This window comes from Dipodomys merriami, unplaced genomic scaffold (genome assembly GCF_024711535.1).
Source record: "Dipodomys merriami isolate MVZ:Mamm:240054 unplaced genomic scaffold, mDipMer1.0.p SCAF_345, whole genome shotgun sequence".
Classification (NCBI taxonomy): Eukaryota; Metazoa; Chordata; class Mammalia; order Rodentia; family Heteromyidae; genus Dipodomys; species Dipodomys merriami.
The window spans coordinates 384915-452707 of record NW_027204993.1 but is presented as its reverse complement, the minus strand read 5'-3'; the positions used below and the strand labels follow the sequence as shown (position 1 = coordinate 452707).

Genomic DNA, 67793 nt, shown 5'->3' with positions numbered 1-67793 from the left:
GCAGAGTTGCTTTGGTACTCAAAGCGGCAGAGTGCTAGCCTTGAGCTGTAGAGCTGAGGGACAGTGCTCAGGCCCCGAGTTCAAGTCCAGTGACCAGTTAAAGAGAAATGCCAATGAGGCATTTATCCCAATGTGGAGAAGACACTCCTGGGACAAGAGCAATGGAGGAGCATCCAGAGGCAGTAAGCCAGTGCTTGGATGGCAGAAATGTCAGATCCTAGAGTCATTTGTGCGTGGCCCTTCAAAACTGGTCAGAGCCGGTAGGTCATGGGAAGAGTTTGAAAGCATGCCTAATGTCCATGACTATCTACCTTGTAACGGACAGGAACTTGCCAGTCCTCTGTGATAGTAAAAAGCTAATGTTATAAAATGTGGGGGATAGTTTAAATCTCAACCCCTTTATGTGCCAAAAGCTCTAATTGGCAGCTCTAATTGAGCTGACACTAGTTACATGAAGTTCATCTGCTCAGGAAAAATACAGAGAGTGTGTTTCTATTGATATCTGTGTTTGGGATCATTAGAGATCACATTCCTAAGCCATCTAGGAAGATGCTTTTGCAAACCAGAGTGCTAAACAAGCTACACCGCTGTAGCTGGAGAAAAGGTCTGTGCAGTTGTCAAAATATTGTTCTTAATGACATCTAACCCTGATGACCTCTTTGTAAAATAGGCTAAGGTTATAGGTTCCTGGTTAGGTAAGATCAATGCCCCTGAAGTCAGCTTGAAAAAGTTACAGAAGATGGACCTTCGCTCTTCTACCCCCATTTTAAGATCAAGGGTCCAGAGTCAGTTTTGGAAAAATGAGGCAAAATAGATAAAATAATTTTAAAAAAGACATAAAAATAGTGTTAACTGTTGTAGGTGTGCAAGATGTGGAGACTGCATCTGTCAGAAATGGTTACAAGACCTTGCCCTCTGTGTCTATTTACAAAAATATCTGGTTAGTAAAAAAGTAGTGATTTTCGTAAATTGTCCTGCGCTATTGTTTAAAGATCTTAAAGACCAGCAGGATCAAAGCCTGCCAAGCCTATGCAATGTATCTTTAACCAGTCTGTGTAGGAATTTACAGCCCAGCACGAGGTGTGACAGTCCCTTGGAGCCACTGAGAGACCTGGCGGCTGTGGCTGCTGCTGTTGCTGTTGCGAAACGACGGCCTGACAGCCACCTGAAGGAACTCCTGCCTGATTCCATCACCTGAGTCTGCTTCCTGGTTGACTGCTGCTAAATCTAAGAACTTGTAGGACATTCTTTTAGGTGATATCCAGAAACCCTCTCTTCCCACAGTGGATATTGAGGACAAGGATATCACTGGCTTGCTTGCCTTAGGCACTTCAGTGCATAGTGTCTGGAAATCCACTCTATGGTCACAGCCTAGTTTGGCTCTGGTATGGTAATAACCTGAGTGTGTTATCAATGGAAGTAATAAACTGAAAAGGAGAGGGGGGTAGTAAGAAAGCCTTGGGAAAGGAATTGGGGAAAAATTGGTATCCCCTTTGGATAAGAAAGGATTTGAAAAGTAAGGATTGTCTTTAAGACAAACCTCAGAAAGTTTAAGTATGTCGTAGATGGTATGAGTATGTCTTAAAATTGGAGCTTACAAGTACAGCTGGTATAAAATTAAGTTAACTGTGATACATGGAGTCAGGACTGGTGGAAAAAAAATGTAAGAGGCCCTGGTACTGTTACTTTTGTTACAATCGGACCTTGTATACTCAACAGACTTGTAAAAGAAAAGATCAGCTCAATCCGTCTATTAGTTCTGAGATCCAAATACCAAGCATTGAGAACAACTGACACCCCACAAGATAATATAGAGATACTCTAAATTTTAAGATTAAAATTAGTCCAAAGACAAGAGGAGGGAATGAAAGATTGAAATTGGGGCTATGTCCATTTTACAATATGGGCTATGTCCATTTTACAATATGCTAACTGCTAATTCTGCTTCTTTAAACCTGCTTGTGCTAACACTGACTCTTCCCCTCCTAGAAATAAGTTAAAAAGTTACAAAGTCCAGATGCAGGCCGGCCCAGGGACAAGTCTGCAAACATAGATAAAGAACAAAAGAGTAAGTTCTTCTAAATTCCTGTTTAGAAACTCAGCAAAGGGGCTCAAAATAAAGACCATCTGGCGAGCCCAGCAAACTAGGGTCAAATGTCCACCAATCATGAGCCTGTAACTATGTGGACTCCCCCCCAGGGAAGCTTCCCCCTAGAGAGCCAACCAGTTTTCAACAAGTGTTACAAAACTTCCCGAGCAGAGCTGAGCCAATCCTGGGGAGCCTGGGGTGTCATGCTAATCCTGTGGTTTTTGTCTTTAAAAGTGCCTGTAACTGCTGCTCGGGGCTTCCAGTCTGCCTTGGACAGGGAGCAAGTTTGCGCAAACGCCTAATAAAATCCTCTTGCTTGTTGCATCTGCTGGTTTGGAGTCTTGGTTCTTGGGGTGCCCTCCCGTTGAAGAAAGCATCCCAGTGAGTCTTGGGTCTTTCAAAACATGCGAGCAGAGTGAAAGAAGAGGAGAGAAAATCCTTTTCAGAGAAAGCAACTATAAAGAACATTGGGTAGTTTACTTTTAAATTCAAACCATTGAAATGACCCTGTTAAGAAGTCAGATGATCCAGAGTAAAAATGAAGAAGATAAGAAAGGAAAGTGCCAGTGGCTGCTGACTAATCCCAGCTCCTCAGGAGGCTTAGATGTAGAGAATCTTAGTTTGAATCCAGCCAGCATAGGAAAGTCTATGACACTGTTATTTCTAAGAGATTACAGAAAAACCCAGAAGTGGGGCTGTGACTCAAGGTTAATGCACTACCTTTGAGCAAAATCAGCTTAGGGACAATGCCTAGGCTCATAGTTCAACCCCAGGACCTGCCCCCCCCCCAAAAAAAATTAGCCGGTACCTCCATGTCCTTGTGTATGTGGATGTATCCCTGTAGGTGAAGCTCTTGAGTAGCTATGATGAATGGCACCAAACTAGGAAATTTGTTTTCAATACAATGATTTCATAGCACAGAGAGTGTTTTCAAGACTGTGCATATTCCGGGGCTCCCCTCACTTTTCCCAGTGTAGCCTGAGATTTTTGCTGCATCCCAGGCCTGGTGGAAGAATCCTCTTTCATTGTCTGAACAGGCAGACAAAAAGGCTCACTCCTTTACAGCTATGTAACAAACAACTCCATCCGGGCCAATTAGTGTGGAGGAGTGTGGGTGCACTCTGAAGGTCAAAAAGGCCTCTTTGTACCCCAAGCTATCTCTCTCTCTCCCAGTACTCTATTTTGACAGGAAGCCTTCATTTGTGCCACCTCCCAGGGCAGGCCAACATCTCTGCACTTATTCTGTCTGTGTTAGACTATGTTCCAATTTTGCAATAACCTGCTACAATTAAGTCAAGTGTCCTTCTGGCAGACAACTAGGGAGCTGAACCTGCCTAATTTTCCGGAAGCTTGTTAAATCTAAGCACATGTGTAATATCATAATGCTTAATGCTTCCTGTCATCTAGTGTTGGTGAAGCTCAGCATGTCTGGAAACCTTTGACCTGTCCTAGTTGGGGCTTGGGTAGCTAGGTTTTGGGGTTGAACACACGACCAAGGTGATGCCCATGGGCTCAGGGCAGAAGCTCTTTGCTTTACCATTTGGTGTCACAGCTTCACATCTGATATCTTTGTGTGTGTGTGTGTGTGTGTGTGTGTGTGTGTGTGTGTGTGTGTGTGTGTGTGTGTGTGCATACACTTGTCCTGAACTTGAACTCAGGACCTGAGCACTGTACCTGAATTTCTCCTGTACAAGAATAGCACTCTACCACCACTTGAGCCACAGAGCCACTTCAGGATTTTTTCTAGTGATGTGGTACTGAGGAATCAAACCCCACGATTCATACATGCAAAGCACTCTACCCCTCCACTTCAGGTTTCTTTCTCTTTTTTTGTAAATTGGAGGAATTGATGTCTAGGCTTGGGTGCTGGCCTTGAGCTCTTCAGCTAAAGCCAAGCTCTCTACCACCCGAGCTACATCACCCCTTTAGGTTTTTGGTGGTTCACTGGAGAGAAGCTTCTCAAGGAATTTCCTGCTCAGGCTGCCTTTGGACCATGATCTTCAGCTCTCAGCCTCCTGAGTAGCTAGGATGACAGTTGTGAGTCAGTGGTGCCCATCTTCCACTTCAAGTTTCTATGTGATTAATAGGAGATAATAGTCTCATGAGACCTTTTGTGTCTGGGATAGTTTGGAACCCAGATCATCAGATCTCAGGTTCCTGAGCGGTAGGGTGACAGACCTCATCTACCAACTCCTAGACCGTCACACTCTGTTGTAAGGGGGTCCTTGGCTCTACGTGGTAGGGCGCTAGCCATGAGATCAACAGGGAAGGGTCAGTGCCTAGGCCCTGAGTTCAAGAAGGTTCACAATGGAGAAAAAGAAGCCAAAACATTTGTCTGCAGGAGACCACTCACTACTGTTCAGAACACACATCATTTTGGCCCTGACATGGTGACATATCTGAGCCTCAACTTTCTCATTTGCACACTCATCTTACTTGTGGAGCTCTTACAAGGACCAGATGAGAGAATACACCCCGTGAATGACTCAGCACATCACACCTCACGAAGGACTCAGGCTTTGGGTCAAAATGGCCGTGGTTGGACCAGAGGGCTACAAGGAGGAAGATCCCAGTCTATATAACTGAATAATGGATGGACATCTCTGGCACCCTATGAATATATATATATATATATATATATATATATATATATATATATATATATTAACATGCTACCATCTGCGTGTCAATCTGTTCTTGTTTTCTCAACCCCTGGGGCTCGATCTCAGGTCCTGGGAACTGCCTGTCAGCTCAGTTTGCCCCAGGATGGCATGCTGACTCTCACCCATTCATGAATTTGGCCCTGTAGGCTGTGAGTTCAGATGCCAGCACTCCCAAACAATGAATCGTGGAGTAAGAAATGGATGGTGACACATGTCTTCCTTTTCTGTGAAAGTCGTGGGTGTCAGGTATGAAGTGGAATACATATGCAGATCTATATCCTATGTAATTAATGTAATCAATATTCTAAGTGCCATAATAGTAAATAAAATAAACGGTCAAGACATGAATAAAGCAAAAAATAAAATGAATAACTACCCTGAACGCAATATGGAGTCAACCTATGTATGTAAATATAAATATATCATATATTTAAAATGTCCATGAATAGGATGCTTTCTTGTGCTGAGGATCGATTTCAGTCCTAAGGAACAGACTTGAATTTCTTGACTTCAAGGAGGTGAGCTTCCCCTTCCCGCACAGTGCAACAGAGTTAGCCAGACCATGAGTTCCAATCCCAGTCCTGGCAGAAAAAATGTTTCTAGACTATGTGACTCCCAATTGTTAGGTATTTCATTCTGCCTCCATTTAACGAACGTGATTGACTCAATGCTTCATAAAGTATTCATTAAAATCGATCGGTGTCCTAGAATATAATTGTGTATATTTTTATCCTAGAATCATTCAAGAACTCCCCACTCTCCATACTTATTCCTGTGGATGTGAAATAGTCTTTCAGGATTTCTGGCCATCTGGAAGTGGCATGACTGGGATTGGAAATGTAGAGCTACAACATTGCCTTGCGGGACTATGGCTTCCCCAGTAGCACTCAATTTTAAAAAATTATTTAGCTACCTGGTTTGCAATTTATGCAGTTTTTTTCTACAAGGCCTGCGACTTGAACTCAAGGTCTGGGTAAATATGCAGCACTGTGGGGGAAGGAGAAGCTCACCATCCTTGAAAACTAGCATGTCAGGCCAGGTCCAGGGACTGATTTGAAATCCCAGCACTGGACAAAACAAAAAGCCCACCACTTTTAAACATAGGACCTCTATTTACATAGAGGAGTGGTATGCATCTTGCATTTAATGTAGTTATTTTTTTATTTTGAGTCTTCATCATGCATGTTTCGTGTATATTATTGAGCATGGTTACAGGTATAACTGTGATGACATGGATGGCAACCTGTTCCCATGGTAATAGATTTGATTATGTAGCATACTTCATCCTAGCTGAGACATGCACAACACGGGAAAACAGGTGCAAAGATTGGCTTCTCTCATCAGGATGATTCCAGGGCCTAGCAGGCTCAATTGGTGAATGGTTTAAGGTTAGCACCACAGTCTGAGAGCCAGTAAGGGGCTAGGCCATACCCAGGACTTGAGACCCAGCCTCAGGGAGGGCCAGAAGAGTCATCAATTCATAATTTCACCATAAGATCTATATTGACATCCATGTGTGGACAGCATCTTGCGTTCGTTGCACTCCTTCTCCAAGCTTTGTGTCTAATTCATGGAGGTATTGTGTATTTTACTGAGTATGCAGGGAGGTATAACTGTGCTGACATGGATGACCAGCAGTTCCCATGGTTCTAGGGTTACCTATGCATTCATTCTCCATCCTAGGTGAGACCCAGGGCTTCCACAGTAGAGCAGAAGAGGCACAACACCTGGCTTCTGACATCAGGATGAATCTTGGGTCAGTGCTGGGATTTGAACTCAGGTCTGGCTAACCCCATTGCACTGTGGGGGGGAGGGGAAGCTGACCATCCTTGAAGACTAGAATGTCAGGCCTGGTCTAGGCCTAATTTGAAGCCCCACCATTGGACAAATTAACAAGCTCCCCTCTTTTAAACATAGGATCTCTATTGACATACATGTGTGGTATGCATCTTGCATTCAATGTTGTTAATTTTTCTAGTTTGAGTCTTCTTCATGGATGTTTTGTGTATTTTATTGAGTATGGTGACAGGTATAACTGTGCTGACATGGATGGCAACCTGTTATTATGGTTATAGAGTTGCCTATATAGCATACTCCATCCTAGCTGAGACCCAGGAGTTGCACAGCATGGGAGAAAAATGGTCCAAAGATTGGCTTCTCACATCAGGGTGAATATTTGGCAGTGCTGGGATCTGAACATGGGGCTTAGCAGGCCCAATAGGTAAAGGGGAAGGGGGAGCACAATAGTCATCCATTCATGAGCTGAGGTAGTATGCAAATAAGTACATATTTCTATAGAGCAGGAGAGATAGACCTGTGATGCCATCCAACTACCTGTTGACTATCGATTCTTAGATCTTCCCCGATGCCTTCATTTCTCGACTGTGATGATTATGGTCACGCTTCATTAACTCTTCATTAAAACGAATCGATACCCCATGAGTCTTGCCTACCATTTTCTAGCGGCATCCTGCAGGAAGTGCTCATTCAAGGATGAGACAGATTGCATTCCAGGACCCTTCCTAGGTCACGAAACAAGTATCTCAGGATTTCCCGCCATTCCCTCATCAAAGGGGGCTGACCAGGATTAACCTTCGGGGCCTCAGTTGCCGGTCAGCCTGAGGCTCCCCGGAGAGCCACCAGGCCTTCAGCCTTGCCAGGTCACCTTCACTCTGCAGGCCGCCTGGTTTGGACCTGGCACCGTGCAAAAGAAAAGAAACGTAAAAGCAACAAGATGCAGACATAAAGGGGATCCAAATAGGGAAAGAAAACATAAAACTCTACCTCTTTGCAGACGACATGATCTTGTATTTAAGAATCCCATAGACTCCACTCCCAAATTACTCAAACTGATTCAAAACTTTGGCAAAGTAGCAGGGTATAAAATTAACCCCCCAAAATCAATGGCCTTTCTGTATGCCAACAATGAGAAAAGTGTGGCTGAAATTAGGAAAGCAACTCAATTTGTAATAGCCCCACAAAAAATAAAATACCTAGGAATTAACTTAACCAAAGAAGTGAAGGACCTCTATGATGAAAACTTTAAAATATTGAAAAAGGAAATCAACATAGAATTTAAAAAATGGCAAAACCTCCCATGCTCCTGGATTGGAAAGATAAACATTGTGCAAATGGCAATACTTCCCAAGGCTATCTACAAATCCAAGCTCATTCTTCAAGGAAATAGAAGAGGCAATCCAAAAATTCATATGGAACAATAAAAGACCCTGAATAGCAAAAACGCTCCTCAATGGAAAGAACACTGCTGGAGGAATATCAATACCAAATTTCAAACTCTACTATAAAGCCATAGTAATCAAAACAGCTTGGTATTGGCATAAGAACAGACTTCAGGACCAATGGAATAGAATTGAAAACCCAGAAATGAACCTACAGACCTATAGCCATCTAATTTTTCAATAAGGGAGCTAAAACAATAGAATGGAAGAAAGACAGCCTCTTCAGTAAATGGTGCTGGCAAAATTGGTTAACTACATGTAGAAAACTAAAGCTAGATCCTTATATATCACCCTGCACCAGAATCAACTGCAAATGGATCAAAGACCTCGAAGTCAAAGCAGACACTCTGAAAACATTACAGGATGGAATAGGAGAAACCCTAGGTCTCCTTGGCTCAGCCCAAAATTTTTTGAAAAGAGACCCGGAAACACAACAAATCAAAGAAAGGTTGGACAAATGGGATCACATAAAGTTGCAGAGCTTCTGCATGGCAAAGGACATAGCTAGCAAGATCAATAGAAAGCCCATGGATTGGGAGAAGATCTTTACTAGCCATACAATGGACAAGGGTTTCATATCTAAAATATACTTGGAACTCAAAAAATTAAACCACCCAACAACAAATCCTCAAAGAAACAACTGCCCAATAAATAAGTGGGCGAAAGACTTAAAGAGAAACTTCTCTGAAGAAGAAAGATGGCCAATAGACACATGAAGAAATGCTCAACCTCCCTAGCCATAAAAGAAATGCAAATCAAAACAACATTGAGATACCACCTCACTCCAGTTAGAATGGCAAAAATCAAGAACTCTAACAACAACAACAGATGCTGGAGGGGATGTGGACAGAAGGGAACCTTACTTCATTGTTGGTGGGAATGTAAACTTGTTCAACCACTTTGGAAAGTAGTATGGAGGTTCCTCAAAAGACTCCACATAGAACTCCCCTATGACCCAGCAATCCCACTTTTGGGCATTTACCCAAATGTTTACAAACAAGACCACACTAATGCTACCAGCACAACTATGTTTATTGCAGCATTATTCACCATAGCTAAGATATGGAACCAACCCAGATGCCCCTCAGTAGATGAATGGATCAAGAAAATGTGGTATATATACATGATGGAATTCTATGCCTCCATCAGAAAGAATGACATTGCCCCATTTGTTAGGAAATGGAAAGACTTCGAAAAATGTATATTAAGCAAAGTAAGCCAGGCCCAAAGAAACATAGGCCCCATGGTTTTCCTTATTTGCAATATCTAGTATATGTATGAGTGAAGTGGAAAAGGTCAGATAATGTGATGTTAGGAAAATGAACCCTTAGATATGTATTTTAATGTTTTTTTCTTTCATGCATGTGTTTCTAATGCATTTATAAGATTATTTCTCTGTTGCTTTGTATATCCCTCCCCACACTTTCACTATATTTGATGTCAGTATAACTTGTGGAGGAGATGGGGAAAACCAAGTCGTTTAAGGATACAGGTGGACCTGTTGCAATATTGAGAAGTACAAGTTGTCATGTCCAAAATGAGCTTTACAATGTCTGTGCGGGGTTGGGGGGAAGAAGGATTGGGATTAGGGGGGAGGGGGGAGGCTGGGAAGGGATGTGAAGTATAAACAAAGGAGGAGGCTGTTATGCTTGGTAAGAAATGTACGCATTATCCTGCCCATGTAATTGTAACCCCTCTGTACAGTATGTTCACAAATTTAAAAAAAAGAAACCTAAAAGCACCAGGTGGAACTTCTCGCTGCTTTTTTTCCCCATCCCGCTGCTTTTTTCCCCTTGCAGTTTTTTTTTTTTGTTTGTTTTCCTGCAAGCCCCAAGTTCCTAGGATCCGAGGATGGGCTGTGGGTCCAGAGGCTGCAGCCTAGGATGATCAGAGCTGAGGCAGAGATGTCAGGACTTGAGTTCAAGCACCGGGTCTGGTAAAAAAAAAAAAAAAAAAAAAAAAAAAAAAAAATATATATATATATATATATATATATATATATATATATATATATATATATATATATATATATATATATATATATGAAGGAAGCACCCTAGCTCAGAATTTGTGCCATTTTACTGCCAAAGCCTGGATTAGAACTCAGGTCTGGGTAACTCTGTTGCACTGTGGGGTAAGGGGAAGCTCAACATCCTTGAAACCACAAGGTCAGGCCTGGTCCTAGGACCTGACCTGAAGCCCCAGCACTGGCAAAAAGATCTCTATTTACATACAGGTGTGGAATGCATCCTGCATTCCGTGTAGTTCTTCTTTTTATTGTGTGTCTCAGTCATGGATGCATTTTGTCTTTTATTCATAAGGTGACAGCTATAACTGTGCTGACAGAAATGTTAACCTCTTTCCATTTCTATAGAGTTGCCTATGCCTTCTCCATCCATGCTGAGGACCAGGACTTTCACAGGATAGGTAAACTGGTGGATTCATGCATGGCCTCACATCAGGATGATTCTTTGGGCAGGGTTGGGATTTGAACTCAGAGCCTAGCACGTCCAATTGGCTAAAGGGTCAAGGTGAGGACACAGGCCTGTGAACACCTAAGGAGCTAGGCCTTCCCAGGACCTGACATCGAGCCCCAGGGAGGGCCAGGATAGTCATCAATTCATAATTTCAACAGAGTATCTGTATTAACATACAGGTGTGGACAGCTTCTTGCCTTTGGGGCACTCTTTCTCTTTCATTGTTTTCTAATTCATGGAGGTATTGTGCATTTTACTGAGTATGGTGACAGGTATAACTGTGCTGACATGGATGACGAATTGTTCCCATGGTTCTAGGGTTGCCTATGAATTCATTCTCCATCATAGCTGAGACCAATGACCCACAGGAGAGCAAAAAAGGCACAATGCTTGGCTTCTGACATCAGGATGAATCTTTAGTCAGTGCTGGGATTCGAACTCATGTCTGGGTAAACCCGTTGCACTGTGAGGGAAGGGGAAGGTTACCATCCTTGAAGACTACAAGGTCAGGTTTGGTCCCAGAGTCTGAATTGAAGCCCTGGCACTGGCAAAAATCATATGCCCAACTATTTTATGCATAGGATCTCTATTTACATACATGTGTGGAATACATCATGCATTCATTGTAGTTCTTTTTATTGTGTGTCTCGGTCATGGATGGGGGAGGGGGAGCACAATAGTCATCCCTTCATGAGCTGAAGGTAGTATGCAAATAAGTACCTATTTGTATAGAATAGGAGAGACATATCGACCTGTGATGGCCTCCAATCCACCTTGTGATTACTGATTCTTGGATCTTCCCCATGCTTGCATTCACTACTGTGATGATTATGGTCACCCTTCATTAACTCTTCATTAAAACTAATCAATACCCCGTGAATCAAGCCTTTCAATTCCTCCTGGCATCCTGCAGGAACTACTCATTGAAGGATGAGATCGATTGCATTCCATGACCCTTCCTAGGTTAGGAAAGGAGTATCTCAGGATATCTTGCCATTCCCTCATCGTAGGGGGCTGAACGGGATTCGACCTTGGGGACTCTGGTGTACGGTCTGCCTGAAGCTCCCCCAATAACCAGTAGGCCTTCAGCCATGCCAGGTCACTTTCAGACTTTAGGCCAGTTGTTTGAGGTTTTGTTGTTGGGGTAGTTAATATTCTGAGTTCCAGATATACTGTAGATATGAGATCCTCATCCATTGTATGGCTAGTGAAGATCTTCTCCCAATCAGTGGGGTTTGTATGGATCTTGGTAGTTACCCCATTTGTCCAGCCTTTCTTTGATTTGTTGTGTTTCTGAGGGTCTATTAAGAAAATTTTGGCCTGTGCCAAGGAGAAATTATTTTTCTCCTATTCCATCCACTAATGTTTTCAGAGTGTCTTCTTTGACTCCAAGGTATTTGATCCATTTGTAGTTGATTCAGGTGCAGGGTGATATATAAGGATCTAGCTTTAGTTTTCTACAAATGATTAACCAATTTTGCCAGCACCATTTACTGAAGAGGCTGTCTTTCTTCCATTCTATTTTTTTAGCTCCCTTATCAAAGATTACATGACTATAGGTCTTTAGGTTCATTTCTGGGTTTTCAATTCTATTTTATTGGTCCTGAGGTCTGTTCTTGTGCCACTACCAAGCTGTTTTGATTACTATGGCTTTGTTATAGAGTTTGAAATTGGGATTGATATTCCTCCAGCACTGTTCTTTCTGTTAAGGATTGTTTTTCTATTCATGGGCTTTTATTGTTTCATATGAATTTTTGGGTTGCCTCTTCAATTTCTTTGAAGAATGAGTTGGAATATTGATAGGTATCGCATTGAATTTGTAGATAGCCTTGGGAAGATTGCCATATTCATGATATTGATCCTTCCAATCGGGGAGAATGGGAGGTTTTGCCACTTTCTAAGTTCTGTTTTGATTTCCTTTTTCAGGGTTTTTAAAGTTTTCATCATAGAGGTCCTTCACTTCTTTGGTTAAGTTAATTCCTAAGTATTTTTATTTTTGTGGGGCTGTTACAAATGGAGTTGCCTTCCTCATTTCAGCCACACTTCTCTCATTGTTGTCATACAGAAAAAGCCATTGATTTTTGAGGGTTAATTTTATACCCTGATTCTTTGCCAAAGTTTTGAATCAGCTTGAATAATTTGGGAGTGGAGTCTGTGGGATTCTTTAAGTACAAGATCATGTCATCTCCAAAGAGGGAGAGTTTTACTTCATTTTTCCCTATTTGGATCCCCTTTATATTTGCATCTTGTCTTATTGCTGTAGTTAGGCATTCTAATACTAGAATGAAGAGAAGTGGAGAGAATAGACATCCTTGTCTCGTTCATGAGTTAAGAGGAAATGACTTTAGTTTTTCACCATTAAGTATAATGCTGGCTGTAGGTTTGTCATATACAGCCTTTTTTGTATTGAGGAATATTACCTGGATTCCTAGTTTTACCAGAACCTTCATCATAAAGGGGTGTTGGATCTTGTCGAATGCTTTTTCTGCATCTATTGAGATAACTATGTGTTTCTTATCCTTGCTTTTGTTGATGTGATAAATTATACTAATTGATTTGGGTATATTGAACCAGTTTGCATCCCTGAAATGAATCCTGTTTGATCATGTTGTATGATTTTTTGGATGAATTCTTGAAGTCGATTGGCCAAAATTTTGTTGAGAAGTTTTGCATCAATGTTCATCAAAGAAATGGGTCTATATTCCTCTTTCTTTGATGAGTCCCTGCCTGGTTTTGGGATGTGCATTATGGTTGCTTCATAGGATGAATTCGGTAGGGATCTTTCTCTTTCAATTTCATTGAAAAGTTGGTCGAGTATTGGTGTGAGCTCTGCTTTGAAGGCATTCTAGAATTCCGCTGTAAATCCATCTGGTCCTGGGCTTTTCTTAGATGGGAGGTCTCATTGCTTTTTCTATTTCAATGCTTGTTATGAGCCTGTTAAGATGGTTTAACTCATCTTGGTTTAGTTTTGGCATGTAAATATTTGCTAGGAAAATGTTCATTTCTGCCACGTTCTCAAACTTATTAGCAAAAGGTTTGAGAATTATTCCCTTATAATGTTCTGAATCTTGGTTGTTTCTGTGGTGATGTTTCCATTCTCATCTCTGAGTTGATTTATTTGGGTGTGTTCTCTTCTTTTTCTGATAAGATTTTCTAAGGGACTGTGAATTTTGTTAATTTTTCGAAGAACCAACTCTTTGTTTTGTTGATTCTTTGTTTTTTTTTTCTTGGATTCTAATTCATTTAATTTTAATTATTTCTTTCCATCTAATGGATTGTGGTTTGTCTTCCTGCTCTTTTCCAAGGAGGTTCAGATGTCTCATTAAATTGTTGGTTTCAGATCTCTCCAATTCTTTGATATAGGAATTCAAAGCTATAAACTTGCCTCTGAGTACTGCCTTTGCTGTGTCCCATAGGAGCTGGTAATATGTGTGTTCATTTTTGTTGAATATCATGAACAGTTGATTTACATTTCCAATCTCTTCCATGACCAACTGAGGGAAACAATACAACAGTGTGTTGTTCAGCCTCCATGTGATACAGGACTTCCTTTGGTGGCTTTTGGTGTTGAGTTCTAATTTTATTCCCTTGTGGTCTTAGAGAATGCAAGGTATAATTTCAATGTTTCTGAATTTGGACATGTGTTTTCTTTGTGACCTAAAATGTGGTCTATTTTTGAAAATGTTCCATGTGCTGCTGAGAAAAACGTGTATTCTGATGGTGCTGGATGAAATATTCAGTAGCTGTCTGTTAGATCTATTTGATCTATGCTGTTGATTTGGTCTGCATTTTCTCTGTTGAGTTTTTACTGAGTTGATCAATCTAGTGGGGTAGTGATGTGTTAAAGTCCCCAACAATTAATGTCTTTGGATCTAGGAGATTTGAGGGAAAGTAGTGTTACTTGCGTACATTTGGGTGCTCTGTTGTTTGGTGAATAGATATTTAGAATTGTAATATCCTCCTTAAGGAGATATCCTGTAATTAGTATGTCACAACCTTCTTTATCTCTTCTAATTAATTTTAATTTGAAGTCTATTTTATCTGACATTAGGATTGCAACTCCTGCTTGTTTATGGGGGCCATTTGCTTGGTTGATTTTGTTCCAGCCTTTCACTTTCAAAAAGTGTTTTTTTTAATAAGCAAAGTGTTACTCCTGAAGGCAGCAGACAGAAGGATCTTGCTTTTTAATCCAGCTAGACAGTCTATGTTGCTTAATTGGAGAGTTAACTCCATTAATGTTGAGAGATAGGACTGAGAGGTTTTGGAATTTTCTGCCACTTTTCCAAATTCGTGGTTTCTGGGGCAACAGGTTTCTTCTATGGTTCTTGGATTCTCAGTTTGGGTGAGGTGTCTTGGCCTTTATTGTGGTCTTGTTAGTTTTCTATGTGCAGGATATCTTTAAGTATGTTTTGTAGAGCTAGTTTGGTGGAGAAATATTGTTTCAGTTTTTCTTTGCTATGAACATTTTTATTTGACCTTCAGTTATGAAGGAGAGTTTAGCTGGGTACAGTATTCTTGGTTGATAGTTGTTTGTCTTTAAGGCAAGCATACATCATTCCAAGCTCTTCTTACTTTAATTGTCTCTGAGGTGATTCTAATTGGTTTCCCTTTATAGGTGATTGATCTTTTCTGCTTGACAGCTTTAAGGATCTTTTCCTTGGTCTGAGTTGATCCTGTGCGGATTATAATGTGATGATGGGATATCCTGTTCTTGTCTGGTCTATTTAGGGTTCTAAAAGCTTCTTGTATCTAAATAGGCCTATCTTTTTGCATGTTTGGGAAGTTCTCTGCTAGGATCCTGTTAATCAAATTTCCTAGACCATTAACTTCTGTGTCTAGGTGCTTCTCTACACCCATTATCCTCAGATTAGGCCTGCTGATGGTGTCTTCCAAATGCTGAATAGATCTATCATATTTCTTGGATTTGTCTTGGATAGTTGTATGTTCTTTCTCTATAATATCTAGGCTGTCTTCCATCCCCAAGATTCGATCTTCTACATGGTCTAACCTACTATCAAGACTTTCTACTTTGTTTTTATTTCTTTTCCTTCTAATTGGTTGGCGTTGATGGCTTCAAATACTTTGTTGGAGTTTTGTTTTAGATCTTGTATGACCTTCTTTATTTCCTTAATTTGGTGTTTAGTGTTTATTCTCAAGTCACTTGGTTGATTGGTTATGGTTTCCTTAGACTCCCATTCCTTCTGTTGGGTTCCATTCAGCATTCCCTTTGTGTTCTCCCTGAATTCTTTCAGCTATCTGTTTATGGATTCTATGAATGCCTCTATTGATCTTTGTTTGTTCTAATCCTGTGTTACTCTTTGATTAGCTTCCTCACATTCACACAATTCCTGTAGTTCTCTTTGACCGTTCTCAGCCTGCTCACACCATTCCTGACTTTCTCTTTGTCTGTTCTCAGCCTGCTCTCACAATTACTATCTTTCTCTTTGACTGTTTTCGGCCTGCTCACCCAATTCCTTTATTTCTCTTTGAGTGTTCTCAACCTGCTCATGCAATTCCTGTATCAATCTTTGAATAGCTTCCTCACACTCATGATATTCCTGTATTGCTCTTTGGTTTGCCTCCTCTCTTTCCATATTACAGTCACACTGAGTCCTTTGCAGGTTTTAATTTTTTCACTCACCATGTTTACTAGTAGTGTCTCTAGAGCTTTTTGGAAACTCTCCTCTGGATTATTCATTATCTGTTCTGTCCCCTGATTATCATGGGTGGTAGTTGAGACACCCGGACTTGCCATTTTTCTTGTGTTTTTCTGGCTTTTTCTACCATTTGGTATAAAAGTAACACCAGTTTTGTGCTAGAACACTATTTTAAGGCAAACATCCAACAAACTCCTGTCATTGCACAGTCAAAAGTCTGCAGATACAATCTAGTTCAACAGATACAGTCTATTCAACATCAAACAACTATGGACTAAGAACAGGAAAAAAGAATTTGGCAAACCAGAAATTATAGGCTTAGGGAGTAACCTGGAGAAAAATAGGATTAAAGGGATGTGGGGAGGAAAAGGGAGAGTGAAATTAACCAAGTCCTAATCTCAAAGAGGGAAATGGATTGGACAGAATGATAGGAGAGAGAAAAAAAAGAGAGAAGAAAAAATGGAAAAACAAACGTTTAAATTTAAAAAGTGAAACTTAAAAATTATCTAATTTTAAAGGTGAAATTGAGAGAAGAAAGGGATAGGATGAGAGAAGGGAAGGATAGAAAGGAGACATGAAAAAATAAAAATACAAATTCTTAAAAAAATTATATAGGTATAAAGAAGTAATATTGCTATTAGGAAATTTAAACCTAAGAGGCTGTGAATTGAGTAATAAATTTGTGGATCACGAATGTACACAAAGGGGGATAAGGTCTAATACTCAACGATGGGTATATATCTGAGGATGAGCAGAAAAGCAATTAATTCATGCAAAAAAGAACGAAAGAGAAGAAAAAAATGAAAAGAATGAAGAAAAAAAAAGAAAAAAATGACCAAATGGTCAATAGAGATTTTACAAAAGCACACACATACACCTAAATTAAAAATTATAAGATGAAAAGAAAAGAATTGGAAACAATTTTTTAAAAATTAAAAATTAATAAAAGGTACAAAAAAGTTTTTTGATTTTCTTGTTTTTGGGGGGAGTGGATAGGAAGATCCTGTATCTCACTTGTTTCCTAACCAGTCTCTTGGTGGAATCTCCGGTCTGCTTGTGGTGTTTGGTTTTCCTGTGGCTTGATTGGTTTCTTAAATCAGTTTGTTTTAGCAGGCCGAAAAATGCTCTGTTTTACTCAGGATTTTGTGATCATCCTCCCAGGCTAGTTCAGTAGGAGGAAGATCTGCTTTGAGTATCACAAAAGAGGGAGATGGCTGTTTCCTCTAGTTTGGAGATACTGTGATGAGGCTAGGTTCTGGATAGAGTTGAGGCCTTTCAGCTAGCTTTTCTCTGAGGGGCTAGCTTGTGAGACACTCACAGAGCCCAGCCAGGAGCCATTCTCTTACTGAGTTTCAATTGATTGTGTAGGCTGCTGAAGGGAGGGGCAGCCTCTGGAGCTGTTTACCCAGTGAAGAATGTCACTCCTCCGGTGGTGGAGCTTCTGCTGCCTTTCCTGGGTGACTTTCCCCTGGATGGAGCTGAGCCTGGCAGGTCAGTTAGTTCCTGTGACCTGCTAAATGACTCTTTTGTTTTCTTCCAAGGCCTTATTTGGAGCTAGTTCCTCGCCTGGGCCTTTGTCAGTATCAAAGATGGAGATCTCTGATGGTGGTGGTGGGGGGTGGCTTTCCCTACTCTGCTCCCTGATAAGGAGTACGTGTGTCAGGATTCTACTCATGCCAGAATCTTGGTTCCTGGGTTGTCTCTGGTCTGCGATGTGCAGGATGAATATATCTGCTTGTCAGTTCTTGCTGGTGTTGAGCATAATCCACTCACCTGCTGTGTCTGGTTCCTTTGTCCCAGACTCTCTGTTGTAGGTATGGTGGCGATGGCAACTCCTGCCACTGCAGCCACAGCTGCAGCTACCAGCAAGTGCTCAGATCTGTCTCCTTGCCTGGACTTTCCTCTCTGGCCAAACTCTCTGTACTGTGATGGCATACTTGGTGTAATTCTCTGGCCTAAGGCTGTTCACTGGAACACTAAAACTGCTTTCTTTGTAAGAACTTGTTTAGCCTCTAGCTTCTCCTCTGCCATCTTCTGGAACCCCACTTTTAGTGTTTTGATATGGATATTTGTTACCATTTCCTATAGGTATTGAATATAGTTTTCATTCTTTTTTTTATTTCCTTCTCTGAATTTAGTTTCAGGATAAGGTTAGCCTTGCAAGATGTGCTCTAAGAAATTCTTCTACAGGTCTTTTTTCAGGAACAACTTACAGAGAATTAGCAAATGTGTAAATTTTTTTTGAACAATTCAATGGTGAAGCCACATTTTGTTATATTTTCCTTTGATGGAATACTTTTTACTCTTCTGGTCCTAGGGTTTTGAACTCAGACGCTTATCACTGAGTTTCAATGCTCAAGATTAGTGCTCTGTAATTTGTGTTGCAGCTTCAATTCTGGTTTTGAAGGGTTTATTGAGATAAGAGTCTCATGGGTTTTTTACCCTGGACTAGCTTCAAATTGTGATTCTCAGATACCAGTCTCCTGAGTTACTAGGGTTACAGATGTAAGTCACTAGTGAACAGTTTGGAAGCCTTTTATGGGTACTTTAATTTCATTTATTTTTATTGGAAAATCTGAAAGGTTGTAACAGAAGTATAAGAATTTTTGATAATGTTCTGGACAGCTCTCAGGAAGTGGAAAGTTACTTTAAAAATGCAATAAGTGGTACAGAGGAAGAAGGGGTATGACATAAGTTAAGCAATTACTTAAACAGACCAGAGTTTGAATGAGTGATCAAGAAGTTTGGCTGGTCAAGGGTGCTGGGTTTTAGTCTTACTCACCTATCCTCTTGGGTCTGAAAGCTTTTAATAACCCCCTTCCTACATGTTGTTCACTATTACTCAATGCTCTTCCTTAAGTACTGTCTTGTTACTCCTTTGGCAAAGTGGCTCCACAACAGACTGCATTAAGACACAAAAAATATAAAAGTGACATGCTAAAACGGTGTGTTCCCGATATATTAGCTGAGAAAATATGAGCTTATAATGTTGCAGTCAAAACTCCATGATCCTGGAGTAGTTCAAATTGCAATGTGACAAAAGTAAAACCAAGGAATCTCTAGTACAAGTTCCTGTCTTTTATGTTTATTGACTTACCAGCACAGGCATGGAAGCTTGTTGTGTATTCATTTTAAAAATTACTGGAAAGACAGAAGAATGTTTACATACTTTACATCATTTTTGAGTGGGAGTCTTTTTTTGTTTTGGTCAGATGTAGTGCTTTAGCTCAGAACCTGGCCTCTGAGCATTTTCTGAATTAATTGGAGATGAGCTTTCTCTTAATTTTTCTTTCAATAGTTGTACAAAGATATAGAATTCAATATGTGAAATTCTCTGCAATTCATCTTTATTAGTGTCACCATTCCCATCATTCTCCCCACATATAAAAAGTACCATCCCCTCAAGTTTCCAGGCTCTATTTCTAATTACGTTCATAATTATTTTGACTGCACTTGCCTCCCTCTATACCCTACAATCCTCGTTGCCCTGCATTTAACCATTCTCTTCTTCTGAAGAACATGTTTAAGTATTATTTATTTAAACAGGATCTCATGTTTATTATTCATAGATGACACATAACTGAAAGACACTCTGTACTTTATTCCGTGTGTCTTTCTATGCCCATGACTACATACATTGTTTCTTGTGTATTTCATGCTTAATGTTTGTATTTTCAATCAAACTTCCACATATGAGAGAAAATAGACTTTCTTTGTCTTTCTGAACCTGTTGTTCCAGAAATTGTGTCAGAAAAAAATTGAAAACAAAACAACCCCTTTGGGCCGGGAGGTGGCTCAGTGGTAGATTGCTTTCCTTGCATGCGTGAGGCTCTGGGCTCGATTCCTCAGCACCACATAAGCAGAAAAAGCCAGAAATGGCCCTGTTCTCCAAGTGGTGAAGCACTAGCCTTGAGCTGAAGAGCTGAGGGACAGCACCTAGGCCCAGAGTTCAGGCCCCAAAACTGGCAAAAAAGAAAAAAAATACCCCTTTACTTTCTCTTTCTCCATTTCTTCCAACCCCCTACTCTGAATCACATAGCTAATCCTTGTATTTTAGTTGTCATTATGGCCAGTATTTACTACTTTAAAACATGCATTTATCCATTACTACCATTAGATAACGCAAGGATCCCTTGTATCTTAAATTAATGAAAAACCTACTTGATCATTTTTCTGACCTTCTGGGAAAGGTTTGAGTGGATTACCAAGAGAAAAAGTCAGCTATAGGTATTTTTTTAAAGGATATGCTAGTGTTAGAATTAATGGAATTTTCTAATAATTTAACAAAGTGGACAAATTATTTTGCATTTCAATGGCCAGTCAAGAAAAGAGAGCTTTGTAGAAGTAATGGAAGCTATGGAAACACCTTTTGTGTAAATTTTACCCCCCAAATTGCCAGCAAAATTACATTGATCCAGATTTTATACCTGATTTCCTCAAAGCTGTTCATCACCAATTTCTTCTAATTGACCTTTTTATTCATGACACATTCTTTGGAACTGCTCTCATGATGCTAAACAGGGAGTTAAATATGGATTTCAACAATTGTCATTGTTATCTAAAATGAATACTAGTGAATAAAATGTGATCAAAGCTAACTACCTATGTGGCTAAAAATGAATATAGGGAATCCAAAAGATGTTTTCCTCCGTTGATTTATTTATTTGACTTTAAAACACTTCCAAAATTGTTTATGAACATAGGTTTCATCACTAGAATAAGTAGCTTCCAGAGGCAACTTCGTTGAAAGACAGTATTTAGATATATTTAACATAAGCATGCTGGGTATGGAGGGCTCCATCTGTAATCCTACCACTCCTAAGGCTGGAGATGAGCATGGTGTACATAGTTACATTGTCCCTAACCCATCTCAAATAAACCAAGCCCAAACCACAAAATTACAATAAAAATAAAGGAATGAAAACCCAGAAAATCACGAGTGTATAAGGTTTCTTACTCTAGAAAAAATTCAGAGATAACTTTTTGTCTAACACACTATTTGGTATAGGTTTACAATTGGTATGGAAACTTTTTGGACTTACAATCACTGTTTTCTTTAATTCTTCCCCAACACACAATTTACATGATTGTTATGTTAGAGGTGTGGTTTACCTTTACATATATCCAGAAATGAGTGCAACTCCTTTCACATAGAGTCATCTCTTCCCTCATTCTCTCCCATCTAGTTCCAGAGATAAATTTCATTAATGTCCAACAAGCCAGTGTGACCAACATTTCCCTTTGTCACCTTTCACTGTCTCACAAGTACAAACTGATACACAGATACTCAGTAATTTAAGTACTATTTAAGATGGGCTAGGAATCAAAGATTTGACGCTCAAATATTTGGTGAGAAAAAAGGTGTTACATACTCATATATATATGTTATATATTATATATATAATGTGCTATATATACATGATATATGTATAATATATATTATATGATATATATGATATATTATTGGTCCCCATTTATTGCTTTCTGTTGAGTAACATGTTGCCATCAAATTATCATTGCATAATTATAACTGAAATCATCAAGGAACAAACTTGGAATTTAGAATTCTGTGGCTCATTGTTCTTAGCAGCTTCTGTTTTCCACAACTTGGCCAACTCAGATAGCCTTCACAATATTTGTAAAGGAATTACACAATAATAACTTGAAAATTATATCCAGCCATGGATAAGCAACCTATTATGATTCTCTACATTCCTTAGCTGTTACTTCATAAAGACAATACAACTGAGTTGTATTTTGTAGCTTATTAAACCAATTCTTAAAATTATAAAATAATATAGAGATAGCAGAAAAAAAGAGAAAGCAGAGAGGGGGGAGAAAGAAGAGAGGAAGGAAAGGGAAGAGAGAGGGAATGAAATCAGAGAGAATGAGGGAGATTATTTCACCAAAATCAATTGAGGAATAAGGATAAAGAAAGATGTGTGAGTTAAAATATACAAGTATGAAGCAAAATAAACACTATTGAGTATATAAAACATGGAACTTTTGGAAGATGAAAATATTGATGAGTCATGATTAAGAAGAATAGTTACAGGTAGGAAGATAATGTACTTTAAAAGTAAAAAAAGTCCATTAATTCAGCTGCACAGGATAACATCTAGTGATCATGGCTTAAAAGTAACCTGGGAAGGAACATTAAGAGAATAACATTTCCAGTTAACCATTACAGAGCCAAAAGAGGAGCTGTGGCTCAAGTGTAAAGCACTAGCCTTGATGAAATGAATGAATGAATAAACTAACTAACTAAGTAACTAACTAAGCGAGAGTAACCAGGCTTTAAGATCAAGACTCAGGACTAGCAACATAAAATAAATTTTTAGGCAAATGATTAAGAAAGCACAATTCAAAAACAAGTAGCAGTTAAAATATAATAGTGGAGATGATTGGATAAGTGCAGTGTAAGCATGAAAATCCAAAGATATTGGAACAAAATTAAAATGTAGGTGGCTAAAAATTGTGACTGTACTATCACATGAGAAATGAGTGAGACTCACTTATTCATCAAATTGATTCTAACAATATAAACTAATATCTGATGGAAAAAGAAATGTAGAATTTACTTGACCTCCTATGTATTTAATCATACATGTAAGTTTCATCTGAGGGTTTATTTCCCCTGGCACATGTTTTGTCCCGAAATCCATGCAGAAAATTTCTATCTGGCCTTAACAATATGATGTAGCACTTGGGAGCAAAAATGCAGCCCAGCAGCCCTGCACTGGAAGCCAAGATGGAGAAAACCTCTGTAGCCACCATGACTTTTCCTTTGGCACTGTGGTAGACAGGCAGGAAAGTGAACCAGATACTACAGAACACCAGCATGCTGAAGGTCAGGAACTTGGCTTCATTGAACGTGTCAGGAAGGTTCCTGGCCAGGAAAGCCCCAATGAAGCTGGCCAGGGCCAGAAAAAACAGGTATCCTAAGACACAGTAGAAAGCAGTGAGGGAGCCCTTGTTACACAGGATGATAATGTGGCCATGTTCAGAGTGTACATCTGTGTCAATGAAGGGAGGTGAAGTCCCCAGTCAAAGTACACAGAAGGTCACCTGAATCAGAGTACAGATGGGAATGATGAAGTTAGGAGCCCCTGAGAGCAGTAACCACCTCATTCTTCTCCCTGGATAGGTGACCTTGAAGGCCAGAACCACAGTTGCAGTTTTGGCTAAGACAGCAGAAACAGCTACTGTGAATACAACTCCAAATGTGGTTTGCTGTAGAATGCAGGTGGCTGTGTTTGGATGGCCAATAAAGAGCAAGGAACAGAGAAAACAGAAGAAGAGGGAGATGAGCAGGATGTAGCTGAGAACTTGGTTATTAGCTTTAACAATGGGGGTGTTCTGATGTTTCACAAAGACTCCAAGAACAATTGCTGTGAGTGTACATAAACATAGAGCCATGCAGGCCAAGGCAATCCCCAAGGGCTCTCCATAAGCCAGGAAACTTACAGCTCTTTGGAGGCACTGGTTTCTCTCTGTGTTGGCATACTGATGATCTGCGCACTTCATACAATGCTCCACATCTGGTGAGGAATTCAAATAATCTTTACAGTACTTAAAAGCAAATTAGAAAATCCCTACATAGAGAAAATTATAACATGTCAATACTTATTAGCATAAGAACAAAAATTCCCAAGTATTACCAGATATGTTCAGTATCATATTATATCTTCATCATATTCCCATATACTTTCCCACTTTCTCTTCTTTTATCCAGTCCTAGGACTTGCTTTGATGGCCTGCACACTGTCCCTGAGCTTTCTTTGCTCAAGGCTAGCACTCTGTCACTTGAGCCACAGTGCCCCTTCTAGCTCTTTCTATTTCTGTGATACTGTGGAATTGAACCCAGGACTTCATGCATGCTAGACAATCTCTCTATGTCTAATCTACATTCACAATAACTTTATCTTTACGTGTCTATAACACATATTATCCCTTACCATTACTATTATCCCTAAATTTTTCCAGACCTCTTCATGTTGCCATAGCTCTTCTCAGCCTTGTGTTCACCACTCAAACACTTCATCAAAAAGTGTGCATCACAGGGTTTGTACTTCCCTCCATGTCTCTGGACAATATAAATAAAAGCTCTATATCCCTTCCTTGAAGTTGTCATATTGTCTGTCCCACTTGCTTGTAATGCATGGGGCAACATAAAATCAAATCACACTTTCAAGCTCTAAAGTCATGCTGTACACAACCCTTTTGATTGCTTCTTATACAGAAAACAATCACATCACTTGCTGTACAGCAACAATATTTCTGGGCACTAGGAAATAAAGATGTGCAAGATCTCTTTTTTCTTTATTTTCTGAAGTCAATTTTGAAAAAAAAAAACTGGAGACCTCGTCCTTTAAGTAGCTTTGCACTTAATATGATGGGCATTAAACTTACATTAGTGATTACTTGAACAAACATTCATATGGGAGAGTAAAAAAATTAGTTCCATACATAATTGACAACCTGTGATCTTTTTCAGGAAGCAAGAACCTCTACAGTCACAATTCATTTATGAGTAAAATGGAAGACATTGGTGCTGCAATCCTAATACACAACTTTTGCATTGCATGGTTTGGGGACACTACTAGAGAATATAAATTTTTCCCTAAGTCATGAACTTACCTGTCCCATTAGCTATCTCATTCTCTGAGCAAGGGGTACAATCATAGCAACAAGCAGCCTTTTCCTCCTTAGGAGTTTTCCTGAATCCTGGAACACAACTTTCACTGCAGACAGAGTGAGGAGGCTGAAGAAAATCAGATCTGTGTCAGTAACTGCTCAGACTTTTACCTGACACTCCAAAAATTTCATTTTTTTAAAGAATAGGATTATTAAATGTATCATTTTATGCACATAAATCTGGTCAGTTAATTTAACGTTGGTATAGATTCCACATCATACCACAAACAACTTAGTGTTCTATCAGCTTGATCTCTATCTAGCCTATTGAACTCTTGAGAAGTGTGAGACCTTTAAAAGTGGATTAATGGTGAGAAAGTAAGTCCTATTGTCCAGAGCTATGGAATTTCCTTGAATTCATGTCATAATTTGTTATTTCCCACTAATTGTGAATGATGAGGAGTAAAGAGAAACAAATTTCTTTGAAGCTTGAAAAGTGTGCTGTAAGATATTGCATAGGTCTTCTCTTTTAAGGTTATTTGAATACAAAGACTGTCACATTTATACAGTGGCCATGAGGTGAGAATCTTTTTGCTCAGGCTCTTTCACTGATTCATCTCACCAAAGATACCTAAGCAGTAGGCAAGTAATCATTGAATGGAACTTCCACAAGTGGGAGCAAAATAAACCCTTAAAATATATAATGTGATTGCTCTGATATTTTGCTAAGAAAAATGCAATTTAATATTCCTTATAAACTTTTAGAAACACTCTGTTAACTTTTTTTGGAAATGATCCTGGGACTTGAACTCGTAGTATGGGCACTGACCTTGAGGTTTTTGTGCTGAAGATTAGCATTTTATTACTTGAGCCGAATCTCCACTTGAGATTTTTTATTGTTAATTGAGATATGAGCATATAAGATGATGTTAAGCGAAATGAACCCAAAGATGGGGACACAAGTGATTTTTTCTTTCTTGCTATTGTTTTTAATGTATTTATAATGTGCTATATGATTTTTAGTTTCTTTGTTATGTTCCTGTTTTCACTGTATATAATTTTGGTGACCTGGGTCTTGTATGTACATTTTTCTAATTTGGGGAGTGGAAGGTAAAAAACAAAATGTTCAAATAGGTATACAATTTGACCCATTGTAACAACGAAACGTACAAGACACTATGTTGAAAATGAACTTTACAACTTGTTGGATGATGGGGGAGTTGGGAAGGTGGAGAAGGAATGGATAGTAGAGGAAAAACAAAGAATGTAACAATGCTCGATAGGAAATGTATTCATTACCTTACTCATGTAACTGTAACCCCTCTGTATACTATTTTTATAATAAAAGCAAAAAAGTCTCATAGAATATTCTACCCAGTTGAGCTTTAAACAAAACTACCATCTTAGATCTGAGGTAGTCATCTACCTGGGTAGATATAATTAGAAGCAAGAGTACCCTCACCCAAGTACTGTTAATGTATTCTATTCCTTTTATAGCCAACAATCAGTCATTCCAATTTCTTAAGTGGGAAATATTTTAAATGTCCACTGCTTGGTTTTTAGTAAGCACATAGGGTATATATTTATGTGTGCGTGCATGCATGTGTCTGTCTGTCTGTTTGTATGTGTGTGTATGTGTATTTGTGTGTGTGTGTGTGTGTGTGTGTGTGTGTGTGTGTGTGTGTGTGTGTGTGTGTGTGTGTGTGTGCCAGAACTAAATCTTACAATGAGAGTCTGGGATGGGTATCTGAGCTTTGTTGCTTAATGTGAACACTTTAATGCCTAATCCACAGCACCACTTCAGCTATATTGATGGTTAATTTGAGATTAGTCTCAAAGCATTTCCTGTTAGCACTGTTTTTTAAACATGATATTCATATCCCAGCCTGCTAAATACCAAGTATTATAGGAGTAAGATACTGGCACACAACCAGGTATAAATTTTAAGGGTGAAATTTCTTTACTTATATATCCTTAAAATCATTACTGTTAAATCCAACCAACCTCTGTATTTCCTATGTTCCACTCTACTAGATCTTCAGATAAAGTCAGTTGATGACCATGAAGAGTATGTGGAGAAAATTTTCCTACTTTCATCTCAAGTTGAAGACCTTCGGGAAAATTCCAAATGTTCACAATATCATACTCTGCCCCCAATTTCTTTTTCTCATCTAAAATCACTTGATCTCCAGCAGGATTGTGAAACTGGATGTTCTTCAGAAAAGGATGCAGCTACAAGAGAAATATATGGTGAAATATATCCCAGAGTTAAGAAGGAAAACCTGAACCAAGAAAGGCTCTTGATTGCCTTAAATTTTTTATTCCGAATTCAAGAATAGTAGAGGTACTTAGTGAGTTGCATAGAAGAAAACCTATCAGAGAATAAAAATATTCTTTCGGAGTCCTGGTCACTCAAAAGGAAATAGAAGGCCTCTCTTCAAGAGAAACCAATTTCATGTAAATAGTCATTAGTGAGAAAGTTTTCATTTGCTTACTGTAGCTTTCTACATCCACTAGTTTTGTGATCATCTGTAGTATGAGCTTGGTAAAATTTTAATAGATAAAATAGAATAAAATGATCTCTTATGAAAAATATGCATAATTATGTGCAGGAGGTCATCATTTACACTTACTTAAGAAATGCAGATTTCAATGGTGATTTTGAAGTCTTCAAAATATTGGTTAAAAACATGTTGGTATATTTTTAAATAAAAGCATTTTTAGAAATGTCCTTTTTCATCCTGCTTTTCTTGAAGAGTACTTAAAAACATTCCTAGAGAATCTCACACACAATTGAAGAAGTATAGTATCTTGGGGTTTGAGAGAATCCCAAAATTATTTAATTTCATAGAGTAAGAACCTCTCTAAAAAGTAACTTTCTTCCTAATGTGTGATGTACAACACAGAAGGCCTTACCTGTGCAGGGGAAGACACTATCCCATTTCTATTTCCCATTGTTTGTGTTTCTGTTTGATAAAGCAGCATATCATGGAGAGCCTGGGCCACAGCATACACAGCATTGTACACACTGTAACTGTCTCCAGACATACTCATGTCAAATATATGCCTAGGCAACCAATCCAAGGAGGCATCGTGAGGACAGTTCTCCCACAGTACACAGTCAGACACAGAATCTGAGCAATTAAAAGAGAGAAACCATAACCTAGCAAGAAAAAAGTCTTCTGGGTATTTGCAGGGGTTAACTGATTTGAGAAAATCTGTGAATCCAGAAACATCTGGGTGATGGTGTGAGAAAACGAGAGGTACAAGGAATGAACCTAGAATGAAATATCTCTTTCTCATGGTTACATCCCACTCTGAGTTCATAATAAAAACTTTGCCTTGTATTAAAAATTGTTCAACACATATAAAAAAATGTCGTAGGAACTCATTATCAGCATACACAATGAAGATATTTGCTGAAGATTTATTTATCTGGTTATAATGTGCCATAATTTTGAAAATATTCGACATGGAATAATTTGGTAATGATATCTCAAAGGCTAGACAAACTCTGTTCTTGGCCATCTCTTCTTTGAATGCAGGAAGAATCCACAAACCATTCTCATCTTGTAAGGTTACCAGTCCCACCCAATTCCAGCTGAAGTGAAGTAATAATAAGACCATGCCATTGGCTATTGAAGTGTCCTTTGGAGCCATTTGATAGAGACCAGGAAACATGTTATTGTCACTCAGAGCATGATCAAAAGGCCCAGAGGTCAGCTAAAGGGAATGAGAACAGGATGATGCAAAAATGAGAAGATTTCCATCCATCCTAATTCCAGTCATGATATATATATATATATATATATATATATATCATATAACTGTGTGCAATAGTTAGAAGGTAGGTTTTTCATTTAATTTTGGAAGAAATAAATTTAAAAATTTTAAATTATTTGACAATGTATTAATTGGTTTTTACAAAATCTGTTAATCGTTGTCACTCTTTCCATCAACTCCTGTAATCGATATCCACCCCACATATTACTGACTTTCCTAGTTCCATTTTCACATATATGTACATTGAATATTATATTATTTTCTACTACCCATCTCTCCTTTCTCCTCTTCCATATTCCCTGAACACCTAAAAAGCTACCCTCATTGAAGATATGCTTCAGTTGCCAGGTATTTTTATGTACAGTCTCTTTCTCTGAGCGGTTACATCATTCAATTCTACCCTGATATGTACCATAATTTAGTCAGATTGATCATATATATATATATGCATATATATGCATATATATACATATCTGAGTGTGGTCCAGATATTTTTAATATTTCATTTTCCTTATTTAGACAAAATATTACATTTGAGAGATCATATACTCCTTTCTCTTTCTAAGTCCGACATATTGCATTCAATGTATCTTACACATGAGCCTGCATATATGTGTGTGAGTGTGTGTGAGTGTGTGTGTGTGTGTGTGTGTGTGTGTGTTAGTGAAGGGCCAGGAACTCAGGGCCTTATGTAGTTCTTATCTTTTCCCCCCAAAGTAGCACTCTACCACTTGAACCACACATTACTGCATTATTTTTTCTAATTAATTAGAAATGATTTCTGAGTCACTAGGATTAGAGATGTGGTCCATCAGCATCATGCTCAACATATCTTGACATTTTAAAGTCATTTTCCATTTCCTAATTTCTTAAAGAATCGACATCAATTATAAGGCTTAAAATTCCAAAATAATACCTTTTGTCTATAATGTTTTCATCCCCTTTTTGAAACCAACAGGACTAGAAATATCACATTATCTTTGAGGACATACTCTTTTTTTACTCTACATTTTAAAATATGCTTTTTATTGTAAATAAATACTGTACATAGGGGGTACAGTTACATGAGTAAGGTAATGAGTACATTTCCAATTGAGCATTGTTACCTCCTCCTCTGTTTTCCCCCTACCATCCTTTCCGTCTCCACCTCCCACACTCCTCCCGTCCACCTTCCTCTCTGCCTAAGTTGTAAAGTTCATTTTCACCAAAGTGTCTTATACTTCTCATTGTTGCAATGGATCAACTTGTATCCTTATTTAAGCATTTTGTTATTTACCTTCCCCTCAATAAATCAAGTCTCTTCCTTTTGTCCTCTTCTAACACCTGAGATGGCACTAAATTAGGCATTCTTAATATCTCCCACCCCTCACACTCTCACCTGTGGAAAACTATAGAGGTCCAGCAGTGTCCCAATCTGTGAAGATAATGCTCCTGAAGGTCCTGTAAGTACTGCTATAGACTGATTGTCTCTCATACAATTATAGTTTGGAAAGTCATATTTCCCAAAAAGGCAAACGAAGGGATTTTTAAATGATGTCCTTGATCCATATTGAACATCATAGATACTAAATCCCAGAGTTAAGTTATGTAAAAGATCAGGGTTTTTGTTGATCTCTTCTATAGCAAAAGCCAAGGCCAAAACACACTGGTAGTTCTTGAAGGAAAACCTGCATAATGAGCATAGAAATTCAGCAGGAGTATTTCAAAATTATGGCTTTTATGGAAGGAATGCTTGCGTTTCTGCTAATAAGTATGGTAAAATATTATGCCCAATTAGGATGGAATATGAATACAATGTTTTGTGCTTGAATATAGGGTTATGTAAATATATGAAAGGAATTTGTCATGAATTACATTCAGAAACTTAGTTAAGCCAAGAGCTTGCTTTATCTCCACTACCATATACATGCAAAATTTTTCCATTAGGCATGGAGTAAGTTGTGATGAGACACAAAATATTCTGTTGCCTTCACCTTGGGTAAATATGGTGAAACAGGTGGAGACCTGTGTGAAAAGCCTTCTGGTTCAGTCGCCCAGCTGCTGTTAAGTGCTTATATTGCAAGTTGAGCTAACTAACAATTCTTCAACTTAATAGCATCTTTCAGAAGGAAAGCATTATTTAATCAAGATTGCATAGAAAGCTTTGCTCACATACCCAACGAAATCAACAGTTCTTCCTGCAATATCAACCACAACAAAAGCTTAATAACTGGTGAGGTAATTTAACTGTTATTTATGTAATGAAAACATAGGTAGACAACCAACTCTAAGGTACTGAATATGGGGAAAGGAGCCTCCAATGTAGGTTATGAGTAAAGAATTGTGAAAAATCTTTACATTGAAATCCACCATCAAAATCCACCATGAGGAATTACACTAATACTTAATACATTTGCTAGTGTATTTATCTTGAGATATAGAAAAGGAAAAAACATAAAGTTGTAAAGAGGATAAAAATGTTTTCCTTTCTCTTTTGTGATATGTATGTGCAATGTTAAATCTGTTGTGAGAACATAAAAAAATTAATATAATGAAATCAATGTACATTGTTCAAAGAAGGACACAATGGAAACAACATGAAAATACAAATGATTCAAAATGGAGAGAAATAATCCATGAATATACAAGAAAAATGGCAAATAAAGCAAGTTTAATTCTTAGAGAAAGTGTCCAGGCTATGGGTCAGACAATGAAGGACCTAGAATATAGTTCTAAAATGCTTTAAGAACAGGTTGATTAAAATATGAAAAGAAAGAAAATGTACACAGGACAATTCCTGAGCATTATGAGACTAGAATTATTAGAAGAATTCATGGCATCTATAAAGATAAAGGTAAATCTATATCGCAGATGAAAAGGAAACTAATAGTACAGATGAAATGAAAGTGTCTTCTCCTGGCAAAAAGATATAAGACACTGGGGAAAAAAAAGTAAAGGAGCATGCAAGAACTCATGGGAGCCGGGTGGGAGGGGGCGGGGTTGGAACGGGGGGATGGGAAGGAATGGTGAGGGGAAACAAAGGAGGAGGCAACAATGCTTGATAAGAAATGCATTCATTACATTGTCCATGTAATTGTAACCCCTCTGTACAGTATATTCACAATAAAAAAAGCAACTAAAAAAAAGAAATTTAGGAATCAACCAAAAGCCCTACTTTATGATTACATATTCATGAACGAGGAGAGCAAGCAATAAAAACGATAGAAAACATATCTAATGGAATTTTATTAGAAAAACTTCTGAGCACGCAAAATTAAAGACACATTCAGTAACAAAGAGTATTAGAAGCCCAAACAGTCCAGACCAGAAAAGAGCATGCTATTGCCCATGGAAAGGGTACTGGAAGATATTAGAGAGGAATAATTGATTATTTATGAAGGAAAAGCTGTCAGAATAAATACAACTTTCTCACATGAGATGGTGAAAGGAAGAATGCCTGAAATGATGTATGCCACAGTTTATAGGCAAACATCTACCAACCAAAAACAGTGTATCCAGCAAAATATTCCTTCATAACTAGTGAACAAATATAAAATTGCATAACAAGAATAACTGAAATAATTGTCCTCACCAATTCAGCAATAGAAAAATAGCTAAGGAAATACATATAGATGATCAATCAGAATGCCATAGTGATGGAAAGAATATTCCTTATTAGAGAGCCAACTAAACATTATAGGAAAAGATGAGGCACAACCACCAAGCAGGTGGATAACATGTCAGGAGTTACCTATCACTTCTCAATTCTCAGCATTAATGGCCTTAAATCTCCAAATAGTTGGAACAGATTAGGGAGTTGGATCAAATAGCAAGACCCATGTATGTGCTGTCCACAAGAGACCCATCTTGCCAACAAAAATGAACATTTTCTAATTGAATGCCTGGAATAATATATTTCAAGCAAATGCTCCCATAAATAGGGTGGAGTAGCAATACTAATATCAGATGAAATAGATTTAAAATTAAAAGTAATGGTAATAAACAAAGGAGGGCACTGCAGAAAAATAAATACAACTCTCCCTCAAGAGCATATAACAATTCCAAATATCCATGCACTAAATACTGGACACCCAACTTCATTAAACAAATAATTATTAATCTAAAACTTATCTAAAAAATAGATGCAAACACATTAATTGCTGGTGACATCAACATTTCTCTGTTGTAGCTGGATAGATCATCCAGGCAAAAATTCTGCATAAGACCATCATACCTAAACAACTGCATTGATAAAATAGAATTACCATATAGCTAGCAAATAATTAACCCAGGAGCATCCAAATATACATTCTTTTCAGCCACTCAAATAACATTCTCCAAACTAGATCATCCTGTAACTCAAAAGGCACATCTGTGCAAATTCAAAAAAAGTCATGATTCCCTATATCCTGACAGATCATAATGGAAGAAAATTACAATTCAGGAGGCAAAGCTATTACAGAAAATCCTTTGAAACTGGTGACTGAACAACACATTGCGGAATGACCAGAAGGTTATTGATAAGATTAGAAGGTTGATTCTAGTTTTTATGAAGCAACAGATATGAATACTAAAAAAAAAAAATCAGCTACTTTGAGACACAATGAAGCCAGTAGTCAGAAGAAAATCTATACCTCTAAATGCCTACAGAAACAAATTGTAGAAATCACAAATTAATAATTTAATGATAAGCATTAAGTTTCTTGTACAAAAGGAACATGACCAATTCAAAACCACTAAATGGAAATTATAATATTAAAACCTGGGAAGGTTGCTCTGTAGTACAGTGCTTGCCTTGTATGCATGAGATCCTGGGTTTGATTCCTCAGCACCACATAAGTAGAAAAACCTGGTAGTGGCCATGTGGGTCAAGTGGTGGAGAGCTGGCCTTGAGCTAAAGAGCTGAGCATCAGTGCCCAGGCCCAGAGTTCAGGCCCTACGGCTGACAAAAAAAATAAATAAACTAAGAAATAAACAAAATAGAGAAGAAAATACCATAAAACGTATAAAAAATGAACAGACTGGTTCTTTGAATAAATTAAAAAATTGAGAGACCCTTAGCAAATCTGAACACAAAAGGAAAAGAACACACAAAATTATAGACAGCATTTCAATGGTGAAAAATTAAACCAATTTCCTCTAAAGTCAGGAAGAAGAAACAGATGCTCATTTTCTATTCTTTTTCTATATTGCAGTGGAATTTCTAGCAAGAGAAATAAAGCAAGAGAAAAAAAATGAAGTGGATCCAAATAGGAAATGAGAGGTATAACAATCCCTATTTGCAATTTTTTTCAGGGTACCATGGCATTTATTAGTCAGCCAAACCTTCATGGCTGAGGTGTCAGTTAACACTTGGTACTAGAAACTTCTTCCCCAAGAAGCCCCTCTTCTGCCACAGAGCCCTAGTGTTTCCCATATTCTCTCCTGCAATACTTTCAGGATGTCTGTGTTACATTGAGGTGTTTACAGATGGCATAACCCAGTATTGGAAGATACCTATAGCTTCCTTCCCCCAAACTAATCCAAAACTTTCGAAAATACAGAATCAAAATTAACCCATTAAAATCAGTAGATTTCTGGTGTGCCAACAACGAGAAGTTTGTGACTAAATTCAGGTAACCACTTTTTTGTAATAGACTCAAAAAAATTGAAAAGACCCAGGAATTATCTTAACCAAGGATGTGAACAAAACCTGAAGAAAACTTTAACTGTCTGAAAAAATTAAAGCATTTATAAGTAAATGGAATACCTTTTTCTTCCCCCGTCGGTTGTGGGGCTTGAACTCTGGGTTTGGGCACTGTCCCTGCGCTCTTCAGCTCAAGGCAAGCACTCTACCGCTTGAGCCACAGCACCACTTCCGGTTTTCTAGTGGTTTATTGGAGATAAGAGTCTCACAGAGTTTCTGCCCAGGCTGGCTTTGATTCATGGTCCTCATATCTCAGCCTCCTGAGTAGCTAGGATTACAGGTGTGAGCCATTGACGCCAAGCTTAATGGAATACCTTTGATGCTCCTGAATGGGAAGGATTATCATCGTGAACATGGCAGCACTGCCCAGTTATTCTACACATTCAATGCAATGCACATGGAAATCCCAACAACATTCTTGAGTGATATAGAAGAAATATGAAAATTTTTACGGACGGAAAATCATGACAAAGAGCAAAAATGGTCTTTAACATCAAGAACAGTACTAGGGGAATAACAATATCTATCTTCAAACTCTGAAACAAAGCCTTAGTAAGAAAAGATATTTGGTAGTGACCCATGAAAAGGCCTGAGAACCAATGGAATAGAAGACCCAGAAATAAACCTGCATATCTATAGCTATCTACTATCTCATAAGGAAACAAAAAACACAAAATGGAAGAAAGAAGCCTCTTCAATGAATGGTGCTGCCAGAATTTTGTATACATGAGCAGAAAACTACTAGAATCATTTCCGGATGGATCAGTGATCTCAATGTAAGGCCAGATTCACTAAAGGTATTACAGGAAGAGATTGTAAAACATAAAGGTTATGTGATGGATATCACAGATTGAAACATCTTAGTCAAGTTCCAGAATCACAACAAATCAAGGTAAAATCTAGGTAAATTGCATTCAGCCCCAAAAATATTTCTACATGGCAAAGAACATACTTATCAAGATACATATTTGAGAAAATGGGAGAAAGACTTTCTAACATGTATGATTTAATGCATGATGTTAGAAAACGTCATACATAAAATCTACTCAAAGGTCAAAATTTAAAAAAAAATACCCTCAATAAACAAATCCTCAAAGAAACAACAACTCTATTCATCAATGGTCTAAAGACATAAAGAGAGATTTCTCCAAAGAACAAATAAGAATTGCCAGTCAATATATGAAGAGATATTGAAAGTTTCTGGGAATAAAAGGGATACAAATCAAAAACTTACCGAGAGTCCACCACAACCCTATGAGAATGTCCATTAGCAAGAAAACTAACAATTGTGTCAAAAAGGGAGCACTACCACACTCCTGGTGGGAATGTAAACTTGTTCAATCACTCTTGAAGCAGTATGAACGTTGCTCAAAAGAGTAAACATAAAGCTTCCCTATGACCCAGGAATTGCACTCCTAGACATTCAGCCAGTAGAACAAAAACGAAGTTACAGGAAAGCTATCAACCCAATCAGGTTTATTAAACATTGTTTACAATAGCTATGATATGGATTCAAACTACATGCCTGTCAGTGGTGGAATGGATTAAGAGAATGTGAGAGTATGGTGTATATATACCAAATATCATTATATTTTTTCATGTGAAAGAATGTATGGCTAACTAGATAAAGAAATGGAAATACTTGAAAAGATAATATTAAGTGAAGTAAGCCAGACCCAAACTATAGTTTACATGGTTTACCTCATTGTTATAAATAAAATAAGTCTATTATATATATATATATATACACACACACTATATACATATATATGTATTTATATACATATATATGTATGTATATATGTACATATATATGTGTATATATACGTATATATGTGTATGTATATGTATAAATATATATATACATATATATGTATATACATGTATATATGTATATATATATGTGTGTGTGTGTATATATATATATATATATATATATATATATATGTATATCCACACTGGATGGTAAAAGACAAAAACTTACACTTGGACATGACAAATTTTACAGGATTTTAAACACTCACATGGTGAGACCAAATGTGGATAATCTAAGAAATGATCACATATGCTAAATAGCTATATTTATATGATCTTAAAAAAGTTTATTAAAATGCACTCCATAGAATTGGAAACGAGATTTTTGTCATTTTTCTTTTTGTTTTGTTTCTTTGTTTTCTCCTTTGTCACTCTTTTTATTTCATTATTGTGTGTAAGATTATCTATTTTACTGAGTGTAAGGGGGAGCACAGACATGGTAGTTGAAGGGGGAAATATTGCAGCAGTTAAACAGAAACTGGGTTGAAACAAATATACAACTTATTGTGGAGGGGATGTTAGGGAACTGAGAGAAAATGAGGAAAGAGGTGGCACTATTCAAAAAGAAATTTACTCATTAACTGACTTAGGTAACTGTAGTCCCTCTGTATATCACCTTTACTATAACAATTAAAAATTGAAAAAAAAAGAAGTGTAATAAGGCAGTCCATGCAAATGAAATAAAAAACAGCAGTATCTATAACACAACACGTAAGATAGACTTCAATGAAAGAATCAAAAAGTGACAAAAATCTTACATCATGATAAAGAGATCGAATTAGCAATATGAAATAATCCTAAGTGTTTATTTTACACTACCAGAGCACTAAGCTATAAAATCAGACTGTGAGTTAGTCCTCAATACAACAAGAGCTGAAGATTTCATGGAGACATCTTCCAGGCAAAATTAGGGAGGCATGAGAATTAAATTTCACCCTTGGTAAAATGACCACCATATACACCAAAAGAATATTTCAGCCAACCTCTATTGAATAATATTGAATGATCAGTAGATCATTCTCCAGAAGAGATGATATGCCAGGATTAAACACTGCCAAGTTTTAATTTATTGAAAATATATTTAACACACGTGCAGGTCATACTATAGTAATGTGAGAATTTAACAAGCAAATTATGCCCAAACATAAAACCAAAGGACTTTATTTTCCAACAATTATAAAATACTTAAATAATAATTAAAGTATTAAATGTAATTAACTAAAGATTAATGTGTGATAAAGTGAACTTTATGTTTTTTGGTTATGGGGGCTGAACTCTGGCCTGGACGCTGTCCTTCAGCTCTTCAGCTCAAGGCTAGTGGCCTACCACTTGAGCCACAGAACCACTTCTGGCTGTTTTTCTGCTTATGTGGTATAGAGGAATTGAACCCAGGGCCTCATAATTCGAGGCAAGCGCTCTACCACTGAACCAGCTTCCCAGCCCAAGTGAACTGTTTTTTTTTTCTTGTTTTATGAGTTTTTTTATTTTTATATAAGACAAGATCAGAGTAAGTAGAAGAAAGAAAATAATTATTCAATCATAAACATGTTTATAGTGCTTGTATAGAAATTTCAGGATTTTAAAAGGAAGAAAATAGAATTAAAACTTGTATTTTATTACATGATGAAACATTAGAATAAGTAAGTCCTTCAAAGACTGAGAGAAAACTCTATCCTCATCCAAAAAAATACTACAAATACTAATACTCAAATAATTAGTGCCAAAGTATTCAAGGTGGTGAGCAAAAGACAAGTCACCATTTTCAGAAAGACCAAAGAGATTCTTCATCTTTAGGTTCATAATATTAAAAACTATATGTGTGTATGTACATGTATATATAAAACTCTAAAATTTAGGTTCAATTCTGTGGCAGAGTAACTGTTAACTGCTTTCTAGAGCAAGGTCAGTTCTCATCCAACCCACTATTAACTTTTGCTATCACCATGACAACTTAGCACTAGTTTTAAAGAGCTCACAAGACCTGTTGGCAGAAATTTAAACTAATGAGTTCTTCATTTTGTATGTTGAAGTATCCTAATAATTTTTCTCAATGGTAACCACTCAATCATAATGCAGTTTTAAATAGATTGTCTCACTTGGTAGCAAATTGGGAGTTCAAATGAACTCTCTTTATGGACTAAACTCTCTATTTGGACCATTAATAACAATAAAATCACCAAGTGAACTGTTTTTTAAGACAAAATATAAGAAATAAAATGATCCTTAGAACAAATGAAAATAACAAGAGCTTACAATAAATCTATGGATATAGAAAATGGATGAAAGAAAAGAATATAACAACCCTGCTTAAATCAAGAGAGAATATTGTGGAAGAACAATTTATCCTGCAACTCAAGGAACTAGATATCCAACCCCCAAATTAGTACAAGGAATAAAATCAAACAGAAAAATAAATAGAGAATAAAAATAGTAGCAATAAGCAATGAATCGAAATCAGCTTGTACAAAAACAAAAGGTTGACAAGACTGAAGTAAAAGTCATGAACAATCATAGCAGAAATAACCACAATCACCCATATAGACACATATCTCCCAGGATTCTGGATGAGCTGAATCAGTATAGTTAAAAAAAAAGTCATGCTACAGAAAACCATCTACAGTTTTAGTACAACCTTCATCCCATTTCCTATCATTTCCATCGCAGAAACAGAAGAGTCAAGACTAAATTTTATGAAAAAGGAAATTGTCAATTATCTAGACCTATCTTAAGGCACAAGAACAATACTGCAGTATCACTATGTTTATTTTATACTGAGACAAATAGCAGAAAAATTACTGTGTTGAAAACCGACAATATATCAATGAAATATAAGGCCCAGAAATAGTTGTAATCAAATACAGTTACCTGATTATTTGAGAGGTTCACAAAAATGTCTGGCCTGGGAATGGGACCCTAAGAAAGGCATGGCACTGTAAAACTGGGTGTCCATTTGTCCAACGGTGAAATTTGACCCTATTCTTCAATCTGTACTTTTCTTCAACTCACAAGTTGATCACTTATTAATAAGGGATTAGAACTTTACAAGTAATAGAGAAACTGAGAGACAACATAACTTTAATAGAAGTCAAACTGCTCATAAAATAATAGCAAGAATAAGCTCTAAATTTCACTGAGTGGAAGAAAGCTTTTCATTCACAAGTCCCCATATTCCACACTACAAAACAAAGTAGCTGTGGTTGCATCAAATTGAAAATTTCAGCACAATGGATGAAACAGTGGGATATCCAAATGAATGGTTGAAATTACTGGTACCTATTCATATCACAGAGGATTAATAGCATAGCATAAAACAACTCTAAATTTTAAATACCAGTAGGAAAAATGCAGTTAAGGAACAAGCAGATGAGCAGACACATTAAAATTTAAAAATCCAAAGGGAAATCCATTACTGAAAAAAAAGTTAAACTATTTGAGCAATCAGAACAGTAAAACTAAAAGATAAAATGAGTTACCCATCAAGCCAGACAAAAATTGCAGTTTCAATTGAGCTAAAATGTATGTGTGCAATGAGGGAATGTAAAATATTAAACTGAACATTTAGGTCCAGAGAAGTTTAAGTTAAATTGGAAGATGGCAGTGTGGGCAGAAGGAATATGCATTTTTAAATCATGGTATCAAGATATAGTACCTCAGTAATGAGGTGTGAGCTGGAGATACATGTTAGAAATACATAGTATTTAAATGTTGCTCCTCTGTGGCAGAAGTTAAGAAGGAGCTATGTCATATATGCTAATTTGTTAATTAATTAAATATCTGCAAGATACAGTAGAAAAAAACATTCTGTGAGGCAAGCACCTGCATATTAGTGCCTTAAAGTGTTCTATTGTGATAGAATGAGTTCATATTTTCAGTGCTTATTACTGTCTCAGTTATGTTTCCATAATGCCTTGGGAACTAGAGGCTTTCTCATTTTGGTGATGACTTTTCAAATGTAGTCATGTGGATAATTTATATTTCTATTTTTCCTTCATGCACATTTGTACCCGGATCTACCGTTGTACAAAACAAACAAGCTATTTCTTCACAGAGATAGTCTGGAACACAGAAATAGTTTCTGAAAATCATTCCTGAATTTCTTTAGTAGAAAAACCAAAAGAAGGAAGTATTTTTTTAATTTCAAATGTACTATGTATATGGAAATATCACAATGGAACCCATCATAATATGGTTTGTACACATTCATAAACAAAGTATTTTTTTCTAAAAATCCCCCAAAATTGCATTGTTGGTAATAATGTAGAGAAATCAAAGGTTGAAGATAGCTCTGAATTAAAATTGCCTATGCTGGTTGCTCAATCCTGAAATTCTAGCCAATCAGGAGTTTGAGACCCATGGATCCTGAGTGAAAGACAACTTGGGCAGATAAATCCATGACACATTTATCTCCCCTTAAGCAACAAAAAGACAGAAGTGGTGAGCTCAGAGTTCTAGAGTTCTAGAGAAAGCCCATCAAGGGTGCAAAGCAAGCCAAATACCAGTGCCTCATTCCTGAATTCCTAGCTACATCAGGAAGCTGAAAATGAACAGAAGAAATGATAAATATGGGAAAGGACAAAGGACATCAGTAAAGGTATAAAATTGGTTAAAAATAGAGTGAGTGACCATAATCTAATTTTATGATATGCAGGGTGGAACTACAATATGAACCAGTGAGAAACTTCATGGTAACATCAGATATCACAGCCTGATATCTAATGGCAGTGGTCTACTTATCTACAATAAATACTTCATGAATAAATATTACTATCTGTTGTCAATATCATGCATAATACTTTACTAAACCAGACTGTAATTCTCTTTATGTCTGTACATAGCTATGAAACTATATTAGCAAAGTAGCAAAAGTAGCCAAACATGTTTTGGGAAATGAAGAGAAGGAAAATCAGCTAACCATGGGTAAATAATGAGGTAAAAATTGGTGCCTCATGCCTACAGTCTTAGGCACTTAGGAGCCTGAGATTTCGGGATCATGTTTTGAAGCCAGCCTCTTATCTCTAATTAATAACCAGAAAGTTCCAGAAGTGTAGCTAGCTTAAACAAAGAAGCTCAGTGACAGTGCCCAGGCCATTAGTGACTAGGACAAGTACAGAATAAAAAATGATAATGAAACATACTAGTGGCATAGAAAATAAGGACAGATATATTCTATAGTAAGGAAGAGAGTAATTGCTATTGCTGCCATCTCTGCTCCCATGGGTGAGCAGGTCTCTCAGGCTTTATTTCTCATACCAGGATTTGGAGAGGAGTACATATGATAGAGGCAATAGCATTTCCTCTTGGAGTAGGTATCAAATTGACTGCTAGAGTTCCTTTGAGTGTTGTAGAATCATTTTTCTTTCCTTTTTCCTTTTCTTTCACAGCCATTTATTATTGATATCTTTAGATAGAGACAAATAGCCAATGATATGGATGTGCACAAGTAAAGAAGGTCTCATCTTATATAGATAAAGTTCTCCTATAAGGGACCTTTGATAATGTTTTCTAATACCTCGATGTGACATGAAATAGTGAAATAGTGCTTAGTTTGAAAGTCACTGTTTGTCTAAAGTGAAAGATAGCAAGAGAGAGAGAGACAGAGTGTGTGTGTGTGTATGTCTCTAAGGAACTGAAATCAGACACTGGACACAGTCCTTGAGTTTTTTTGCTCAATACTACCACTCTGTCACTTGAATGACATCACCACTTCCAGGTTTGGCTGATTAAATGGAGATAAATCTGTCATATGTTTCCATGCCTGGGCAGACTTCAAACATTGATCCTCAACTTTCAGCCTCCTGAATAGATAGTATTACCCCCATGAGCCAGCAGTCCACAATAAGAATGTGTTTCAGAGACCTCAATATTAAAGTGATACCTAAACAAAACGTCTGAGACGATTTGCCTATGGGAAAGGAAATGTGTCTTTAGTCTTTTAGCACAGAACCCATGAAACTGACTCAATTTGTTTGTAATAATATCACTTTATCATCTTCAGTGAGATCTGGCATGGAATAAATACAGGAGTAAAGTGAAATGCTGTTTCCCCAGGAAACAGGAGTTACATGGAAGAAACCAGATACATTTTCTATCAGCATGCAGAAATTTACTCAACCGTAGATAGAAGATGAAATAATGAAACTGAGCAGTTTCTGGTGCAGTAAGGATGGTTTTTCAGGGTAGAAAAGAGACAGTACACTCAGCAGTAACCAGGAGTTCCCTCAGCAGTTGCCTATCCTGACAACAAAACCATAAATAAAAATTAACTGATGAGTTACTTACGGCTTATTCTCTTCTTGTCCAGAAACATCACTGCTACTGAGATCCGTTCCTAAAGTGTAGAGGGGGAAAAACCCAGCAATCATCACATCTCCATTCATGTGTGCTCGCTTCTTCATTGTAGAAAAGCAGTTCGTGCTAGGCAAGCACCTGACAAGGAGCGGAAGCTGAAGGAGAAAGAATACGAAAGTCAAAAGAGACATTCCTGAAGCATCTGCCAAGCTGAAATCCTGACTGGCAGTGAGGCCAACAGTTTCAGGTATATATACATTCATGTATTTTCGTATATATGTATATGTGTCTTTTTATTGACAGAGATGAATACATAGCCCCCAGTTCTTGCAAAGCTCTTGCAAGTCCCCAGGCAGAAAGGGTAAAACTCCTCCATGGGGCTCTGCATCTGAGACCCTGCATTGAGAAGGAAAACATAAGTTGGAAAACATGTTTACAGATTCCCCTTATTCAACCCAGTTGCTAAGATTTCCTTCAAGACCACAAATAGTGAGTCTCTAGGGATAAAGTTAACTTTGATATATTTGGTCCAACATCTGTGACAAGAAACTATTTGCATGAAAGCCATTTAGGATGATGCAACTGGATTGCATCAGAGGATGCCTAATCAGGTGCATGGTGAAATGGCCAGAAAAAAATGTATGCCACTGGGATAACAAAAGCTATTAGGACATCACACACAGTGGGTCAGTTCACAAACTCAAGATCCAGAACAGCCACACAACATTGCTTCTTGATCCAGGCAGGTTTCCATGAGAATTCCATGTGCACAGTCCTCTGCAAATGTACCTACTTACTATTCCCTGGGAAGCAGTGCTGCTGCTGAAACAGCAGCCTCATATTGAAGGCTCTGCAAAAAATTGCTTCTCATGTATTTTGACAAATTCACAGATCAGTTCATCAAAAATAGCCTCAATGAAATAGCCTCAATAAGTCAAGTTCAATGCCCAAATTGAGTTTTACATTTACATTCTGATATTTCACCTTCACATAGCTAATTTTTTTTTATTCTTTTTTTTTTTATTGTAGAGATACTATACAGAGGGTTACAGTTACATGAGTGAGGTAATGAGTACACTTCCACTTCCTCTTGAACATTGTTACCCCCTCCATTGTTTTCCCCCTACCATCCCCTCCCTCCCTCCCTTCCCCAAGGTTCTTTTTTTTTTTTTTTGATCGTGATTAAGTGATTACTTAATTTCCGGAAATTCACAGTATTGTGGAATAATGATGCTCATTTAAAGTCATAAGTTCATTCTGACTTTCCTGGAGCAAATTGTCTATCACAGTCTGTAATACTAAACACGATCAAGATTTTTTTTGTCGGTCGTGGGGCTTGAACTCTGGGCTTGGGCACTTTTAAGCTCAAGGCAAGAGCTCTACAGCTTGAGCCACAGCGCCACTTCCAGTTTTCTAGTGGTTTATTGGAGATAAGCTTCTCATGGTCTTTCCTGCCCGGGGTGGCTTTGAATCACGATCCTCAAATCTCAGTCTCCTGGACAGCTAGGTTTAAAGGCGTGAGCCACCAGCACCAGGCTAAGTTATTATTTTTAATGATGTACTTGTCTGAGAAAACGTGATTGTGAAGGTTGTTAAGACTCGAGGTCTATGTTAAGGGGGCAGAATGATGCAGGCTCCAGCCTCAGGATTATCTGAGGACTGAGTTTGGGATTAGGAAAGCTCTTGCAACGCCAGGCTAGAGAGGGAAAATGTTCTCTCTCCCTATCTCAAAACACATGTCACAGACTCCTGGGAGCTGAGGAAGTGGCTCTTCTGCTTGCTTAAGCATAGATGAACAGCTGGTCAAGCATTTTCCTGAGATTGGAGAAGTGGTTTGAGCTTGCTCTAAAATAGTTTAGATAATAATATACCTAGACATTGTCTCATAGGTTAAGTAAAAATGTATCTGTTGAAATTTTTGTGTGAATGTCTTCTGACCAAATCTTGGCAAAGATTATGCTTGCTGGTCTTTAAATACCCACTAACAATAAAGCACAGCATGCAGTGGCAACTGCTGTTTGCACTCTGCATCCCCTGTGTCCTGGTGATTTCATGACCTTTACCCAGGGACCCCAGCGCACCAGACATTGACACGTGGTAATACAGGAAATTCTTGCTATGTCAAGTATAAGTCAATATGAAACCATCTGTCTGTTTTCTACTTGTCATAATGTTAGACCCAAATTCCATGCAGAGACCTCAATAGCACAGCTACTTCAGAGTGGTGAGCACACTCTGCAGAAGGCTGCCGTGTTTCATACACATACACATCACAGTATAAATGAAGCTGAATATGTACTTTAACAAGCAGGAGGAAAAAACCTTTCTCATGAGGTTTCCAGTGGATTTTTTACTTGTATATTTTAAAATTCTTGGTACTATATGTTAGCTCCACTGAGGCTTTATTTATACTTGTACATGTATGTGTAGAGTGAAACTCAGTCTCACAAAAAGTGGCAATGGTTCATGTCATAAATCTATTAATAGTTTCTTGAGGAAATCACATACATTCTGTAGTGGTTGCATGAAATGATATTGCCATGAGTATGTGCTCCCTTTCACTTCATTCTTGCCATAATTTGTTATTGGTGTTCTTGAAGATAGACCTTGTCACTGGAATGTGATAAAATTTAATGTCCTTTGGCTTTGCATTTTCTTAATGCCAAGAATTTTCAGGGATTTTTATTAGCCAATTATACTTCTGGATTTGAGAACAATCCTTAACCATATTTGCCAATGTGACATATTGATTGCTTAAGAGTAGTTTTCTGAGTTTCCTGTATATTCTGCTTATTAATCACTTGCCAGATGTTTAGCAGTGTAACTCTGTAGGCAATCTATTCACTCTACTGATTCCTTTGTTGTGCTGAAGGTTTTATTTTTTTTAATTTAATTTTATTTTATTTGTGAACATACTGTACAGAGGGGTTACAATTGCATGGGCAGGACAATGGGTGCATTTCTTACCAAGCATTGCAGTCTCCTCCTTTGTTTACCCTTCACATCATTTCCCAGCCTCCCCCCTCCTCCCCCAATCCTTCTCCTTCACCCCCTCCCCCATCCATCCCTTCTTCCCCCCCCACCGACGTTGTAAAGCTCGTTTTGGACATGACAACTTGTACTTCTCATTGTTGCAACAGGTCCACCTGTATCCTTAAACAACTGGTTTTTCCCCATCTCCTCCACAAGTTATACTGACATCAAATATAGTGAAAGCAGGGGTTATACTGTGGGGGAGGGACATACAAAGCAACAAAGAGATAATCTTATAAATGCGTTAGAAACACATGCATGAAAGAAAAAAAACACATTAAAATACATATCTAAGGGTTCATTTTCCTGACATCACATTATCTGACCTTTTCTGCTTCACTCATACATATACTAGATATTGCAAATAAGGGAAACCATGGGACCTATGTTTCTTTGGGCCTGGCTTACTTCACTTAATATAATTTTTTCCAAGTTTTTCCATTTCCTAACAAATGGGGCAATGTCATTCTTTCTGATGGAGGCATAGAATTCCATTGTGTATATATACCACATTTTCTTGATCCATTCATCTACTGAGGGGCATCTGGGTTGGTTCCAGATCTTAGCTATGGTAAATAATGCTGCAATAAACATAGTTGTGCTGGTAGCTTTAGTGTGGTCTTGTTTGTAAACATTTGGGTAAATGCCCAAAAGTGGGATTGCTGGGTCATAGGGGAGTTCTATGTGAAGTCTTTTCAGGAACCTCCATACTGCTTTCCAAAGTGGTTGAACAAGTTTACATTCCCAACAACAATGAAGTAAGGTTCCTTTCTGTCCACATCCCCTCCAGCATCTGTTGTTGTTGTTAGAGTTCTTGATTTTTGCCATTCTAACTGGGGTGAGGTGATATCTCAATGTTGTTTTGATTTGCATTTCTTTTATGGCTAGGGATGTTGAACATTTCTTCATGTGTCTATTGGCCATCCTTCTCTCTTCTTCAGAGAAGTTTCTCTTTAAGTCTTTCGCCCACTTATTTATTGGGCAGTTGTTTCTTTGAGGATTTGTTGTTGGGGGGTTTAATTTTTTGAGTTCCAAGTATATTTTAGATATGAGACCCTTGTCCGTTGTATGGCTAGTAAAGATCTTCTCCCAATCCGTGGGCTTTCTATTGATCTTGCTAGCTACGTCCTTTGCCAGGCAAAAGCTCTACAACTTTATGCAATCCCATTTGTCCAACCTTTCTTTGATTTGTTGTGTTTCCGGGTCTGTATTCAGAAAATTTCGGCCTGAGCCAAGGAGACCTAGGGTTTCTCCTATTCCATCATGTAATGTTTTCAGAGTGTCTGCTTTGTGTTCAAGGTCTTTGATCCATTTGGAGTGGATTCTGGTGCAGGGTGATATATAAGGATCTAGCTTTAGTTTTCTACATGTAGTTAACCAATTTTGCCAGCACCATTTACTGAAGAGGCTTTCTTTCTTCTATTCTATTGTTTTAGCTCCCTTATCGAAGATTAGATGGCTATAGGTCTGTAGGTTCATTTCTGGGTTTTCAGTTCTATTCCATTAGTCCTGAGGTCTGTTCTTATGCCAATACCAAGCTGTTTTGATTACTATGGCTTTATAGTAGAGTTTGAAATTTGGTATTGATATTCCTCCAGCAGTGTTCTTTCCGTTGAGGAGCATTTTTGCTATTCGGGGTCTTTTATTGTTCCGTATGAATTTTTGGATTGCCTCTTCTATTTCCTTGAAGAATGAGGTTGGAATTTTGATAGGTATTGCATTGAATTTGTAGATAGCCTTGGGAAGTATTGCCATTTTCATGATGTTAATCTTTCCAATACAGGATCATGGGAGGTTTTGCCATTTTTTAAGTTCTGTGTTGATTTCCTTTTTCAAGATTTTAAAGTTTTCATCATAGAGGTCCTTCACTTCTTTAGTTAAGTTAATTCCCAGGTATTTCATTTTTTGTGGGGCTATTACAAATGGAGTTGCTTTCCTAATTTCAGCCACACTTTTCTCATTGTTGGCATACAGAAAAGCCATTGATTTTGGGGGGTTAATTTTATAACCTGCTACTTTTCCAAAGATTTGAATCAGCTTGAGTAATTTGGGAGTGGAGTCTATGGGATTCTTTAAATACAAAATCATGTCATCTGCAAAGAGGGAGAGTTTTATTTCTTCTTTCCCTATTTGGATCCCCTTTATGTCTGCATCTTGTCTTATTGCTGTAGCTAGGCATTCTAATACTAGATTGAAGAGAAGTGGAGAGAGTGGGCATCCTTGTCTTTTTCCTGAGTTAAGAGGAAATGGCTTAAGTTTTTCACCAATGAGTATAATGCTGGCTGTAGGTTTGTCATGTACAGCCTTTATTGTATTGTGGAATGATCCATGGATTCCTAATTTTTCCAAAACCTTCATCATAAAGAGGTGTTGGATCTTGTCGAATGCTTTTTCTGCATCTATTGAGATAACCATGTGATTCTTATTCTTGTTCCTGTTGATGTGATGAATTATATTAGTTGATTTGCGTATATTGAATCAGCTTTGCATCCCTGAAATGAATCCTGTTTGATCGTGTTGTATAATTTTTTGGATGAATTGTTGAAGTCGATTGGCCAAAATTTTGTTGAGAAGTTTTGCATCAATGTTCATCAAAGAAATGGGTCTATAGTTCTCTTTCTTTGATGAGTCCCTGCCTGGTTTTGGGATGAGGGTTATGATGGCTTCATAGAATGTGTTGGGTAGTGAGCTTTCTCTTTCTATTTCATTGAAGAGTTGGAGGAGTATTGGTGTGAGCTCTGCTTTGAAGGCCTTGTAAAATTCTGCTGTAAAACCATCTGGTCCTGGACTTTTCTTAGCTGGGAGGTCTCTTATTGCTGTTTCTATTTCAGTGCTTGATATGGGCCTGTTAAGATAGTTTAACTCATCTTGGTTTAGTTTTGGCATGTCAATATTTGCTAAGAAAAGGTCCATTTCTGTCAAGTTTTCAAACTTATTAGCATAAAGTTTTGAGAAGTATTCCCTTATAATGTTCTGAATCTTGGTTGTTTCCGTGGTGATGTTTCCATTCTCATCTCTGAGTTTATTAATTTGGGTGTGTTCTCTTCTTTTTCTGATAAGATTTGCTAAGGGTCTGTCAATTTTGTTAAGTTTTTCGAAGAACCAACTCTTTGTTTTGTTGATTCTTTCTATTGTTTTTTGGATTCTAATTCATTTAATTCTGATTTAATTTTGATTCTTTCTTTCCGTCTACTGGATTGGGGTTTATCTTGCTGCTCTTTTTCAAGGAGGTTTAGATGTGTCATTAAGTTGTTAGTTTCAGCTCTCTCCAATTTGTTGATGTAGGAGCTCAGAGCTATAAACTTGCCTCTGAGTACTGCCTTTGCTGTGTCCCAGAGGAGCTGGTAATTTGTGTGTTCATTTTTGTTGAATAGCATGAACATCTGAATTTCCTTTCTAATCTCTTCCATGACCCACTCATGATTCAACAGTGTGTTGTTCAGCCTCTATGTGATACCGGACTTTCTTTGGTGGCTTTTGGTGTTGAGTTCTAATTTTATTCCCTTGTGGTCAGAGAGAATGCAAGGTATAACTTCAATGTTTCTGAATTTAGACAAGTTTGCTTTGTGGCCTAAAATGCGGTCTATTTTAGAAAATGTTCCATGTGCTGCTGAGAAAAACGTGTATTCTGATGCTGTTGGGTGAAATGTTCGGTAGATGTCTATTAAGTCTAGTTGATCTATGCAGCTGTTTAGATCTTCAGTTTCTCTGTTGAGTTTTTGCCGAGTTGATCTATCTAGTGGGGAGAGTGGTGTGTTAAAATCCCCAACAATTAATGTCTTCGGATCTATATGGGATTTGAGGGAAAGTAGTGTTTCTTGGATAAATTTGGGTGCTCCATTGTTTGGCGAATAGATATTTAGAATTGAAATATCCTCCTGAAGGAGAGATCCTTTAATTAGTATGTAGCGACCTTCTTTATCTCTTCTCACGAATTTTAATTTGAAGTCTATTTTATCTGATATTAGGATTGCAACTCCAGCCTGTTTATGGGAGCCGTTTGCTTGGTAGATTTTGTTCCAGCCTTTAACATTGAAAATGTGTTTGTTTTTATGGGCAAGATGTGACTCCTGCAGGCAGCAGATAGAAGGGTCTTGTTTTTTAATCCAACTAGACAGTCTGTGTCGCTTAATTGGAGAGTTCAGTCTGTTAACGTTAAGAGATAGAACTGAGAGGTATTTGGGAGTTCCAGCCATGCTATCCACCTTCTTGGGGGCTGTGAAAACTGGGTTCTTCCTATGGTTCTTGGATTCTCAGTTTGGGTGCAGTTTCTTGGCCTTTATTGTGGTCTTGTTGGTTTTCTATGTGTAGGACGTCTTTAAGAATCTTTTGTAGTGCTGGTTTGGTGGAGATGTATTGTTTCAATTTTTCTTTGCTATGGAAGGTTTTTATTTGGCCATCAGTTATGAAGGAGAGTTTAGCTGGGTACAGTATTCTTGGTTGATAGTTGTTTGTTTTTAGGGCATGGCATACATCATTCCAGGCTCTTCTTGCTTTGATTGTCTCTGCTGAGATATCTGAGGTGATTCTGATTGGTTTCCCTTTATAGGTGATTATCCTTTTCTCCTTGACAGCTTTCAGGATCTTTTCCTTGGTCTGTGTGGATCTTGTGTGGATTATAATGTGACGGTGGGATGTCCTGTTCTGGTCTGGTCTATTTGGGGTTCTAAAAGCTTCTTGTATCTGAATAGGCCTATCTTTTTGCATGTTTGGGAAGTTCTCTGCTAGGATCCTGTTAAACAAATTTCCTAGACCATTAACTTCTGTTTCTAGGTGCTCCTCTACACCCATTATCCTTAGATTAGGCTTTCTGATGGTGTCTTCCAGGTGTTGGATAGATCTATCATATTTCTTTGACTTGTCTTGGATGGTTGTATGTTCTTTCTCCATAATATCTAGGCTGTCTTCAATCCCTGAGATTCGATCTTCTGCATGGTCTAACCTGCTGTCAAGTCAAGACTCTCTACTTTGTTTTTTTATCTCGTTTCCTTCTAATTGGTCAGCTTGATGCCTTCAAATTCTTTGTTGAAGCTCTGTTTTAGGTCTTGTATGAATTTCTTCACTTCCTTAATTTGGTGTTCAGTGTTTGTTCTCAAATCACTTAGTTGATTGGTTATGGTTTCTTTGGACTCCCATTCCTTCTGTTGGGTTCCATTCAGCATTCCCTTTGTGGTCTCCCTGACTTCCTTCAGCTCTTTTTAATGGATTCCATGAATGCCTTTAATGATCTTTGTGTATTCTCTACCTGGTCTCTCAATTCATGTATTACTCTTTGTTTAGCTTCCTCCCGTTCATGGGATTCCTTCAGTTCTCTTTGAGTGTTCTCAGCCTGCTCACGCCATTCCTTCCTTTCTCTTTGAATATTCTCAAGTTGCTCACACAAATCCTGTATCAGTTTTTGAGTAGCTTCCTCACGGTTATGATATTCCTGTACAAACTTCTGGGATGCCTCCTATCTCTCCCTTTCACGCTCATACAGAGTCCTTTGTAAGTTGTCAAACTTCTCATTTATCATATTTGCCAGCAGTGTTTGTAGAGCTATTTGGGAACTCTCCTCTGGATTATTCATTATCTGTTCTGACCCCTGATTATCAAGATTGGGAATTGAGATATCCGGATATGCCATTTTTCTTATGTTTTTCCGGCTTACTCTGCCCATTTGAAATGAAAATAGCACCAGTTTTGTGCTAGAACACTATCTTAAGGCAACCATCAACCAAAGTTTGCATTTGTACAGTCAATAGTCTACAGGTACAATCTAGTTCAACAGATACATCTATTCAACATCAAACAACTATATGTTAATGGGCTTCGAACCACATAGAAGAATTTGGAAAACCAGTAATTATTAGGGTTATGGAGAGATGTGAGTAAAAAATAGGAAGAGATTGGTGTGGGGAGGCACAGGGACAGTTAACTATGTCCTAATCTCAATGCAGGAAATAGATTGGGTAGGATGCAAGTAGAGAGAGAGAAAAAGAAGAAAGGGAAAGGGAAATGAAAAGAGACCAGAAAAAAATAGAAGCGTAAAAATTAAAGTTATTATGGAGATTGAGACAATCTATTTAGAGAGTTATGTGAGTATATTGAGAGAAGGGTAGAGACATAGAGGAGATGTGAAAAACTTACAAAAATGCTTAAAATATTATATAGGTATAAAGAGGTAGTACTGCTATTAAGGAATTTAAGTCTCAGAGGTTTTGAATTGAGTAATTAATTTGTGGATTAAGTGTGTGCACAATGGGGGATAGGGTCTACTAGTTAAATATGGGTTTATCTGAGGATGTGGAGGACAAGAGTTTAGTCAGGCTTAAGGGGGTTGTTAGTTGTTGCCCCTTTTCGTTGAAGGCCACAAGACAGACAACAAAGACAATCAACGCTAAAGAGAAACAGATGAGACTAGACAAATGCTGCGCGGTGCCCGAGTAAGTACAGATGAGGAAGGAAACTACAGATGGAAGTGGCCAGCCACAACTTAACTCCCCAGAACAGAGAGACACTCGGATCTCCTCCTTCCTCCAGACGACCCTGGAGCAGGACTCCAGGGTGGGACCAGGGTACTGGGCACGTCTGTTTTTCTCTCTGGCCCAAATACAGATTCAGACTCAGGTCCTGTACAGGCACTTTTGGATCCCAGAACGTAAAACAAAAACGACAAACATGAAAGACACGAAACCTTAGAGCTCTGCCTTACCTCCAACTGGCCTTGGAATTTGGGTCTGGGGGCGCTGTTATCCCGGACGAGCCCCCAACGGAGAGACCACAGCCTCACTTGGATAATTTCTCAACGAGTGGGCACCCCAGAAACCAAGATTCCAAACCAGCAGATGCAACAAGCAAGAGCAGTTTACTTGACATTTGCACAAACAGACTCTCTGACCCGGTCAGTCAGAAAGCCCCGAGCAGAGGTTACAGACACTTTTAAAGGCAAAAAACCAAAAATTAACATAGAACACTCTTTGTGAAACAATTGGCTAATGGTTGGTCTAAGGGGGGGGGGTTACAGGCTACAGGCCTATGATTGGTTGTCATTTGGCTTAGCTTGTAGTCTTGCCAGGTGGTCGTTGTCAAGGTCCGACCCGGGGATTGTTGAACTGAACTGGAACTGAACACAGACACACACACACAGACACACACTCAAAAAGAAGAAATATTCAGACCAGGCTCTGGTGTAAATTCCCTTTTAATCTGCATTATTCCATTATTTCGGAAGCTGACATCTGAGGATCAGATGACAGGGCAGGTCAAAGCTAGCCAGCCAAGAAGGTGTGTGAGAAGAGTATCTCCAGTCAATTCCTGAGAATATATTCTAGCATTCTTAAAACCGTAGCTTGTAGGAACTCTGAGATGTGAGGGTCACAGGTCAAACACACTGGGCAAAACTATCCTTCAGAATTTCTAGTGTTGTGTAACAAGAGTTGTGGATGATGTGGTTGAGCAATAGCTGTGACAAAAGCAGCTCAGTTATGGCACCCAGGTCCTGAGTTCAAAACCCAGACCTGCAAAAAAGTGAACAGGACAGGAAGGAAGGGAGAGAGAGGGGAAGAAAACAAGGAAGGATGGATGGAAGGCAAGAAGGAAGACCGGGAGAAAGGAAGGCAAGAAGGCAAGAAGGAAGGAAAGGGAAGGAAAGAACCAAGGGAGGGAGGAAGCGAAGAAGGGAGGGAAGAAATGACAGGAGAGATATTTCAGATACATTGTTAGATAGGATTAAGGTGGGCTGACTGCTCCTCTTGGATGCTTTGCATGCTCAGGGGAGTGGTCCATTTGTGGGAATATCTGGAGCGCTTAATGTAGAAGGTTTGGCAAGCTGTGGTGTCCCAAGCGTTAACCACTGAAGGAGGAACAGGGCAGTGGGAGTCGGGCTGATAATCCTGTCACTTTTGTGTTGGAACCTGCCTGGGAATATGTCCAGTAGGAGGCTGGCTGGCTCTCCAGCTGTGCTGGGTGTGACTCAGGAATCCCATCAGAAGCTGCTATCTGATTGGAAGTTAAGTGTTGGTGAGGGTGTGGTCAGATTATAAAGATGGCAAGGGGCTAGAGATGAGCAGCACAGTCTTGGAGCCTGCAGTCAGTCCCCTGTCCTGCTGGGATTCCGAGAGCCCTGCACACCTGCTCCACATCTGGTCCACCTGTGGTCCATCAAGATGAGCATCAGGACGCCACCCACACTGCAGCATCTAGCCCTGCAAAGCCTACTGAGCAAAGAGTCCCAGGCCATCTCAGTCCTGGAGGATGTGCCGGTGCTGCTGTTCGCCCCACTCTCCATGGAGGTCTACGCACAGGGCCGCACAGAGGTACTGAAGGCCATGGTGCAGGCCTGGCCCTTCCCCTGCCTTCCCCTGGGGGACCTGGCAGAGTCACCAGACCTGGAGACCTTCAAAGCTGTCCTGGATGGGCTTGATCTGCTGCTACTTGCCAAGAAGGAGCGCCCCAGGCGGTGGAAACTGCAAGTAGTCGATCTGCGGAAAGCACACCCTGAGATCTGGATACGGGGATACCCCTCCATGGCGCAAATCTCCGCTCCACATGTCCTGACTGAAAGGCCAACAGACAGTCGCCTTTCAGTTGGGACCGAAGAGCAGCCCTTGATTCTCGCCAGTGACCTGACCATCAGAGATGGCACCCAGGATGCTTTCCAAGCCTACCTCCTCCAGTGGGCCAGGAAAAGGAAAGGACGAGTCCAGCTGTGCTCTACCAAGCTGCAGATTCTGTCTGGCTCCATCTCCAAAATCCAGAAGGCTCTGCATGCGGTGCGCCTGGACTCCATCCAGGAACTGGTGGTGAACAATTTCTGGCATCGAGAAACCATGAGAAAATTCGCTCCTTCCCTGGACCAGATGAAGAACCTTTGCCTGCTCACCTTCTCCAAGATGAGTGTCGACTTCTACACTTGCAGCCGCCGGAATCTCTGGTATTCCGGCAAATATGCGGTGCATCTGGGGCAGCTGCAGCATCTGCGGGAGCTTCGTGTGCACGATGTCTTCTTCCTGTATGGACGGCTGCCCGCCATCCTCAGCAGCCTGACGCCTTTGAACACCTTGTCTTTGAGCTCATGTCCGCTGAAGGAAGCCGACCTGAGATTTTTGTGCCAGTGTCCCTGCACCAGGCAGCTCAAGCACCTGCGTCTGAGGAGTGTGTGCATGGGCCGCTTCAGTCCTGAGCCCCTGCGCGCCCTGCTGGAGCAAGTGGCCGGCACCCTGGAGACCCTGGCCTTGGAGCACTGTGACATCACTGACGCACAGCTCTCGGCCATGCTGCCTGCCCTGAGCCAGTGCTCCCAGCTGCGCTTCCTCAGCTTCTATGGAAACCACATCTCCGTGGCCGCCCTGCACAACCTGCTGCGCCACACTGCCAGGCTGGGCCATTTAAGCCGAGGGCTCTACCCGGCCCCTCTGGAGAGCTACCGCCCTCCACACTGGGGCCTAGGGAGCCTCGACCCCGAAAGATTTGCCCAGGTTCGGGCTCGGTTGGAGCAGGCCTTGAGAGACATGGGGCCAAACCAGAAGGTCCAGATCTGTACTGATTTCTGTCATCGCCGGCAAAAGGGCCAATTCTACAGCCTGGGGCCCGATGGCTCCTGGATGCTCACCCACGAGGGGCTTCCTAGCCTTTCTGATCTGCCTATGTAGTCACCAGCCTCTCTCCTGGAATCTCGCCTCAGCATCACAAGGAACCCCTGGACACAAGGACATTCTCCCTGGGGCAAACTCCCATCTTTCAATGTACGTGGCAGGGACTGGGAAACTTCTCCCCAACTTCCTAGTTATCCAAGCCCCGGACTTTCTCAGCATGGTTGGTGTCCATGGGGCCTGTGTACACATCATCAGGAAGCTGGAGTGGACTCTGCCTGAAAGAACTGGAACATCATCTCGTTTTCGCTCTTTTTGTAAGCAAACCTTAAAGTCCTGTGCAATCCCACACTACCTGTCATTTACTCTACCCTTCACTTCATTAAATAAAAATCAAATAAAGGAAAACCATGAGTCGATTGATGTCATTTCTCAGCACCAAGCAATGGGAGTATATTTGTTGCCGAGAATTCTAGGTAGTCGACCCATCAGAGATCGGAGCATCACAGTTCTAAGCTGGCCTGGGGAAGAAAGTCCCCAAGATTCTCTTCTCTAGGGAACCACCAAAAAAGGCCAAACCTGGGCCTATAGTTCAAGTAGTAGAGTGCTGACACTGAGCACAAAAGCTCAGGGAAAACTCCCAGGCACTCACTTCAAGTCCCAGAATTGGCACAAACAAGCCAATAATTTCATGACCGAGGCCAAACTGATAACAATCCAATTTGGGAGGGAGAGCAAGGGCGCAGGGAAATTCAACATCAAATATCAAATGACGTCCCATGAACGTAAGAGAACTCCTGGCAGAGATCCTTCATACTTAGTTATGAGAATGATCAATACTGCTTCAAATTTGATCATCTCTGCCTTGAAAAGACAAACCACACTACATTGGCACTTTGGGGAGTGATATTGACTTCAAGCCCAAACACACACACACACACGCACACACACACACACACACACACACACACACACACTCAAAAAGAAAATATATTCAGACCAGGCTCTGGTGTAAATTCCCTTTTTGATAAACCCCAGACTCACTGGGATACTTTCTCAATGGGAGGGCACCCCAGAAATCACGACTCCAAACCAGCAGATGCAACAAGCAAGAGGAGTTTACTTGACTTTCGCGCAAACTGACTCTCTGCCCCGGTCAGTCAAAGAGCCCCGAGCAGAGGTTACAGACATTTTTAAATGCAAAACCCAGAAAATTAGCATAGAACACTCTGTGAAACAATTGGCTCATGGTTGGTCTAAGGGGGGGTTTACATGGCTACAGGCCTATGATTGGTTGACATTTGGCTTAGCTTGTGGTCTTGCCCCGTGGTCGTTGTCAAGGTCCGTCCCGGGGATTGTTGAACTGAACTGGAACTGAAAAACATAAACTCAAACTGAAGAACATGTACTATCTATAACCGTTGTCCTTGTCCTGTGGCCGGCTGACATCCGGACATCTAGGCCGGCCGATATCCGGATATCTGGGCCTTGAGACTCTGCCCAGTTTTATTTCTCAGTGAAGTGGGGGGTCTGAATGCAAGCACATTTACTGAAGCAAAATCAGCGGTTAGCAAGTTAGTAATGGTAATGGTAAAGTGAGGTTTTTAATTTTTAATCTTTCATTCCCCACTTCTTCTCTGGACTAAATTTAATCTTAAAATTGAGGTTGTCTCTATACTTGTGGGATGTCAGTTGTCTTTAATACTTGGTATTGTTGGGTTAACACCATGGTCTGTATACTGGATAGCCTTTGGCGATGAACTGTAACAGCCTGTTGAGGATGCAGGGGCCAAAGGTAAGGAGCAAAAGTAAAATTATGATGGGCCCTGCTACCGCAGACAATAGGGTAGTGAGCCAAGGGGATCTGGTCCACCAATTTTTTTTTTTGGTCCGGTCGTGGGGCCTGAACTCTGGGCCTGGGTGCTGTCCCTCAGCTCTTCAGCTCAAGGCTAGCACTCTACCACTTGAGCCACAGCGCCACTTCCGGCTTTTTTCTTTTTGCTTATGTGGGGCTGAGGAATCGAACCCAGGGCCTCGAGCATGCAAGGCGAGTGTTCTACCACTGAGCCACCTTCCCAGCCCCTGGTCCACCAATTTTTAAACCAACTGGCTTCTGCAGTTTTATTCCATTTACGTTTTTCTAGTCGCTCACGAAGTTTGGCCATTGAATCCCGTGCCACCCCGGTGTGGTCAGCATAGAAACAACGTTCCTCCTTGAGGGCTGCACATAGTCCCCCATCTTTAATAAAAACCAAGTCCAGGCCTCTCCGATTTTGCAGCACATTCTCTGACAGGGAGAAGAGGGATGTTGTTATTGCGGAGATGTATTTTTCTATTCGCTTTAAATCTTCTGTTATGGCAGCCTTTAGCTGCTGCATGTGCTGATATCCTTCCATGTAAGCAGCACTCCCTACTCCCGTCCCGGCTATGCCTGCCGCTGTTCCTATTCCCATGAGGACAGCCAGAGTTATGGTGACGGGTTCTCTCTTGTACCAGTGGGTTAGGGCCTCCACTGGTTCCTCAAAGGATGGGGAGTTATGATATATAACTCGAGGATACAAATGTACTAGAACACAGAAACTAGTCTGCTTTATCAGCATTGGTGAAACACAAGGGGTTAAACCGGTGTTACAGGCCCACCACCCTCCATCTGTGGGCACTAAGTATTTGCCTGTAATAGCCGTAACCTTTTCAGTGTGAGTACAAAGCCGGCTCTTTTTAGAGGGTGGTGTCCCAAGACATAGTCCCTGACCTGACACTTCAGATAAAGTTAGCTTGCTAGTACTTTGCTGTCCCCAGGGGCATGAGGAAGTTATGTTGTAGGTGCCATTGTAGGCTGTTCCTTCATAATAAGGGGGTGCCTCGGAAAGGCAAAGCCAACAGGACCGAGTGAGGTTGCTCTTGGTGGAGTTGAGGGCAGCATAGGCTCCCTTAATCAGGTTATATAAGGGGAGCATCAGGGGCAGCTCTGTGTCGGCAGTAGCTCTCGGGAGGGTATGGTTGGGTGGCTGGCTTGGGAAAAGGGGTCTCCTTTCTAGAGTGGGGTTGGGTGCCAATGGGAGGGGGTTCATGCTCTTTACCCGAAGGCGGATACTTATTCGCCCGCCCACGTCACCACCCCGCGTGCCCAGCCTAACCCCCCAGGTGAGACCAGTCCCCCAGGCCAGGTTAGGCACTTTTCCCTTATTAGTGAATTTTACAGTAAGCTTTACGCACCACCGTTGGCAGCTTTCGTCGACACAGTTTCCTTTTCCCCCTTGCCCACTGAACCTCTTAACCGTGATATAGTTCCAGGAGGATGAGGGGTTCCAGTAGGTATCGCCTGTGGTCTCACAGCCCCAGGCCTTACAAAAATAATCTTTTTTCTTCCCACATTTAGATTTGAGTCTAGGGTCTTGATGACTTGGGCAGACATAGATTGGGAAACCTCCCTGGGCCCCATCTCCCCAACGTGCTGCAGCCTGGCTGCCATGAACCCCAGTAGCGAGCGGTATGCAAAAGATTGGTTCTAGGTCAGGCCACCATGTCCAGAGAGGGGCTACGTTGGAGGTGGAGCAGATTATACTTCCATGTTCATTTACTACCTGCCATGTCTGGTTTTGGGGAAAGTGTGGGTTTGAATTTATGCCTGCCAGGGGGTGGACCCTTTGTCCCTCAGCTACTAAGGTTACAACAGCAAGGAATATTAAACAGTTTTTAAGAGTCTTATCTTGAGAGGATTTTGAGTGCACTGCAGCTTTCATTTGGGTGGCTCTGCGGGGTCCTTCTCATCCTCAGGCGGCACACACTTGACATGGGAGGCATGGATCCAGGCGGCAATCCCGTCTACCTTTAGCGCAGTAGGTGTGGTCAGCAGCACAGTGTACGGGCCTTTCCACCGCGGCTCAAGAGTTTTGGATTGGTGTCTCCTCACGTACACCTCATCGCCGATCTGGAAGGCGTATGGGATAATGGAACTTCCTGTCATGTAGACAGCAGCCAAAGGTTTCCACACCTGTCCCTGGATGAGTTGCAGAGCTCGCAGCCGCGCCTGTAAACTTTGGGTATTTGCAAAAGAATCAATGGCAGGGTCAAGGAAGGCTGCTATGGAAGGGGGTCCCCCATATAGGATTTCACAGGGGGTTACTCAATGGCTTGCCGGGGTGTTACAAGCTCTAAACAAGGCCATGGGAAGGAGTTGGACCCAGTTTTAATGCCAGTTTCTAGGGCTAATTTGGTTAGGGTCTCTTTAATTGTCCTATTCATTTGTTCTACCTGTCCTGAACTTTGGGGGCAATAAGCACAATGTAATTTCCAATCTATCCCCAAAAGCGTGGCCACCATCTGACTTACCTGGGAGACAAAGCAGGGCCGTTATCTGACCCTTTGATGTCAGGGAGCCCGAATCGAGGAAAAATTTCTTCCAAACTCTTCTTGACTACCACTTGCACAGTCTCTTGTTTAGTGCGGAAGGCTTCTGTCCAGCCGGAGAAGGTATCTACAAAAACTAGGAGATATTTTGCCCCATACCTGCCAGGCTTAATTTCGGTGAAATCGACCTCCCAGTTGGTGCCGGGTCGTTCTCTCATTCTGACTCCAGTGGGCGCTTGGAATCGGCCTGCATTAACCTTGGCAGATCTGGAATGTAATGAAACTGCTCCTCCCTCTGTAAAAGAGTCTCCAACTTTTTGTAACCCAAGTGGGTCCACCTGTGTAAGTAGGTAACCAGCCTCCTCGCATCCTTTTGGGGCAATATAGTCCTGTTTTTATATTCCCATGTCCCAGTTGAGTCATTAGAGATTGCCTTTAACTTTTTGGCTGTTTCCACATCCTGATCTGAATACTGGAAGAGAGGCTGTTTGTTTGGCTGTCGTTCTCGTGATGTGACCAAAACAAAGGTTTGGTTCTGTAAGGCCACCGCCTTAGCAGTTTCATCCGCCATCCTGTTCCCTACTGCTACAGGGTCCCTCTCTACATGGTGGCCTGGACAATGGATGATGCTCACCTTTTTAGGTAGGATGAGGGCCTGCAGGAGGTCTAGGATTTCCTTTTTGTTTTTAATGTCTTTTTCCTCCCGAGGTTAACAGGCCTCAACTTCAATAAATTTCTCCATGAACAAGTGCGGTAGCAAAAGCATGCCGGCTGTCTGTATAAATGTTGACTTTGTTTTCCCGGGCCTTTGTCAATGCCTGTGTCAGGACCATGAGTTCGGCCCTCTGTGCTGATGTCCAGGGCTCTAGGGCCGATGCCCACATGACTGTGGTCCCATCTACCACTGTTGCCCCCGCCTTCCGCTCACCTTTATGCAGGAAACTGCTCCCATCCGTATACCAGGAGTGTTCAGCATCTGGAAGGGGCTGGTCCGTCAAGTGCTCACGGGTCCCGTGCACCTCCGCCAGGATTTGATGACAATCATGTTCGATGGAGAGATGAGAGTCTGAGTCCGGAAGTAGAGTTGCTGGGTTGAGAGAGACCACGGCCCCGAACTGAATCCGATCGGGATTTAACAGCATTGTTTGGTAATGGATGATATGAGTGTTTGAAAGCCAATGGTCAGGGGGCTGGCAAATAACTGTCTCTAAGGCATGGAGGGCCATCACTGTCAAGGGCTGTCCCAAGGTTAGCTTATCAGAGGCTTTTACCAACACGGCCACAGCTGCAATGATACGCAGACATGGGGCCCACCCGGCCGCCACACTGTCCAGTTTCTTTGAAAAGTAGGCCACCAGTCTTTTCCAGGGCCCCAGTTTTTGAGTCAAGACTCCTTTTGCGATTCCCTGTCGTTCATCCACATATAGGGTGAACGGCTTGGTCACATCAAGGAGACCCAAGGCAGGAGCTGATAATAAGGCCTTTTTAATCCGATCGAAAGCCTGTTGTTGTTCTTTCTCCCACCGAAATGGGACAGTGGCCTTAGTGAGAGGATATAGAGGGGCTGCTAAGTCTGTGAAGCCTAGTATCCACAGGCGACAGAATCCAGCCCTTCCCAAGAACTCCCTCAGGGCCCGTGCACTTGTGGGCGTTGGGATCTGGGTGATGGCTTGTTTACGACTCTCTGTTGGCTACCTCTGCCCTCCTTTCAGCTTATAGCTTAGATAGCTCACTTGTTGGACACAGATTTGGGCCTTTTTGGCTGAGGCTCTATATCCCAACTCCTCCAGCCTCTTTAAAAGGGCCCCAGTACCTTTTAGGCAGTCATTTTGATTTCCAGCCGCTAGGAGCAGGTCATCTACATATTGTAAAAGGCTGAATGAGGGGGGTTGACTCTGAAATCAGCCAGGTCCTGGTGTAGAGCCTCGTCAAACAGGGTCGGGGAGTTTTTAAATCCTTGTGGCAATCTGGTCCCTGTGAGCTGTCCTGAAAAATCTGATTCTGGATCTCTCCATTCAAAAGCAAAGATCAGTTGACTCTGAGGGATTAGCCTCATGCAACAGAAGGCATCCTTTAAATCTAACACTGTATACCATGTGTGGCTTGGGGGCAGCGTACTTAGTAAGTTGTAGGGATTAGGCACCGTAGGATGTATGTCCTCTGTTCTCTGGTTCACTTCCCTCAAGTCCTGCACTGGATGGTAGTCTCCCATCCCAGGCTTTTTCATGGGCAATAAGGGGGTGTTCCATGGAGATTGGCATGGTTTTAGGATACCCAATTGGAGCAGTCTTTGTATATGCGGCCTAATTCCATTTTTGGCTTCCCTGCTTCGTGGATACTGATGTATCATCACCGGGGTAGCCGAAGCTTTAAGTCCAATGACCATGGGAGGCTGGTTCCTAGCCAGTCCCATTCCCACAGTCTCCGCCCATGCCTGGGGAAAATCTGATAACCATTGGGGTTCTATCAAGGCTGACTGAGGGCTTTCATGTAACCGATGTTCATCCTCCAGGTGTAAGGTTAGGACTTGGAGGGGCTGTCCTTGGGGTCCCCTAATGGAGGCCCCTTTTCCTTGGAAATAAATCTGGGCCCCTACCTTTGAGAGGAGGTCCCTCCCCAACAACGGATAGGGGCAGTCTGGAATTAGGAGGAACGAGTGAGTGACTAACCCTGTTCCGAGGTGAACTTTTCGTTCAGTTGTCCATCGGTACATTTTCCCTCCTGTGGTCCCCTGCACCAAAGATGTCTTAGAACTCAGGGGACCTCCTGATCGTGTTAGGACCGAATGGTGGGCGCCAGTGTCAACCAGGAAGGTTACTGGCTGGCCCCACACTTGAAGGGTTACCCGGGGCTCGGGGGGGGGGGTTCCTGGCCCTGACTGTCCTAATCTTTATCATCCTGTAGGGACAACACTTGTGCCAGCCTTCAGGGTCCTCTCATCTGCCCCCTTTTCTTCGGGCCATTCCTGACCCAGTGTCCTGTTTCCTTGCAGTATGCACACTGGTCAGGGCTCACCAGAGGTCTCTTTTCGTCCCCCAGCTTCCTACCTAACCTAGCCTCTCTCTCTTCTGGCTGTTGCACTACGGTGGCCAAGATCTTACTTAACTCTTTAGTACGTTTCTTGTCTAGCTTGTCCTCTCTATCCTCCTGCAACTTCCGTAATCTTTCTTCCTTGACTTCCTGAGTTTCTCTCTTATTAAAAATTTTCTCTGCTTCCTTGACCAAATCCTGCAAAATATAGCCCTGAAGCCCCTCCAACCGCTGTAGCTTAGTCCGAATGTCTGGGGCCGATTGCCCGATAAATGACATAATGACATCGGATTGTCTGTCTGCAGCAGAGGGGTCAGAGGGCGTATACATACGGTACCCTTACATTAGTCTCTCTATAAATCCCGCAGGCGTTTCCTCAGAACCCTGCACTATCGCACGTACCTTAGCCAAATTGGTGGGGTGCCTCCCGGCCCCTTTGAGACCCGCCAATACAACCTGGCGATAAAGACAGAGTTGCTCCCTACCAGCTGCGGTTTTGAACTCTCAATTTGGGCGGGTTAGTGGGAACGCTTCATTGATCTCATTGGGCAACTGCGTTGGCCTGCCATCTGCTCCTGGAACATTTTTGCGAGCCTCCAGGAACACTCGCTGCCGTTCCTCCATGGTGAGGAGCGTCTGCAAGAGTTTCTGACAATAGTCCCAAGTGGGCTGGTGGGTTAGCAGAATGGATTCAATCAGGCCTGTCAGGGCCTGAGGATCCTGAGTAAAGGGCGGGTTATGGGTTTTCCAGTTATATAAGTCTGAAGCAGAAAAGGGCCAATACTGAAATTGGCCGGCCCTGTCTGGAAGGGAAAGGCGGAGGCGCAGACGACTACTGGGTGGTGGCCAGGGCGGCTGAGGCAGCAGTGGCGTCTGGGGCCCCGCCTCCAGCTCAGTGGAGTCCAAAGAAGGAGCAGGTGGGGAAAGGGAGACCTCTAGTGCGCCCCTTTGTTCTTTAATCCGAGCAGGTTGGGCATAAGGCAGCAGCCCGGGAACCAAGACTAGCGGGGAGTCTAATAGTAGTAGATCCGCCTGGTCATCATGTAAAACAGAGGGAGATTGGGAGGAGGAGTCCTTAGTTTTAAACTGAGACAACTCTTTTATGGGATAGAGGGAAGATGAGAGAGAGGGAAGATAAACAAGGCGAGTGGAAGAAGGTAAGGGTACGGGTGGAGGAGAGGGGACAGAGGGAAGAGGAAAAGGGGAGTAGAAGAAGGCGGAGAAGCGGATAGAGGAACTGGTGTCTGGGAGAGGAAAGGCTTGATCCACTTCGGGGGTCTCAGGCCAGATCTTCCCAAGTGACTATGTAGGGGACCTGATCAGGGTGTCCATGAGGGCCCGGCTGAAAAACGCGAGCCTTCACCTGTAGAAGAATATCAAGATTGAAAGGGCCCTCCTAAGGCCATCCCACATTGGGAGTGGGCCATTGGGAGGAACAGGAACGAATCCACTTTTTCTTCTGGACCTCCAGCAACAGGTTGTGGGCCTGGGTCGTGACTTCTTTCCAGTGATCTAGAATAAGGCTGAAGGGGGTTGTTAGTTGTTGCCCCATTTCTTTGAAGGCCACAAGACAGGCAACAAAGACAATCAACACTAAACAGAAACAGACGAGACTAGACAAACGCTGCCCGGTGCCCCAGTAAGTACAGATGAGGAAGGAAACTACAGATGGAAGTGGCCAGCCGCAACTTAACTCCCCAGAACAGAGAGACACTCGGATCTCCTCCTTCCTCCAGACGACCCTAGAGCAGGACTCCAGGGAGGGACCAGGGTACTGGGCACGTCTGCTTTTCTCTCTGGCCCAAATACAGATTCAGACTCAGGTCCTGTACAGGCACTTTTGGATCCCAGAACGTAAAACGAAAACGACAAACATGAAAGACTCGAAACCTTAGAGCTCTGCCTTACCTCCAACTGGCCTTGGAATTTGGGTCTGGGGGCGCCGTTATCCCGGACGAGCCCCCAACGGAAAGACCACAGCCTCACTGGGATACTTTCTCAATGGGAGGGCACCCCAGAAACCAAGACTCCAAACCAGCAGATGCAACAAGCAAGAGGAGTTTACTTGACATTTGCACAAACAGACTCTCTGACCCGGTCAGTCAGAGAGCCCCGAGCAGAGGTTACAGACATTTTTAAAGGCAAAAACCAAAAATTAGCATAGAATACTCTTTGTGAAACAATTGGCTCATGGTTGGTCTAAGAGGGCGTGGGGGGTTACAGGTTACAGGCCTATGATTGGTTGTCATTTGGCTTAGCTTGTGGTCTTGCCAGGTGGTCATTGTCAAGGTCCGTCCCGATGATTGTTGAACTGAACTGGACTTGGACACAGACACACACAAACAGACACACACTCAAAAAGAAGAAATATTCAGACCAGGCTCTGGTGTAAATTCCCTTTTAATCTGCATTATTCCATTATTTCGGAAGCTGACATCTGAGGATCAGATGACAGGGCAGGTCAAAGCTAGCCAGCCAAGAAGGTGTGTGAGAAGAGTATCTCCAGTCAACTCCTGAGAATATATTCTAGTATTATTAGAACCGTAGCTTGTAGGAATTCTGAGATCTGAGGGTCACAGTTCAAACACACTGGGCAAAACTATCCTTCAGAATTTCTAGTGTTGTGTAACAAGTGTCGTGGATGATGTGGCGGAGCAATAGCTGTGACAAAAGCAGCTCAGTTATGGCACCCGGGCCCTGAGTTCAAAACCCAGACCTGCAAAAAAGTGAACAGGACAGGAAGGAAGGGACAGAGAGAGGAAGAAAACAAGGAAGGATGGATGGAAGGAAAGAAGGAAGGACAGGAGAAAGGAAGGCAAGAAAGCAAGAAGGAAGGAAAGGGAAGGAAAGAACCGAGGGAGGGAGGAAACAAAGGAGGGAGGGAAGAAATGACTGGCAGATATATTCCAGATACTTTTTTAGATAGGATTAAGGTGGGCTGACTGTTCCTCTTGGATGCTTTGCATGCTCAGGGGAGTGGTCCATTTGTGGGAATATCTGGAGCGCTTAAGGTAGAAGGTTTGGCAAGCTGTGGTGTCCCAAGCCTTAACCACTGAAGGAGGAACAGGGCAGTGGGAGTCGGGCTGATAATCCTGTCACTTTTGTGTTGGAACCTGCCTGTGAATATGTCCAGTAGGAGGCTGGCTGGCAGTCCAGGTGTGCTGGGTGTGGCTCAGGAATCCCATCAGAAGCTGCTATCTGATTGGAAGTTAAGTGTTGGTGAGGGTGTGGTCAGATTATAAAGATGGCAAGGGGCTAGAGATGAGCAGCACAGTCTTGGAGCCTGCAGTCAGTCCCCGGCCCTGCTGGGATTCCGAGAGCCCTGCACACCTGCTCCACATCTGGTCCACCTGTGGTCCATCAAGATGAGCATCAGGACGCCACCCACACTGCAGCATCTAGCCCTGCAAAGCCTACTGAGCAAAGAGTCCCAGGCCATCTCGGTCCTGGAGGATCTGCCGGTGCTGCTGTTCCCCCCACTCTTCATGGAGGTCTACGCACAGGGCCGCACAGAGGTGCTGAAGGCCATGGTGCAGGCCTGGCCCTTCCCCTGCCTTCCCCTGGGGGACCTGGCAGAGTCACCAGACCTGGAGACCTTCAAAGCTGTCCTGGATGGGCTTGATCTGCTGCTACTTGCCAAGAAGGAGCGCCCCAGGCGGTGGAAACTGCAAGTAGTCGATCTGCGGAAAGCACACCCTGAGATCTGGATACGGGGATACCCCTCCATGGCGCAAATCTCCGCTCCACATATCCTGACTGAAAGGCCAACAGACAGTCGCCTTTCAGCTGGGACTGAAGAGCAGCCCTTGATCCTCGCCAGTGACCTGACCATCAGAGATGGCACCCAGGATGCTTTCCAAGCCTACCTCCTCCAGTGGGCCAGGAAGAGGAAAGGACGAGTCCAGCTGTGCTCTACCAAGCTGCAGATTCTGTCTGGCTCCATCTCCAAAATCCAGAAGGCTCTGCATGCGGTGCGCCTGGACTCCATCCAGGAACTGGTGGTGAACAATTTCTGGCATCGAGAAACCATGAGAAAATTCGCTCCTTCCCTGGACCAGATGAAGAACCTTTGCCTGCTCACCTTCTCCAAGATGAGTGTCGACTTCTACACTTGCAGCCGCCGGAATCTCTGGTATTCCGGCAAATATGCGGTGCATCTGGGGCAGCTGCAGCATCTGCGGGAGCTTCGTGTGCACGATGTCTTCTTCCTGTATGGACGGCTGCCCGCCATCCTCAGCAGCCTGACGCCTTTGAACACCTTGTCTTTGAGCTCATGTCCGCTGAAGGAAGCCGACCTGAGATTTTTGTGTCAGTGTCCCTGCACCAGGCAGCTCAAGCACCTGCGTCTGAGGAGTTTGTGCATGGGCCGCTTCAGTCCTGAGCCCTTGCGAGCCTTGCTGGAGCAAGTGGCCGGCACCCTGGAGACCCTGGCCTTGGAGCACTGTGACATCACTGACGCACAGCTCTCGGCCATGCTGCCTGCCCTGAGCCAGTGCTCCCAGCTGCGCTTCCTCAGCTTCTATGGAAACCACATCTCCGTGGCCGCCCTGCACAACCTGCTGCGCCACACTGCCAGGCTGGGCCATTTAAGCCGAGGGCTCTACCCGGCCCCTCTGGAGAGCTACCGCCCTCCACACTGGGGCCTAGGGAGCCTCGACCCCGAAAGATTTGCCCAGGTTCGGGCTCGGTTGGAGCAGGCCTTGAGAGACGCGGGGCCACACCAGAAGGTCCAGATCTGTACTGATTTCTGTCATCGCCGGCAAAAGGGCCAATTCTACAGCCTGGGGCCCGATGGCTCCTGGATGCTCACCCACGAGGGGCTTCCTAGCCTTTCTGATCTGCCTGTGTAGTCACCAGCCTCTCTCCTGGAATCTCGTCTCAGCATCACAAAGGAACCCCTGGACACAAGGACATTCTCCCTGGGGCATACTCCCATCTTTCAATGTGCGTGGCAGGGACTGGGAAACTTCTCCCCAACTTCCTAGTTATCTAAGCCCCGGACTTTCTCAGCATGTTTGGTGTCCATGGGGGCCTGTGTACACATCATCAGGAAGCTGGAGTGGACTCTGCCTGAAAGCAGTGGAACAGGATCTCGTTTTTGCTCTTGTTGTAAGCAAACCTTCAAGTCCTGTGCAATCCCACACTATCTGTCATTTACTCTACCATTCACTTCATTAAATAAAAATCAAATAAAGGAAAAGCATGAGTCGATTGATGTCATTTCTCAGCACCAAGCAATGGGAGTATTTTTGTTGCCGAGAATTCTAGGTAGTCGACCCGTTAGAGATCAGAGCATCACAGTTCTAAGCTGGCCTGGGGAAGAAAGTCCCCAAGATTCTCTTCTGTAGGGAACCACTAAAAAAAGGCCAAACCTGGGCCTATAGTTCAAGTAGTAGAGTGCTGACACTGAGCACAAAAGCTCAGGGAAATCTCCCAGGCACTCACTTCAAGTCCCAGAATTGGCACAAACAAGCCAATAATTTCATGACCGAGGC

At 41.0% G+C, this 67793-nt stretch overlaps 3 protein-coding genes and 1 pseudogene across 3 annotated transcripts; 2 read left to right on the top strand and 2 right to left on the bottom strand.

The window, feature by feature from the left end:
- Positions 1 to 22722: 22722 nt before the first annotated feature.
- On the bottom strand, positions 22723 to 43153 carry LOC138803676 (vomeronasal type-2 receptor 116-like). The gene is given in 8 exon segments (XM_069987737.1): positions 22723 to 23666; positions 24766 to 24889; positions 26767 to 26994; positions 27679 to 28485; positions 29924 to 30212; positions 42305 to 42468; positions 42627 to 42709; positions 43111 to 43153. Coding segments are annotated over 8 exon segments (2682 nt in total).
- Positions 43154 to 51613: 8460 nt separating this feature from the next.
- On the top strand, positions 51614 to 54978 carry LOC138803675 (PRAME family member 12-like). Its single transcript, XM_069987736.1, has 2 exons — positions 51614 to 51771; positions 53373 to 54978. Exons 1-2 carry the CDS (start codon positions 51614 to 51616, stop codon positions 54976 to 54978), a joined length of 1764 nt encoding a protein of 587 aa, XP_069843837.1.
- Positions 54979 to 58657: 3679 nt separating this feature from the next.
- Positions 58658 to 63850, bottom strand: LOC138803674 (uncharacterized; annotated as a pseudogene).
- A 1813-nt stretch (positions 63851 to 65663) lies between these two features.
- LOC138803673 (PRAME family member 12-like) lies at positions 65664 to 67148 on the top strand. Its single transcript, XM_069987735.1, has one exon. It carries the CDS (start codon positions 65664 to 65666, stop codon positions 67146 to 67148), a length of 1485 nt encoding a protein of 494 aa, XP_069843836.1.
- The last annotated feature ends 645 nt before the right edge of the window (positions 67149 to 67793 follow it).

Excerpts from the sequence above, each read along its gene's own strand:
- LOC138803673 (XM_069987735.1), top strand. The coding sequence starts at position 65,664 with ATGAGCATCAGGACGCCACCCACACTGCAGCATCTAGCCCTGCAAAGC.
- LOC138803675 (XM_069987736.1), top strand. The coding sequence starts at position 51,614 with ATGGGTTTATCTGAGGATGTGGAGGACAAGAGTTTAGTCAGGCTTAAG. Across the intron at positions 51,772-53,372 it reads AAATGCTGCGCGGTGCCCGA|ATGGCAAGGGGCTAGAGATG; the intron begins GTAAGTACAGAT and ends CAGATTATAAAG.